Source organism: Setaria viridis, chromosome 2 (assembly GCF_005286985.2).
Source record: "Setaria viridis chromosome 2, Setaria_viridis_v4.0, whole genome shotgun sequence".
Lineage (NCBI taxonomy): Eukaryota > Viridiplantae > Streptophyta > Magnoliopsida > Poales > Poaceae > Setaria > Setaria viridis.
In genome coordinates this window covers 5388362-5450140 of record NC_048264.2, presented here as the reverse complement: position 1 = coordinate 5450140, position 61779 = coordinate 5388362, and the positions used below count along the sequence as shown (strand labels likewise).

The 61779-nt window shown below is 43.2% G+C and overlaps 4 protein-coding genes, 3 long non-coding RNA genes, 1 other non-coding gene and 3 pseudogenes across 8 annotated transcripts in view; 4 read left to right on the top strand and 7 right to left on the bottom strand.

Annotated features, from left to right (window-relative positions):
• Nucleotides 1–4089: 4089 nt before the first annotated feature.
• LOC117844001 (RAP domain-containing protein, chloroplastic-like) lies at nucleotides 4090–6339 on the bottom strand (annotated as a pseudogene).
• A 283-nt stretch (nucleotides 6340–6622) lies between these two features.
• Nucleotides 6623–7301, bottom strand: LOC117843138 (uncharacterized). Its single transcript, XR_004637615.2, has 3 exons — nucleotides 7137–7301; nucleotides 6915–7058; nucleotides 6623–6823 (listed from the first exon to the last, which is right to left on the bottom strand). It is a non-coding gene; the product is annotated as an uncharacterized lncRNA (long non-coding RNA).
• A 154-nt stretch (nucleotides 7302–7455) lies between these two features.
• Nucleotides 7456–8231, bottom strand: LOC117843137 (uncharacterized). Its single transcript, XR_004637613.2, has 3 exons — nucleotides 8114–8231; nucleotides 7752–7850; nucleotides 7456–7503 (listed from the first exon to the last, which is right to left on the bottom strand). It is a non-coding gene; the product is annotated as an uncharacterized lncRNA (long non-coding RNA).
• A 92-nt stretch (nucleotides 8232–8323) lies between these two features.
• LOC117843999 (uncharacterized) lies at nucleotides 8324–9587 on the bottom strand. The gene is made up of 3 exons (XR_011897532.1): nucleotides 9403–9587; nucleotides 8607–8720; nucleotides 8324–8442 (listed from the first exon to the last, which is right to left on the bottom strand). It is a non-coding gene; the product is annotated as an uncharacterized protein (transcript).
• A 1498-nt stretch (nucleotides 9588–11085) lies between these two features.
• LOC117843998 (uncharacterized) lies at nucleotides 11086–12362 on the top strand (annotated as a pseudogene).
• A 5376-nt stretch (nucleotides 12363–17738) lies between these two features.
• On the bottom strand, nucleotides 17739–19180 carry LOC117843139 (uncharacterized). The gene is made up of 5 exons (XR_004637616.2): nucleotides 19129–19180; nucleotides 18739–18828; nucleotides 18456–18660; nucleotides 18281–18365; nucleotides 17739–17920 (listed from the first exon to the last, which is right to left on the bottom strand). It is a non-coding gene; the product is annotated as an uncharacterized lncRNA (long non-coding RNA).
• Nucleotides 19181–22493: 3313 nt separating this feature from the next.
• LOC140221796 (protein FAR1-RELATED SEQUENCE 5-like) lies at nucleotides 22494–24986 on the bottom strand (annotated as a pseudogene).
• Nucleotides 24987–31671: 6685 nt separating this feature from the next.
• LOC117843020 (achilleol B synthase) lies at nucleotides 31672–40039 on the bottom strand. The gene is made up of 17 exons (XM_034723571.2): nucleotides 39337–40039; nucleotides 39118–39207; nucleotides 38366–38560; nucleotides 37918–38002; nucleotides 37674–37840; nucleotides 36828–37016; nucleotides 36250–36363; nucleotides 35678–35800; nucleotides 35470–35592; nucleotides 35172–35270; nucleotides 34098–34154; nucleotides 33643–33689; nucleotides 33405–33548; nucleotides 33139–33316; nucleotides 32737–32817; nucleotides 32567–32650; nucleotides 31672–32076 (listed from the first exon to the last, which is right to left on the bottom strand). The coding sequence occupies exons 1-17, from the start codon at nucleotides 39730–39732 to the stop codon at nucleotides 31954–31956; spliced, it is 2295 nt and encodes a 764-aa protein (XP_034579462.1). The 5' UTR covers nucleotides 39733–40039; the 3' UTR covers nucleotides 31672–31953.
• A 5032-nt stretch (nucleotides 40040–45071) lies between these two features.
• Nucleotides 45072–46719, top strand: LOC117842671 (putative F-box protein At3g10240). The gene is made up of 2 exons (XM_034723171.2): nucleotides 45072–45169; nucleotides 45265–46719. Exon 2 carries the CDS (start codon nucleotides 45280–45282, stop codon nucleotides 46522–46524), a length of 1245 nt encoding a protein of 414 aa, XP_034579062.1. The 5' UTR covers nucleotides 45072–45169; nucleotides 45265–45279; the 3' UTR covers nucleotides 46525–46719.
• A 3345-nt stretch (nucleotides 46720–50064) lies between these two features.
• Nucleotides 50065–52149, top strand: LOC117845219 (putative F-box protein At1g19160). The gene is made up of 2 exons (XM_034726180.1): nucleotides 50065–50223; nucleotides 50314–52149. Exon 2 carries the CDS (start codon nucleotides 50330–50332, stop codon nucleotides 51551–51553), a length of 1224 nt encoding a protein of 407 aa, XP_034582071.1. The 5' UTR covers nucleotides 50065–50223; nucleotides 50314–50329; the 3' UTR covers nucleotides 51554–52149.
• Nucleotides 52150–60318: 8169 nt separating this feature from the next.
• The window catches only part of LOC117842643 (uncharacterized), a 2025-nt gene continuing 564 nt past the window's right edge, over nucleotides 60319–61779 (top strand). The window contains exons 1-2 of the mRNA XM_034723134.2: nucleotides 60319–60601; nucleotides 60705–61779. The exon at nucleotides 60705–61779 is cut by the window's right edge and continues 564 nt beyond it. Of these exons, the coding sequence (XP_034579025.1) occupies nucleotides 60527–60601; nucleotides 60705–61779 (1150 nt within the window). The 5' untranslated portion in view covers nucleotides 60319–60526. The remainder of the gene's footprint in view (nucleotides 60602–60704) is intronic.

Genomic DNA, 61779 nt, shown 5'->3' with positions numbered 1-61779 from the left:
TACTTTTCTTCTTAATAAAAAGATAAAAAGCTCTCGTCCCTATTCTAGAGAAAAGTACTGTTTTTAATAGAATGCAATGGAGAAACAAAATGCTCATGGAATTTAATATTTCCTGCTTCCTGATTTTAGGAGCTGATATATATTGCAAGTAGTTATCATGATGGGGTTTCATGATGAACTAGATGTAACTGATAAGTGATAACATCTGAGCAGCCCATGTGATTGTTCATTCTTGCATCAAGTTCGGGAATGAAGCAGAATCCTTTGGATTCACGACGTTGCCAGATGCCACAGGATTCCCATATTTGTCATTAAGGCCACTGCAGATCCATTCATTGTATGCTGTCTACTGTTGATTGTGCTTGTATTAGGAGACTAATACGATGGCTCAGTTAGTAAAGACTGTCCGAATGGTTGTTGGAAGGGACAATGCACAATCACGTTCATGTTGATCGTCTTTGAAGTAATCTCTGAATATACCTCAAATAATTTCAGGTGTTAAAGTGTAAAAATGATCGTCTTGTGGAAGTACGATGATCTTTCATGCTTCGAGCATTATTTTCTGAATTCATTTTCCCTTCATACACTACAAGAGGTTGTCAGGTTGTCCGCACAGCTAGTGTCATATACTCTGCCTATACTCTTCGTGAAGTGCCATCGTAAAACACCTAGCGTTGTTACCTAAAAATTAAATTTATCTTCTTCTTTACTTAATGAAATAGTACACAATCTTTCGTATAAAAAAAAAGTAAATTTGTACTCTTCACACGTGCAGATTTAATCGTAGGCGAGAACTCATAAAAAAAATCGTTAGTGAGAATGGTGTGGCGGCCCCAGCTTTTCTCGGCTGCCTTTTTAGCCAAATTGACCCCCTCGATTTACTCTGATCACCATCGCCAAAATGTACACCATCCCTCTCCCCTGTTTTTCTTTTCGTACAGCCTTTTCAAATAGATAAGCACTAGTAGAAATACTCGTGCGTTATTACGGGTTCTTACTTGCTCTCACGTTATTATTCGCGGCTTCGCTTCACAATATGTCAGTGCGTTGTCCCTAGTAGTCCTATCTTTACAAGTATAGTAGTAGAAGACATTTGTGGGTGGTTTGATGCCATCTATTTATTACGTAGGACCCACATATGGAACTCGTGCGTTCCGACGGAAGCGGGAGCTGAGTGACGTCCTGTCGTTCGGAGTCCCATTGTCACGGTAGAAGGTGATCTACGATGGGAGCGGCGTCAAGATGTATGACGACGATGACGGCGCAACCATTGTTGGGCTCCGTAAATAGGAACAAAGTTAAGGATGGGAATGATTAAGTTTGAAGGATGTATTTTTTTAATACAAAATTTTGCATACGATCTCGGATGAATACAAACTTTATGTCAAAATTGTAAAGCTCGATGAGATTTTAAACTTTGTAGTTGACAATTTTTTCATTCGAGATCGTTTAGTAGTTCAAAATGTGTTATAAGTTCAGAGAAAAAATATATTTGCCACGTATGAGATGGAATAATGCATGTGTGTTAATATTTCCATAGATCGATTGTTACTTACTTGTTGAGGAAATTCTCCGTCCTCTGATTGCAAGTTGATCAAAACCTTCGCCGCTCTGTGCAGAGGTGTTGGATCTCTCTCAGCCTGTATGGACGAGATTTAAGTACCATTTCTGAATGTGCACATCGTACCAAGTATCAAAAGCCACAAGCTAAATTAAACAAAGCAGACCTGTCCTGCGCCAATCAGTGCCAGCATGGCTCAACCAGTGTTCACTGCATGAGCTCGCTTGCCTTTGAGATTGGTGTAAACCTGAATGAGTGCAAGTTAAATGAGGATTAGTGCAGAGGTCTTTCCAATTCCCAAGAAGGCTACATGGATATAAGAATTATCACCGTGCTACTGTTTTTACTCACTAGCAGGCCAGCATTTCAACTGCTATCTACTTGTGCCAAACTCTTCAGATAAATAGTGTGCTCGAAATATAAACAGGTTTTCTCTGGGATTAGTATCCACTGGTGACTAATTATATTTTCCTACATTAAATCCAAAACCTGGTTGAACAAAAAAATCCTGACTACAGCACACAGATGATGAAAATTGGAATAGATAAACATAGTGCAGCAAGCAGCATTGCAAGTATGTCCCTGGCGCAGTGCATGCCGGACTTGTCCGCCGGCGACTGCCAGGCGTGCCTCCAACGTCTCCTCGGCACGGTCAACTCCACCATGGTCCTGCGGATGGGAGGGTAGGTCCATGTCATACGGTGTTATTTCAGGTATGAGACGTATCTGTTCTACGAGAGCCAACCCACGCTTCGCCTTGGGCCGTCATCGGCGCAGGCACCAGCTCCGACTCCGACTACAGAAGGGAAACACAAGAGTAAGTTCTATGAGCTCAAACATAATAGTACTCCGTATTTACCAATCGAATCTTAATGGGCATGTTGTAATCAGGGCATATGAGCAAGCTGTGGGCAATTCCGATTGTTGTAGTTCCTCTAGCAGTAGCAGCGTTTCTCTGCTTCATCTTCTACTCTCCTTGGTTCAGAAGGTACAGGAAAGGTATGTGAATTAGTTGCTGAGACGGTGTTGACTCGTGTTTAAATAAATTAGTTCCAAACTTCCAATGAATAGTATATGTTCATTTAGAAGATATGACCAAACATTCATAAAACAGTTATTGTCATCTGCATACATTCAGGAAAAGCGTAAGGTTACAAGCAGGATCAAGGCGTACTCAGGACTTGGAAGGAGACGAAGAACTAATTTGGGATGGGAAGAACTCAGAGTTCTTGGTCTTCGACTTTGAGCAGGTGCTGGAGGCAACAAATCATTTTTCAGAAGAAAACAAACTTGGACAAGGTGGCTTTGGCGCTGTCTACAAGGTAAACCAATTGGGAAATATATCAGACTATCAGTATCTTTTATTGGGAATTATTTAGCTGACTAAACGTGATACCACTAACACAAGAAACAGAGCAGAATCACTGTAATTGTGAACATTCTTTTTTTTCTCATTGCTTCAAAAAAACAAACATTCTGTTTTCTCAGGGTCAGTTTGCTGACGGATCGGAGGTAGCAGTCAAGAGACTCGCTTCACATTCAGGGCAAGGTTTCACAGAGTGCAAATGATGGCGAGGCAGATAAAAAATGAGCAAGAGAAGAAAGTAAGTTCCTTTCTTAACTAAAAAACAGTGAAGTTAAAAATGTATTAACCAATACCCTTGTACAAGGAACTTAATAATGCCCCATAATCCGCATTGTCCGCATCATATTTAACTTTATGGCCAACTAAATAGCATATTCTGCTGTTAAGAGTTCAGCTGTGACAGTGCCCTGGTAGCTTTGTACCATTTATTTGATCATAATAAGCTGAATTAAGTATGATCCTTGATATTTAGGAACTAGAACTGTGCCACTGTTTGCTGACTATGGAAATGAAAAGTACGTGATTGGAAAGAAGACCTGAAAAACTTGCTTCGTCAGATGTTTGCCTATGCCAAATCAACCTTATATAGCTGTAATAGGATGCAAGCTGTACCATGTCATGGTTGAGATAAGCTATTGTCCGATATAAACGGAAGTTGCCTTCTGAATGGATTTGCAGGTATTTGGAGATGAATGCGTGGAGTGGCGTGCCTACCGTGAAGGTTGCAGTCACCATCGATGCCCCTACCGTGGTAGAGCTGATGATGCAGTGGCTGATGGCGGATGATTAGTAGCATCAACAGCAAGCCAGGGCCACCGGGGATCATCACCCTATTTGCAATGCAGCACTCAACCACCCAAATGGACTCCTGAATGCAGGTGTGTTGCATTATTATGCAAATTCTGGAAAAGATTACACCTTGTTCTTACTACCTTGGGCGATGAAGCACCTTTTGTTTCGTCAAAAGATTTGCAATGTAAGGAAGTAAAGTTGGAGTTAGTATCTTTGTGGAATTTCTTGGCATAAGATGCATGCCTGAAAACAGTAGACATGAATTGCATATTTACTTTGATATACTGAAAGTCTGAAAGTGTTCGTACCTGGAACCTGCCTGACTCATCATTATGCCACATCGAATCAAACTCGTATTGTATAGCACCAATCAAAAAGTCTGTTGCAATGTGCAGCATAACGGCTCATCTATAGAGACTTCATTGTTCATTGCATTGTTCATAGTACGATATACATATGTTACAATGTTCAAGAATTGACTTTAAGCAATGCTTTCAGTCTTCAGTACAATGTATCTCTCAAAATTAGCATGGTACAGTTTACTTCAAACTGTATTTCTTATCACTAATGCTCAGCTAACTTAAAACTTCCCACAGCTCAGTGGCACACCATAATTTTGTGCTAACTTGAAGTTCCCGAAGCTCACTTACAGGTTCACAAAAACGTGCAGGAAAATGACCTGGACTTCTAGGGAGGTCCGTGTAGTTGTCCTTTCCAGAAGCCTTTTTGCTCAATCTCTGTTGCCCAACTGTGGCATTTATTCAGCCTCTATGTCTAATATCCTCCTCAAATATTCCAATTGCTCAAACTCACCTTGGAGCTCGTCCCACTGTAATTGTCAAGGGAAACAAAACAATAAGTACATATCCTGATAAGCGCCGGAACAGAAAGAAAATCTTTCAGCTATTTGATGGGTTCAAAAATCTACTGCAGAATTCAAGCTAGAGCCTAAAGGGCAGACCCTGATGAAAACATATTAGGTTACTCCTTGCTATCCACTTTTGTTTTAAGAGTTTGTACTTCAATTATAACAGAGTGCAGAACAGGTGCATGGACTTTGAAGTTCAGATGGAAGCATAAAGAGAATAAAAAAATGGAATTAAGCACATATCACATGGTGCTTTCAGCAAATGACTTGCAGTACCTAAGTTTGGAAAACAAAAAATACGGCACAATTTCTAACACTGGAGTATGAAACTCTGGTCTGAAATATCCTAACGCTACAGTAGACTAATCCAAAAATATTTGTGAATCATAAACAGGTGGAAGTGTAAATTTATATAACTGGAATATAAAACTCGGGTCTGAAATATCCCAACACTACAGACTACAGTAGAGTACTCCAAAAATATTTGTGAATCATAAACAGATGAAATGGTAAATTTAGATAACTGCCAGTTAATACCACAAATGGCTATGAACATATAACTAACCTCTTGAAGAGACAAGGAAACTAACTTCCACCCAGAAGGTGTACCTGCAAAATTAGCACACTTCAATTAGTTTATTCTGTGATATTTCAGTAAGATGACAGGAAAAATGTCAGCCTGAAGCTCCATCTGGATGGCACACAAAAGCAACAGAAGCATACCTAAATTCCTGGAGAAGTGTGTTGACCCATCTATCTCAAATGCAAGCTTCTCATCAACGAACACAGCATCAACTGTGTAACCATCAATTGCATATTCCCTAACCCATTCATGCCCTGTACTATATAGAAGACGACCAACCTCCTTTTTGAAATGAAGTTGTCTTCTGATTGAACCTTTTGCTCTTTCCTGCTCTTGTTATTTTCTCCTCAAGATCACTCCTTAAGCACAGTCCAAGATTTGGGTATTCAAGCTTCAAAGACTGGTTTGCAAGATAAACTTGTGAAGCAAACATCATGTCTTATACTGATCGGAGACCCGTTGCTCTTCAAATTGACTCAGAGTTCTCCAGATATGTAAAAAGAATGGACGGTCCATTTTCCCAATTACTGCATAGGACCAAGCAATATTCCCAATCTGATCTCGACTGAAGTTCAGAGGACGGTCCATCTCTTGATGCATGCTTGATGTTACATCAGACACATGGCATTGGAACCTGGCATCATTCTGAAAAGCAGCATCTAGTGCATCAAGCAAAGGATGGGGCACTCATTCAGAGAAGCACATCCCACAAGAACTGAGCAAGCTCTTGCTCCTTGAAGGTTTGCAGTATCTGTGCTGCTCTCTGGGCCAGAGCTGAGAAAAGGCCTGGTGCTGATTGGCGCATGGATGGGAATGCTCCAGCAACATTGGCAACATTCTGTGCATTGAACTCTTGAACCTTGGTTATGGCCACGTCAGCGATCCTATCCATCTCTGATTGGTAGAGCAGGTCGCCACCAATCTTGGACAAGGCCCAGGCTATGTTGGAGATACCCTGTGGCGAGCACTCCGGCAGGGCCACCATGGCCATACCCACGAGCATGGACATGTCCCTCTAACGCGCAAAGGCGAGCCGGTGCGTCTGCATCATGGACACGGGACACCGCTTCCATGTTCTTGGCAATGCGGTGGAGTGCGGTGGCGATGTTGAGCGGCGTGAGTGGCGACGGGCTGAGACCCTTGGCGACATCGGCAATCACGCTGCTTATACGTAGCAGGTTTCACGCGACGGTGGGATCGGGTCCCGGAGCAAGATCAACGCGGCTGCCTGGAAAAGGAGGCGGCGGCGGCGGCGGCCTGGAAAACGAGGAGAAGGCGGCTGCAGACTGGGAAGGTAGTAGTAGGAGGAGGTGACAGCGCCGGCGGCGTCCTGGAGAAGCCGGAGGCAGCGGACTAGAAAGTGAGGAGGAGCTGGCGGCGGCGTGTGGGCGGTGGCGGCAGCCGAGCGCTATGGGCGCAAGGGCGTGCGGGAAAATGAAGTGGAAAAAACCCCGAATAATATATGCTGGGCTAATTACAATTTTACTTGTATAAAAAAATCTATACTCCATACTACCACGTGGTAGTATTGATAACAGAAATTCGCATGCCTTTCTGATTGCAGGACTGCTCTCAAATGTCCTACTAGTAGCAACTAATCCCTTCACACCAAACCAAGTGCCGTTGGTGAAATAAACAGCCCAAGAGCCATACCTGTTCGGAAATATTGAAACAAATAGAGAACAATGTAGAACTATTTGGAAGCACCTTATAAAATAATATACAGTTGCTGATAAATACTGACCATGAGCCGTCGCTTTTCTGAATACTCTCAATGAAACTAGCAGCTTTGCTGATACAGCTGTCTACCTCTTTCCTGCGGTGCCCAGGGTTGAGCTTTCCGAATGATGTCAGGGCCTGAATCGCTGCTGATGTACATTCAACATACCTGCCAGATGAGTATTAATTTGTTTTCAGTTTGTTTTATACATAAAAATCAGCAAAGAGAAAAGTTATCGCTTCTTACGGGTAATCAATCACAATGTCCCCAAAGGTCTCAGCAGGATTAATAAGCTGAGTAATTTAAGAAAGAATGTCAATATAGATGAAACGTGAAAGATTCAAGGAATGATGAATATTTTATTCTTGAAACAGAACATATTATTAACTTGTATTTTTATTCAATGGCAAACAGAAATAACTAAGAAATCTACAGTGTCCTGATTAACTTGGCAATTGGGGTTATATGATTCCAGTTTCTTGAGAGAGTAAATAGGCGTATAACTTCTCAATTCAGAGGAACCACGACAAAAAATATTGCCATGCACAAGCAATAAAAAGGGGGGGGGGTAAGACCTTGTGAGTTCGTATGTTGCAAAACCACCATTATCATTCTGTAAAGTTTAACACAAACTTGTGAGGCATGGTCCATCCAACAGAAGACATGCATGTGATTTATTCAAATCACAGATACATAAAAACAAGGGAATCAAAGAGAAAGTGCAGAAAACAAAAGCTTGATTTCAGTGTTCGATACAATACTTTAATAAGAATGCTTACAATTTAACATTGACCATTTCGTCATAAATTGATTCAACAGCAACAATTGAGAAATGCAGTAAAAACATTCAAATATACTTACCATATAAGACATCAGACAACTGACAACATCATAAAATTGATTAGCTTCCAGCGATTCACCAACAATTTCAGGAGAAATCTTTGATAACAATAATGAGGCCTGGAGTAAAAGAAAACAAAATATTAAATATTTAAAACAAATAATTATAACAATGTCACTATAGTCTCAAGAATATTGGAACATAAATGACAAGGAAAAAAGCCTAAACCTCATGACACATGAGACCTAAATTTTACCCGTATAGTTTGGCAACATAGAAAGAGTTGAGATGCTGAAAGAATAAAGGATCCTAATCTCAAAAGAGAAAATTTTGAATTTCTAAAGTAAATTTCCTCATTGGTATTGCTAATGATCTAACTCACCTTCAGTCCTTCTGCAGTACAATCCGATATAGGCCAACCATGATCGGCAGTGGAGAATGGCTATGCACCTTTAGTTGTGTGGCGGTACCAGTCATCCAGATTTCCAGGGCCGTCATCATGAACCTTTCACAATAAATACCCATTTTTCAGTACTGTAAATGGATCTAATGTTGAACTATGTAGATGAACAAGCATGTACAATGTACCTGTGAATTCTTAAGGTTGTCGTGTGCTAGTTTAAGGGTGGTACCAAACTCTTCAATGAGGTTGGTAGCCACAATGGCTTGAACTGTGAAAGTTGTATCCCAAAGCTGGCTGCCATTATAACCCTATAGTGGAAAGAGTTAGCTGGATTAAAGATGCCAAAACAATTTGCCAATCCCATTAAGAGACAGTGAAGTATTTTATGTTGACAGGTTCGCTGTTGCAGTAGCTGCCTAATGGAAAGTTAATTAAGTAAAAAGAAATGGGGCACAGGACAAGAAATAATCACCTGCATCTTCATGCCATCTTCAGCGATCCACAAGTAATCATAGATTCGTGGAATGTGGAGTTTGAAGGCCTCCGAGTTTGGATCTTCAATCCAGCAAGCAAGCATATTTAATACCTGCATAGAATTTCTTGCAGCGATCAGCTGAACAATGCTTAAAGAAATAATCAAGAAATGTTATACTAATCCAGTAATCAAGGTATACACTTCTGGTCAGCGTTTCATAACCTGAGAGCATGATCCACACATCATCAATTTTGCAGAAGTGGTGTTAAGTTAATAGAAGTGGCAGACAGAATCAGAAATACACTATGCTCATGACTGAGGAATCCAACTTATACATAAATTACAAAAAATGTTGAAGAAAGAATACAAGTTTCACCAATTACATGCTATAGCTCACAAGATGTAATCATAGTGCACATGAAGGTGGCAGAAGTGCCAAATCACAGAACCTGCAGTTACAATTATAATACTTAACAGAAAGCAGTGGTGGGGATATTTTTAGTTCTCATAGACGGTTCAGGAGAAAGTAATGTGGCAAAAAGGGTGAAGATGGTATTGGGGAGGCTTCATCATTGCAATGCAAGTAAAAGCTGCAAGTTAAAGGAAGAACTGAAATCGCAAGTGCCTCAGCTTTCCTTTCTAATTGGAAAGCAATTAAGTCTATATTAAAGTTGACAGCATATGGCCTTGTGACATAGCAAAGTTCTTATGATGCTTGCAGTAAGAACAAGACAAAACAAGACTCCACTTCCTTTTGTAAAGGTTCAACAACCAATTATAGCCCTCAATTTACCTTGTTTACAGGACCAATGCAAATGTATCGAGTGTTCTCATCTTCATAGTGAACATGCTGCATGACAGTTCCCAGAGCTTTCTCCCTCAATTTGCTCCCAGGCCAATGCAACATTACTGGTTCAACAAATTTATGGAGCGTGGCCCATAAGACATCTTGAACGAATGGGTGTGGATAGTACAGATCTTCCTGCAGCACAAGAATATCAAAACTCCTTCAGACAGAACAAACAAGGTCGTACATGGATTTCTGACAGACAAAGGAAGATAAACATGAAAGTCCATATAAGCTTCCGGAACTAAGCAACTTTTCAAATAGCATCACTTGACAATTAATGACTGCTATGAACAAAAGGGATTTCAATACACATTTGCGTGAAACTGTGAAAGATGGATCCTAAACTTCTTACAGATCTAGATCACTGAGCCATCGGTGGTGATAACTGGTATCCCTCCATTTGAAATTATAAGGTTTATTTTGTTTCATTAGGACAATCCCTTGACCAACAATTACTCTATAAATACATAACTTATGTGACACCAAGTTGATGTCACTATATTTGTAGTAAAAATACCTTATTATGATTATACTTACAACTATCACATAAATGAAATAATAATAGAATAATTATTGGTCAAAACCCAAATGAAATGAAATACGCCTTGTAAAAACGGGGGAGGAATTACATGCTCTTGTGAAGTACTATTACAACCATTTTCAAATAACTGTCAAGTTTGACTTTACTATTCAAAGTAAATGGAGGGAGTCTTTCCTCCATCAAGCATTGCAGAAGAGTCTGCTAAGTATGAAAAAGCGTCGAAAAAAAATCTCTAAGCTTCTTGACAGATTATATATTCAAGTAGTGAGTTATGAGTATGAGTCAAAGCCACATTCTGCCACAGAAATTTCTGAAATGTATTATTTAGCGCAAGCATGGTTACCACGAGGTTGAGTTAGCAGCAAAACATACTCTTTTGTCAGTGCGATTTCTGAAAAGGGAGTAAGAGCAACTCCAAGAGATCCCTTAAATTACCCCTAATAGCTTAATTAGGAAGAAAAAGAAGAAAAACCCTCTCCAACAGCTCCCCTAAGAGCAACTCCAAGAGTTCCCAAAAAATTCTCCCCAAAACGAGGTATTGGGAGCTATGCTAAAAAATTTTCCCTCAAAAAATATATCAAACCACAGCAGAATGCTAAAAAGTAGTCCCCCAATATTTCAAATGAGGCCACGTCATCGTAGGCCTATTTTAGAATCTGTTTTTTTTTCAAGCAGTGTCGCTGAGCTTTTTATTTGTCGCTGGTGTGACAGCCGCCAGACCCTTTTTAATTTCTGCCACCAGAACCAGGCCATATCACGATCGTACGCAGCTAGGCCCAGGCCATCATCACGACTCACGTCATACCTCAGGCCATCATCACGACTCAGATCACGCCGTCAGACCCCAGGTGCGCACGGCGTTCTCTAAATGCCAGCAGCCCTGCGCAGGGTCTTTGTCCAGTCCCTGTCACGCTGGTCGGGGAAAGCCCCTATGCACTGCGCCGTGCAACGCTGGCAGTCCTGCATCTGGTGCCGGCCGTACAAGATTCCCTATGAGTCGACGAAGCTTTTCGTTGCATCTGGTGCTGGATTCATCGTCAGACGATGACGATGATAATTTCCTCATCTCTGTTACTCGTGTGGCCATGAATGCGGATCAGTCCGATGATGAAAAAAAACATCGTGGTTCTATCATAAGTCATCGAGTACTTTGGTGAGACTGATAGGCAGGGCATCAAAGGTTTTATCAATATTATTTTTCAGATGACCCTACGTACGGACATAGTTATTTCAGACGACGGTACGTAAACAATAGATTTATTTTGACCATTTTTTTTTCAAAAAATCATATTATACATGTGTCTCGTTACTCTTGACATGCAGGTTTCAAATGAGGCGTACACTTTTTGTACGCATATGGAATGCCGTAGAGCAACACGATGAATATTTTGTGCAGAAAAGAAACGCTGCCGGTGTACTTGGCCTTTCTAGTCTGTAAAAGATTACTGCAGCATTTCGGATGTTAACTTATGGAGTAGCAGCTGATGCTACGGATGATTATATCCGTATTGGTGAGAGTACTGCTATTGAGAGTCTGAGAAGGTTTGTTAATGTTGTTGTTGAGGTTTTTGGAGATGAGTACTTGAGATCACCTAATGAAGATGATATTGCTAGATTACTTGCCATTGGAGGGAGTAGAGGTTTTCCTGATATGTTTGGGTCGATTGATTGTATGCATTGGAGGTGGAAAAATTGTCCTTCGACATGGCAAGGTATGTATACTGGGCATGTGCATGAGCCTACAATTATACTTGAAGTTGTTGCAGATAAAGATCTTTGGATTTGGCATGCTTTTTTTTGGATGCCTGCTTCCCACAACGACATCAACGTTTTACACCGGTCTTCTTTATTTGCACGGGTGGCTGAAGGTCAAGCTCCAAAGGTGAATTATACCATTAATAACAACGAATATCCAATAGGTTATTATCTTGCTGATGGCATATATCCCTCGTGGGCCACAATTGTGAAGAGCATACCTGATCCACAAGGTAACAAGAAGAAATATTTTGCAACTGCCCAAGAAGCTTGTAGGAAGGACGTGGAACGAGCGTTTGGGGTTCTACAGTCTTGTTTCGCTATCGTTAGGGGGCCAGCTCGATTTTGGGATGAAGGCACCCTCGGACAAACCATGAGGGCTTGTGTCATTATGCACAACATGATAGTTGAGGATGAGGGCGATGAGGAAGATGATTTAAATTATGATGGGGTGGGAGAAAAGGTGAAGATTTCTCACGATGAAACACCTGAACTTGAGGAGTTTATTAAAAATTATAAGAATATAAGGGACAAAGATATTCACAATCAGCTTCAAGATGACCTCATCGAGCACCTGTGGCAACATCATCCAGACCTCTACAAATGATTACCTATAGTTTATAGTAATTGTAGTTTTTAATTTTTTTTACTACTTTATAAATTTATTTGTAATTGCCAGCAGTAGTATTCAGCATTTACAAATCATGGCAGACTAAGGTAGATGTTCATCAGCATGGTATATGTGCCGAACTACGTACTGATTATGGTGGCACTCTTGTTAGATGGGGCTTAACACACCACAAAGAAAGTGGTGCAGATTGCTGTCAAGCTTGTATAGATCAGGCTAAGAGGGCCAAGCCAGGAGCTTTGAAGTGCAATATTTGGGTTTACTGTCCATCTGAGTAAGGATGCTACTCGCCAGACAAATATGAATACAAACATCAAGAATGCTGGTTGAAACACGACATTTTTCTACTTTGTGTAACCTGAATAACCAAGTGATAGAGTTTAGTACAAACAATAACTGAGGAATAAAGACAGCTGATTCTTTTGATCATGATAGTCGGCTCATGATCTCAGCCCACAAGGATATGTAGTATTTCTTTTGATCATCTGGCATGGCAGTTAGGTCTATGGTCATAATCCTCTCTTCATCCCTATTTTTCTGCAACTGGACCTCCTGGCTCCTCAACTCAAGAAGTAGTTTTTCATTTGCAACTCGATGCTGTTCAAGAGCAATTTGATCTTGTTCAAGAGCAAAAGCTTTGTTGAATCTCTCCTCTTTTTTTAGCTCTTTCTCCACATCAGCTTCTTTCTTCTGTGCCCACATATTTTCTAAGGTTGCTGTCACACTTTTTTTTTCTCTTGCAGCAGTGCTGCTTTTGCCTTCTTACCAATCATCCTTGTCAATGCATTATCCTCTAGACCTTGAACCTCACCTTGTCCTATTTCACTTGGTGAACTTGCATTCGGGTTAGCAGTTGAGCTTGTCTTTTGTATTTGTACAAAGCACATGCCTCTGCAACCTACATGCACCACCATACAAGGAATATTCATATACGATATATAAAAATAAAATAGTCGAAACAAATTGTGGTATTGCATAGTGAGTAAGTACCTTGTCTTTCATTGTACTACCACTCTGACGCCTTAACTCAATTCGTGCTAGACATCCACAAAACTTGTTCACATATTTTTGTATGGTCTCCCACCGGTGCATGAGAGAATTTATGGTACGCTTTGAGGTGCACGTCTTGTGTTCATGGAAGTAATCACATATACGAGACCAATACTTGCCACCTTTTTGATCTTTGCCGACGACCGGATCCAAGCTTACATTCAACCATGCTGAAACCAAAACTTCATCTTCGTGGTCACTGAAATTCTTTGATCTCTTATGGTTTGGCCTCGTGGAGGGGGCTGCTGGACCAACTTCAATTGCTTGGGATTGTTGGTAAGCACATGTGTTGCTATAATAATGAGAATCCTCTAGATTGGTTTCATCCATCATCATGTTGGAAAAATATCCGTTTCCTGCCCAGTAGGTAGAAAATAAACATCAAGTGGCAAAATCCTTCTATAGGAAAAAAACTATAATTTATTAGGTAAATATGGAGGCTGCACATATGAAAACTTGCTCAAGTGGTATATTTTATCATGCCAATAAGATGGTGACTACATGCTAGGAGCCAACTAGTCAGCTAGCTAAGTCCCTGAAGTGAAGGCAATATGAGCCAACTAGTCAGGATCACAGCTGATTTTAGTATTTATAACTCATCTTATGACAAGCAATGAAACTGTTCCTTATTCCTACTTCCACTTAACCACATACCCTTTAGTTTTGCTTCACAGCATAGAACCAAGTTTCTTTTCAAAGTAATACAGTTTCTTCGACCATATGCATGTGATAGATCTATTCATTCACATGCCTGCAGCTCAATTATGAAGTCGACAATACAAAGCTTGTACAGAACAAAATGGCCTAAGTAATAAATTAAAGTTGCTCTAGTGGCATATTTTAACTAAGATAAATATGGAGGCAGAACAAACATATGTCGTGGGGCAACACTAGTGCAGCCATGCTAATCCTTTCTTTAATATAGATTATATCGTGTGCCAATAAGAACTACAATTTTAAACTAGATAATAGCATAAGCAAATAGTTAAATGTCACTGACCAGATATGAGATTAACACATTGACCAGATATGAGATTAATGCATTGCATAATGCATTACATTGACCAAATAGCATAAGCAAGTAGAATTAATTAAATGTCGAACTATCAACTTGATGCATCTCTATAGTTACTGAATCTTACTGATGCTTTGACTGCTATTGCTAGGTTAGTTGCCACATTATGTTCAATCAATGCAAAATCCTTCTATAGCCAAAACAAAGCCACTTAGAATTGACTACACAGCACAAGAAATCCATCTTATCTCACGGGAAATTGAGTTAAAGAGCTTATGATTCATACCATTCACAAATGGGTTGCCGTTGGCCGCTTGTTCGAAAGCACCAGAGGGGCCGCCGCTGGATGGGTACGGCACTGCCGATAGGGAGTCCAAATCATTACTGGTAAGAGCTGCAATCGGAGGACCTTGCATATCACCACACATGTCACCACTACCAGGCAGGTCGAGATCGTCGCTGCTGGACCTCTCCAAATTTCTGCTGCTGCTGTTCCATTGAGGGATGTGGTCGCCGCCGACGAGCACCACACGCCGTTGAAGCATCCCTCCACCACGCCTTACTTGGCCCTGCCGTGGTGCCTGCATCTACACAGGCAACAAAAGGAATTTAAATCTGCATTGCCATATATTTATTGAGCAGTAATTTGGTGTTTCCCTTCTCCAAAACCATACTGCTAATTTATTGGATGTACGCCATACCTCAGGCCACCGTCACGGCAGTATGCAAACATCCAATAAATTAGCAGTATGCAGATTCAGGTTCAGATTCAGCTCAAACCAAACCGAATGCAGATTCAAGTTCAGCTCAATATTACTAGCCAAAGTAATCCTCAATTGAAGCTGTAAACTATTCCAACTACTCCAGGAGCTGATTACAGAGAACGAGATATTTGCATTTATATACCTAGGCACTTGCTTGATTGCTCCCAAACTGGTGCTGCACTACTACTGTGATATGAACAACTTTAGCTACCAAATCAGGGGAGGAAGCATTTCACAACCACCATTATAATATCAGCTCCGCAAAGAGAGTAGTCAACAAGCTGATTAGTTTCTGAATCACACTGCAAAGACACATAGCAGCACCATATATTTAGCGGTGCCCAGTTATTTTCATTCTGCAGGACTAACATACATGAATAATACAGTGCTGGCCACTTGGTTTTTACTAAAACACACTCCTTGTGTTAGACATCATGCACGCAATAAAAATAAACGAGGAGCAAATAAACAGTGAATGGAATGAATCTCCCTTGCTAATGAAATGTATTTATTCTACAGTAAGCGGGAGATATCGATTTTCAGCCAATAACTGCAAGTGAACAAAAGTCTCAAATTGAAGAAATTCAAGGCAAGCATTTGAGTTACTTTTTTTATCAGCTCATGAATGGGCCATACGATTTTGCAAGATATAAGCAAACAATGGCCAGATTATGTGCAAATGCAGTAACTACAAACGGCGGCCCTTTTCACAATGCTAAGGTAATGCTAAGGTAATGGATACAACCAAGGATTTTAGCAAGAGAGCAAATTAACAATGAGTAGAGCTCATACCAATCCAGTCCTCGGGTTCTTGGCGAGATGTTGAAGATCTTCTGGCCGCCGCGAGCTTCCTGCTCAGCCCGACTCGACAGGGCGCCGCTGCCCCTCACCCCTCGCCGCCGCCGGGAGAGGAGGGCCGCCGCCGGAGTGGGGAGGACCGCCGCCGGGAGAGAGGAGGGGTGCGCCGGAGTGGGGAGGGCCGCCGCCGCCGCCTGCTCAGCCGGCCCGACAGGGCACCACCACCGAGAGAGGAGGGCCACCGCCGGAGTGGGGATGGCCGCCGCCGGGAAAGGACGGACGCGCCGCCAGGAGAGGAGGGGTGCGCCGGAGTGGGGAGGGCCGCGGCCGCCGCCTCCTCAGCCGGCTCGACAGGGCGCCGCCACCCCTCGCCCTTCGCCGCCGCCGGGAGTGGAGGGGCGCGCCGCCGGGAGAGGAGGGGCGCGCCGGGAGAGGAGCCTGGCTGCCACCGCCTGGAAGGCTCGAACAGATGCCGGGAGAGGAGCGCGGCAAAAAAAGAAAAAAGCGCGACAAGGGGGCGCAGGAACGGATTGGGGGAAGATCTCAGGTCGCGAAAATATGCAGGTGGAGGGCATGTTTTTTGGCGTCGCTAATTTTTTGGGGAAGTTTTGGGTGGACTGTTGGAGTTCATTTTTTCTCTTTTTTTCCCTAAAAAAAGTTTTGGGGGTAAGATTAGCAGCCTCTTGAAGTTGCTGTAAGCTGCCATAAATTTTCGCGGACCCGAATTGGGACCCCCACGCCCTGCATATTTTCGCGAGTTCCTCACTCCCCCAATCGGCCCTGCGCTTCCTTTCGCGCGTGTTTTTTGTGCCTGCCGCCAAAGAAGCGCATGAAGATGATGGCGACACGCGAACGGGCTAGGAGGACGCGCAGTGTGACCTTGGAGGTGCCGGAGCCGGCAGTGGCGTTGACGCCATTGGCCCAGAGCGCGTTGCTATGCACGCATAGCGCTGAGGCCTCGACACCCGCGTCGGAGAGGCTCGCCAAGGAGCACTCGCGCACGGACCAGCGGACGCGCAGATGCGTTGTCCCGTGCCACGCCGCACGGCCCTACGAAGGAGAGGGAGGAGACAGACGTTCGCGTCAGGCCGCCATGGAGGAGCTCTCCCGCGAAACGGAAGACCGAGGGACAGGAAGATTGAGAGAGGCGGAGGAAAAGTTACAAGCATATCGAACCAATTTCTAGAAATCAAACCTGTGCTGTTGTCCTGCTGCGCAGCGCGTGTGACATCAAGCGCTCAGCAGTCACCACCTACAGCCGCTACCTCTTCTTGTTTTCATCAATAAGGATCAGGCCACGGTGGCTCTTGTTTGTGGAGAACGATGAACCAAGCAACAGATAAGAATGAAGCTTTGTACTGCGTAGGTAGATGTTCATGGACCAAGGAACCCCCAACTCATGGTGCACGTCGGCGTGCTGTGCTGTCGAAGGAGCGATGGAGCTCCGTTCCAGAGGTAGGGGGCTCTGTTCTGAAGGTAGGTCCAATTATGATGACGTGGTAAATATTAGGGAGTAGTTTTTAGCGTTCTGTTGTGGCCTCATATATTTTTTGGGGAATTTTTTTTTAGCATAGCCTCCAATACCTTGTTTTAGGAAAGAATATTTTGAGAATTGGCCTCACAAGATCAGCTTGGGGACTAATAGATAACTTCATGGCACCTCATGCAATGAACTCGCGCCATGATTTGGCCCATATGTATCAATGCCTATAAGAAAGGATAAGCATAAAGTTAACAAACCTTAACACACTGATTGCGGGCCATGTCCCAGTTAATCTTGCTGTAAGGGTCTTTGAAAAGTTCCTTTCTTAATTCCAACACAAGTGGCGTGATTCGGCCGACAAACCTCTTCCCATAAATGTAACACATCGGCAAATACACCATCCGACAATAATGACACCACATCCTCCCTGTAAGAAAATGTAAACCAAAATAGAGTATCAGCACGGAACAACATAGCAACCAAAAATAGACTGCTGTTAAGAATACTGTACTGCAAAGCAGTTTGATTGTTGGCCTATTAAAAATGAAAAAAGGTTGATATACAAATGAAAAATCTTATAATGCAAGATCAGTGGCGATTGTAATATTCAATTTGGGTCAAAAAACTGTTGTGAAATCTTCAATGCATACTGTGTAGCGTATACAGCCTTCAGGATTGAAATACCCCTGACTACAGTAGTAGTATCAACTTAGCAATCTTTACCACTATGTGATAGAATTTATACGTGTATAAACACTGGAAGTGCATGGAGAAAAGAAAGTAGAACCTGGATGAAATGGCAGGAGATATGGTAGCAGCCATACTTCTGGTGGCACCGGCTTGTTACCAGACCATTCAAACACACCAAGTACCTTAAATAAGCCAGGGAATTAGAAGGAATTAGACAGATCCAAGAAGGTGGAAGCAGCTCATAAATAAATGAATAAATAAGAGTACCCTACCGAGAGCCAAAACTTTCCCCATGATGTCATATATGTTGCTCCACCATGGTCTAAAATCCAGTTTCGACCTTTCTCCATGGCTCCATCTCCACTATCTGGTTTCTGGTCCCTCCTCTCCAAGCAACCTCAAACTAACATAGGTCAGTGCTGAGCCAAACATAGTACTTGGGCCCTCTATGTGCAAGCCCCAACCGCCATCTTCATTCTACACTAGCATGCAGTAACTAAAATGAGATTACATTTAGCCACTGTAGGGTTGATAGATCTAGAACTGAATCCTTGCCTGATGATTATAAAGATATCGGCGGATCTCCTTCTGGTGTTCTGATGATAAGACAGTGTTTAGTGCTCCACTCACATACAATGTTATGATCTGGGTGAAGGTAAAACACAATTAGTAGCTTTCATGTAGACCAAGAGACATGAAACATACTTTCCTTATGATCTAAAATGAGACATTGCACGTTCCTATTTCAGGAGTTAACTAAACTGGTACTCACATTCAATCCGAAAAGAAATTGGATCTCATACAACAAGAGATATAGCAAGTGAGAAAGAATAATATATCAATTTCTTCTTAGCCATATAGCTAGATTAAACACATACTCGCAGAAATGCATATCCAAGTGAAGTAAGAAAGTTCAACATATCACTACAGAGTTCAAGTTAGTACCAAGCCTGGCATAAGGAACATAGGACCACCATAATCCCCAGGCCAGTGTCCAATGCTCCTTGAAGCATCCATCGTCCGGCTCACCGGTCAGTCCACGAATGCAACTTCGTTTCCAAGCGCCGGCACTGTACCGTCCCGCCACACGCCACCGTCCCCGGCCATCCGCACGTACTCGCGCCGTCCGCGCCGCGAGGAACGCGAGCCGGCTGGCGCTGAAGAACGGACCGCATCTGCCACGGCCCAGGAAGATGCTCACACCTCCTGGACACCAGTTCCCAGGAGGAGTTTAGCGGCAGCGTTGGAGTGCAGTGCTCCCAGGCACACCAGACAGCGCTCGGCGAGCGGCACATCACCGGCACCTGCCACAACGCCCCAGCCTGAGCCAGGGGCAACAGAATCGGCGACGGCGAGGGATAAGACGGCCGCATTTCTGAACAGTGTTCAACTCGCCGTGCAAGCACCTCTCGCCAGGCGGCCGCCTTTGAGGCAAGCCGCGGCCTTAGCGACGCCGGCGCCCAGACGCAGCGGGCGGCTCGCCGCCCAGACGCTCAACACGACGGTCCGGCCATCCAAAAAAGGAGAGGTGCTTGCAATGAGGAAACTGGGGATAATTGCGCAAGATGAGGATGCCAATCACGCTTCTGCAAAAGCCTTTGACAAATTGTTGGCAACAACCATGCAGCCTCGTCACTTTGCTGCCATTAGGGACATATTTCCAGCGCCTAACGCCCTGTCTGACGCCGATCTCATGCAGATTGCCAGCCAGGCGGGTGCAGGCAGCGTCTGATCGCTGACTGCGTCCCTACCTCGTCGTCGCACACCGCATGAACCGCTGCTTTTTCATGTGGCTAGCAATCAGGGATAGGCTTTGGGCGGCAACAAGAAGGCAACGCCGAGGACTTCAGGACCAAGCCACCTGCTTTCTCTGAGATCAAGAGGTAGAAACCTCTGACCATCTGTTTGCCAGGTGCTCCTACACGGTCCAGATTTGGCACATCGTCAGTTTAGTGCTGTGTATTCAGAATGTCTTCCCGGGGCATCAGATGATGCTGGAGGATTGGTGGTTACAAAAAAGACAAGGACTGAACCGCCTGAAGAGAAAGGGGCTCGACTCCGCTTTCATGCTGATTTCTTGGTGCATTTGGAAGGAGCGTAATAACGGAGTTTTCAGCAGATCGTCGCCAAGACAGCCATACCAGCGGGCTCAACAGATTTCAGAAGAAGCGCTCCTGTGGTGTGTTAAGGCCCTGTCAGCATTTGCCTGGCCACATGCAGCTGGCTCAGTTCTGCTCTAGATCTTCCTTGCTTTGTTTTCTTTCTCTGGTTGTGTTGAGTCTCCACCTAGGTATCTAAGAAGTGAAATCTTGTACCGTGTGCGAGAGTCCGGTTGGCCCGCGTTGTAATCTAACGTTCTATTTCTTCTTAATACAAAGATACACAGCTCTCCTGTGTATTCTAGAAAAAGAAAAAGAAAAACGGCTGATTGCTCTTTTCAATGTAGTCGATACGGCTTCCTCCGTAACATCTTCATTCTCATCCAGCTTGATTGCTGGAAGGTCCAGCTTAAGAGGATTTTCTTTAGCAAACTGCAGTACGTAAAAGAGAAGATATGCTTCAAATTTACAGGGAAGTGGAGCACTGAAACAGGGACTGCAGAAGAGAATAAATTTTTTAAAAGTTTACAGAAATCACTGAGCGCAAACTGAATTATATAATTGATAAAACAATACTCCAAGTTAACCCTTTTGCGTGGTACTAATACAGTAATATCTCCATGGACAGTGAAAAAGGTCACTGTAGTCTGTAGTAAAGAGACCAAGCATAGCTGATACTGAAGTAACCAATATTACCATGGGCAGTAATATTCAAAACCCCTAGAGCTCCATTTTTAGGCATTTTGCACAGTACATGAATGTTACCATGGGCAGTGAAAGGTCACTGTGGTAAATGAAACAGTCCAGAGCAAAGGCGTGGCTGATAGAAAGCGCCCATAACAGCCGTATGATGTGTGATGGTACATAGGACGGTTGCAAATTGCAAACTGAACCAAACAGTAAAGTAAGCTAAAAGGAGCACATCGCCGGATAACACAAGTTCAGTTCACCCGCTCCGCATTGAAAGCCGGTGGTGGAGGTTAAGGGGCATGTTCCCGTAGGCCCCACGAGAATCCGCGAAGCAACACCCTCTCCGCCGCTTGTTGCAGTCAAACGCACGGCACGGCGGAGCACGACCGCACCACGCCACCGATCGGCCGAGACGGCGACATGCACGCGGCCGCGGAAGCCGCAGCCGGGGCGAGCGGCAGCGGGGGACCATGCGCGTACCGTACCAAGGCATTACCTGGATGCGCATGGGGAGATCGGCGCTGTGCTTGAGGTCGTGCCTGCGCATGGGGGATACAGGCTGGCCGGGAATCAGATCGTCTGCAGTCACCCACAGTGACTGTACTCGGCAGTCGACTCATCGACGCCGTCCGAAATCGATCCAACAGCGACCCAGACGAACCTCTCTCCAAGGCCACACAGCAGCAGGCCGAGTGGCCCATCTCGGCCCATAGCACCGAGCGGTCGAGGCGTCGAGCCTCTCTGACGCCGTCGTCGCCGTCTTCCTCGCTTGATGCAGGCCCTCATCACCACGGCACCTGAACGTCGACCTCCAGGAGGACGCGGCTGCCCTGTGGCTGAGCGCCTAGTGAGCGTTCCCATCTTGCCTGCGCGACTGCCGCCCATTCCATTGCCGTCGAGCCTTGGTCTCGTGCCGCTCGGTGGTGAGACGAGGTGGAGCCTCCCAACGCATCGAGCTGCAGCTGCAGGGCACGGCTGCAGAGCCACCAGACCACCCTGACGCAGCCAGGAAGCTCAAGCTGGAAGAAGCATATGTTCTGTAGCGCAGCCAGGAAGCTCAAGCTGGAATGCTTTGCCTGGTATTCTGTAAACTGTGCAGGTGCTAGCAAGTTGGGCAAATTGTGCAGGTGGTAGCAAGTTGGGCAAATTGTGATTGTATAGGACACATCAAAGACTATAGAAATTGTATAGATGGCAAATTATTTTCTAAATTGTGCTATCACTGGAATGAACAGAAATTGGCAATTTTCTATTGTTCTGTCATACTGAAACTCAAAATGTTGCAGAGCTCAAATGCTCAAGTGCATTGATTTCTAGTACTAGTACAACAATGCCCTGAACTTTATACTTGAACCACAGATGCAAAAGCTATTCTCCAAAACAATCTATGTTTCAGGAGGCAAAAGGCATTCTTCCTACTGCAAATATCCATACTACTAGAATTCAGCAATAACATTGTGTTGTAAATTGATTTGGAATGCTATTGTGAATGCAATGCACAAAAGATGTCACTCTGTATTACTAGAATTCACCAATAACACCATCTGTCATTGCTCCCTGAAAAATAGAAAAAAATAATTCAACATAATGACCATGTATGATTCAGAGGAAAAATGTATTACTTTGTAATATTACCGTCAATAGTTGAGAGAAACTATTGATGACTGTGTATGATTCAGAGATCTCTTCCTGAGATAAAGATGGATGGTTCGGGCATGTATTTTGTAGTGTTGCGCCATCATCGACTGACACTTTTGTAGTCTGTTGCTCCTGATCAAATAGAAGAGAATCAAATAGTTAAATACAATTGAAATTTTTTGTAGTGAATACAGTTAGAGAGAATCTGATATATTTTGTGTTGTTAAATACCTTTGAACATTTTTCTTTTTTCTTGTCACAAACCTTCAAACTTTTTTTTTCTTGTCACACACCTTTGTACTGTTTTGTTTTTTGTTACCTTCCTTTTTTATACACTTGCGCTTCTTGTCAAGCCAAGTTCTTTTGCTCTTCGAGGTTTTTGTTTCCACCTCCTTTTTCTTTAGGCTTGCTGTACTCAACAATTCATTAGGCAGAGTAACATTGGTGGGAGCGATGATGGGATCCATAGGGCTTGTAACACCATTCATTTCTTCTTCAACTTGCTTGCTGAGCATATCCAGTGTGTTGTTTACTAATAAGGTGCATTTTGGATGGCTAGCAGCTCGATAAGCCAAATTGAGAAATTTGCGAGCCATATCTTTGTAGCGAAGCATAACATCTAATTTTGGATTCTCTATTATGTCTCGACCTTTGTTGTCCTGTACTGCTCCACTGTGTGCTTCCCGTGTCCATCTCTTCAGTACATATTGTGTGGGAAGTGATTTGATATTCATCAAATCAAGGACTTTTAAAGCATGGCCACATAGTATTCCGATTCTATTGAATTGCCCACAACTGCATGTACTGATCTGTTCTAATGGATCACCAATAACTTTGTACTCCTTCTCAAAGGTAAAATTTTCATCTAGACTCCCAATTGCTACAAGATATTCATTTGTGCCTTCCAATGTTGTGGTGCATGCTACCATTGATCTCTCATATTCACCTTGAAAAGCTTCAAAAATAGTTGGTGTGTACAGCTTGCTAGCTTGGATTAACATAGGTGCCCTCATTTTGATTCTAGGAAATTTTTTCCTTGATTCAAATTCAGATTGCAACTCCTTCTTTCTTTTATATTCCACAACCCTTTCAAAATGCTTAAGAAATCTGATTATGTCAAAATCAGATTTGAAATGTCGCTTCAGATCTCTATTCAAACTCTCACTGAGTTGTGTACTTCTCATCCCTAATGTGAACACATCCTTCATATAACATTCGGCCCATTTTTCCCTTACCTTGTATATACTATCCAACCAAGTTTGCTTGCTTACCTTTGACCTCATGATGTTAAATGTTTCTTCAAATGTTGCTTCATCTTCATACTCATACATACACGCACTAAAATCTGAGAGAATACTCGGTTCTTTATTGTTGTCTTCTACTTCTTGTTTAGGAGAAGCACCTGATTCTTCATCATCCAGTTCAGCTAGATGCTTGACAGCATTCTGCATAATGTGAAAAGTGCACAGACCATGCCATGCTTCTAAAAAAACTTCCTTAACTGCTTTTCCCATTGCATAATCTTGATCGGTATATATTGTTTTAGGTTGCTTGCCATTATGGGCTCTCAGGAAGGTCTCAAATAGCCACTTGAAGGATTCAAATGTCTCGTCATACATGAGAACAACACCAAAAACCACTGTTTCTCTAAAATGATTGAACCCAACAAATACGCCAAAAGGTCTACTCTCCTTGTTTGTACCAAAGGTAGTATCAAAACTGACAACATCACCAAAATATGCATAGTCAGTGAGCATTTTAGCATCAACCCAGAATATGTTTGCAATCTGTTCTTCCCGATCCATCTGCAGTGCATATTGAAATGATGTGAAAATACATAAGCATGCTTCCTGCTTGACCATATGCCATCTCCCGCTGTCGCTTGCCCCGTAAATAGTTCTTGTGGTCTTGAAGAGTGTAACTGAGATTAGCTGAGCCACCAACTTGGATGCAAGCCAACTCATGTGCAGCTTTGGGCCCAATTCCTGCATCGTCAGCCGTCTCAATTTCAAAACCTTGTAACTCTGAAATGTTTCTTTGGGACGCCATCAAGTGTGAGGTTTGTGGCAGGTGAAGGGTATGATTGTGTTCCAAAATCAGATCATTCACTTTATAATTTCCCTTCTCCCTGTCCAGTATAAGACCTATGCGGACTTGACAATCAGTTCTAGTTTCAGCTCTTGGACACTTTGTGAGATGATCTCTTTTATCTTGCACTCTATGACCTTCATTTGCACAAACATATCTGCAAGATCTAACCTTTCCATCACATTTTCTTTTGTTTGCGTACTTTTTTCTAACCTCAAAGCCTTTTTGACCTCCAAAGGTAACCCAAAACATCCAGGCCTCTTCTATGGTACTGAACTCCATGCCAACTTGAGGGAACAAGCCTGGAATCAAACTCTCCCTACAAGAAATAATTGATTTGGTGCTAAACTGAGCAACTAAAAGGAGACTCTGTACTTGTGCGAACAATTAGTCTAATCTGACGATGCAAATAAACAATCATGATATTACACACCTGTTTTCCGCCATCTGAAACATGCGGGTTTCGTTTCAACACATCTAGGGATGCCAGCGATGACTAGATTAGAACACCGAAAAAATTTAGTAGAGAGGAAGATCTAGGAGTGCAGAATACTCCACCAAGTTATTGTATCAAACGGCAGCATAGCACGAGCAATCGACGATCGCCGCCTCGGTCCTCCCGGCTCCAGCCCCGGAACCGCGCCAAAACAAGCTGTGTCCGCGCCAAAACAGCGAGGTGTCGCGCCAAAAGGAGGAACACCGGCCGCTGCTTTTTACACTTAACAGGCCGTGTTGTTGGGCCACAATACGTGCAAACCAGCTAGAGTGCCTGGGCTCAGCTGCTCCGTTGGATGGCAGTGAACGACAGCGATGGAGTGACTGCCGGGAGCAGTCGTCGAGACCGACTTCAGAGGATCTCGTTCCGCTGGCCGGAGCAGAGAGAGAGCCTGGGGGGGTGTTGTTCTGATTTGGAATTTGGGTGCGGGGTTTGGCTGCCGTTTTGTTGTTTCGCGTCGTCGTGGGCTCATGGCGGATCGTGGTGGGTGGGCCTGCCGGCGGCCTGGGTGCCCACGGACACAAGTCCCGTCCCGGGGGCTGCTGCCCCACGTCGCCCGTCCGCTCCCCGCCGCGTGCTGCCGCGCATCTGGCGGATCCACTGGAAATGTCCTCGATCCACTCGAGGGAGCGGGGAGGGTGATGCCGCCACGCTCGTAATAGTGCCGTGATGCCAAATGGCCGCGGTTGTCCCTATCACACCATGTTCAGATACATTAGAAGTATTAAATATAGTTAATTACAAAACTAATTAAATTACATAATTAAAGGTTAATTCACAAGACGAATCTATTGAGCTTAATTAGTTCATGATTTTACCATATGATGCTACAGTAATTATTTGATAATCATAGATTAATTAGACTTAATAGATTCATCTCGCGAATTAGTCACGTCTTATGCAAATAGTTTTATAATTAGTCCTTCTAATTGGTATCCAAACATCCAATGTGATCCGAACTAAAAATTAGTCCATGGATACAAACATCTCAAAAAAGATGTCAAGCAGTAGTAGCCTAGTAGGTGGGGATAGAGCACCCTTTATTTTTTTTAATTTTTTTGCTGAACAGGGTACCCGCTATTTAATACTCTCTATGTCCCAAATTACTGTTCATTTGGTTTTTCTAAGTACTGCCTCCTATTCTTTTTATTTGACGTTTCCAACAAGTAAAAAGAACTAGTCGCAGGCCAAAGGAGGTGTCTGAAACGTCAAATATAACCAACTGGAGGTAATACATAACTTTTGCTATATCTATGTACCTAGAAAAGTCAAAATGAGTAGTAATTTAGGATGGGGAGTAACTCGATCAGTTTATTGTTCATAATAGTAATACTTAGGACAATACTTCGTTTCAAAAAACAATAGTTAGGACAATACCTTCATAATTATACCACTAATACATCATTTAAATGCGTGATGGGAATGCAGCTAGGATTTTTTTTTCCAGTACGAAGCTAAATTTCAATTTTTGTCACAAAAGTCATATGTTAACGGAGTTATTGATTAAAGACTTGTCGCACATCACATCATTCTCATAAGTGTATATCATATATTAACGGAGTTATTGATTAACTTGCGCTTACTATATCCTTGGAGGAGATAGAGATTGGTAGGTACAGCAAACTAGTAACCTATATTGCAAGGGTACACACATATATATACACATAATGCAATATAGGTTACATATATAACAAACTACAACAAAAAGATCTCGCATCATTCATACATGTAACCTATATTGCATTATGTGTATATGAGATATACACGAAAGCGAATCCCACTATACATGTGTATCTTTTGGAGATACTACATACGACTGCGTAGATTTATTTTAATTATAGGGCGATGTCGTCGTCTATAGTGTGGTTTGATGTTTATACCATAACACAATCAAGGATCCATGGGACATTGTTGGGAAAAAAGGTAGATTGAGCAATGTCTAATTTCAAATTGAAGACCCTTTTAGACCTAGTGCAACCCCTCCGCATGAACCAAGCCATGAGTGATGTAAGTGCGTGTGGTCTTTTGCTACAAAATACATAAGTAAGCCATCAAACAATCTAGTTTTTCTTTACTTAACTAATGGTATGGTGGCATCGCTCCATTATTATAACTAATTAAGTAACGGAGTAGTGACATTATTTGATTGCGAGATGGCACCTTCACATTCATTATTAGGTCAATCTCAATGGAAGTTTCATGGAGAGTTTCATAAGCATTAATTTTCATACTACATCACCAATTTTACTGACTTGGCAAGGTATTTATGAGAAGAGAGAAGGAGTTTCATCATATGTGAGTGGAGTTTCATCACAATTACCTAGTTCCCAATCTTGGTAACTATGTAATGAAACTATACACTGGGACTGGCCTTATTGACACTACCTCTGGTTCAAGATGCATCTCTTTTTAGGATTATTCCTACTGGTCAAACTTTCCTTTAACTTTCACCATTAATTTCTAAAAAATATATGAATTGGCAATATAATATTAATACTCCTAGGTGCTCCGTGTTTCCTTTTCTTCACATGAAAAAAGTAGTTTCAAAATATTTATCTACCTTCCTTTGAAATACCATAATTGCATAAAAATTATTGGTTGAAGTTTCACCTTGTACAGTGAGACTGACTATGTACGCTGTCATGAACGATGTGTTTTGAATCTGAGGGAGTAACTAGCATATGATTTATGGTTTTTTAATGTGGCATCCACTTGGTACTAAAGATGATTATTGTAGCTAGGTCAATTATGCTTAAAACCTTAACGGTGGCTATACTCAGACTAGTGTATATATATATGGGTGCCACAAAGATTACTCGGAATATGTTTGACTAAAATTCATGACCCGCAATTTGGATTTGGATTGAATACAATACAGCTGCACAGATGCTGATAATGTGGTGGTGCATATGTTGCGATTAGCTAGATATCAACATCATATCATTATAGGGCCTACACACATCTTCAACTACTGAGTTGTCCGCTGTATGTTCATCTTTATGAGATTAGACCCCGCAAGAGCTGAGCTTGTCAAAGTAACATAGGTTTAGTTGTCATTGTTATGCTTAAATTATATATAAACTGATGTAGAAAAAGCAAATGTGAAAAAAGGATTCATAGTTTTGGTCAAAAGACTTCATACTTAACTAGTATTTGAGAAACCAATTGTGAACCGAGAGTGCCATAGTTGGTGAGGTTACTCGTGATGAAACTTGCCTACCTAATTCAAGTTCTCAACTTAGTATGTATGCTCGTATTTTCTTATATCTATTTTATGAATTAATGATGATATTCTTCCACTTCAGTGAGGCGCTTGTGGTGACCTCTTTAATCTTTAGATCTACCGGTCGAGTCCTTTAGAGTTGCTTATAGCTTATAGGGGTAGGAGTGTGCATATATTCATAGGGTGAGTACGTATGCATGCAGAGTTTAGATAAATTCATTTAGAGTCATGGTTCAGCACATGCTTCTTGTGTTGATTGAAAAATTACATGGCTTATTTTGTTTTGTTAGGACACACAATTGATGTTATTAGACTCATATTAAAAAATAGTTACAATTTAAATTTTGTATCATATAAATAAAATATTAATGGACTAATGGTGAGTCCTCTGTTAGAGAACTGACCTTACGTCCAACTCCTTTTATCCCGGTTAACATTGAGCCTGTGACTAAAAGGGTTTTAGTCCCGAGTCAAAAATGAGGTACCGAAAAGATACCGATGGAAGGAGCTTTAGTCTCAGTTGAAAAGAGATGGCACGGACGTAATCCCTTTGTCCCGGTTGAAAATTCCAACCGGGATAAAAGGTGATTTTTTTTTCTGGTCGGAATTTTCAACCGGGATAAAAAGTCCTTCCCATACGCGACGCCCCCCCCCCCCCCCCCCCGCTATATCCTGCTCCTCTCCCGTGCCATCTACCTCTTTCTCTCCTCCTCTCCTTATCCTCTTCTCTTTCTCTCCTCCAGGCGCTTCCCCAGGAGAGCTGGCGAGGGGCCTCCGGCGCGGGGCACTAGCGAGCCGCGGGCGAGCGGGCCGGCTCCGGCATGGGCGCTGCCGCCCCTCCCCTCCCTCCTGCTGCCCCTCCCCTTCTCCCTCTGCTCGCCCCTCACTGGCAGTGAGGAGCGGCAATAGGACAAGGGCGGGCGGCGGCGCACGGACGAGCAGTGGCCGACGGAGGAGGCCGGAGGCGGAGGCGGAGCACGCGGCAGGCGGGCGCGGGCTAGCGGCGGCCTCCAGCGGAGGCGAAGCGCGGAGGCCGGAGGTAGAGGCGGAGCGCGGCCGGCGGCGGAGGCGCGGCGGCGTGCGCGGGCGAGCGTGGGCCGGCAGCGGAGGCGGAGGCCGGCGGCACACGCGGGAGGCGGGCGCGGGCTAGCGGCGGCCACCGGCGGAGGCGAAGCGTGGAGGTCGGAGGTGGAGGCCGGCGGTGCGTGCGGGAGGTGGGCGCAGGCTAGCGGCGGCTGCCTGCGGAGGCCAGCGGCGCACGCGGGAGGCGGGTTGGGGCGAGCGTTGGCTGGCGGCGGAGGCGGAGCGCGGAGGCCGGAGGCGGAGACGGAGCGTGGCCGGCGGCGAAGGCCGGCTGGCGACGTGGGGCTTTTTTAATTTTTTTCGAATTTTTTTAGTCTCGGTTGGGATCACCGGGACTAAAGACTTCCCTTTCGTCTCGATTGCTTTATCCCGGATGGATTTTTGGGAGATTTGACCTCTACCAACCGAAACTAAATGCGAGTTTTCTACCGGTGGTCCGTTCCTAAACATGCTTCGTATAAAAACAAAGGAAGTATCGATTTCTCTATTTTGCAAACACACTGAATATGAGAGAACCCATCAATTACTTAAACACCACAAATAATCCATAGAACCGTATATTTGGCCCATAATGTCACTGGTAAGGCAAACAGTGGGGCAAATGTGCAACACGTGGGATGTCTAGATTTGTGCTGATCTATTCGTGTCCACGGATGTACTTACATAGTTACATGCATAAAACCCTGCAAGTCCGGATGCTGGCCGTGGCCACTTGAGCGCTCCCATCCCCATCACCGTGCCCCTCAATTTGGATCGAAATGCTGTGGAGAAACATGGCCATCAGCAACAGCAAATGCTGTGGATCGAAGAGCTTGTGGAAAATGCTACGTACGGATCGGAGAGCTGGCTGAAAGGCATAGCCATTAACGGACGAAAAACCTCCAACCGTTAATGGCCTGTTCTTCTGTCGAGCCCATGTTCGCAAAAGAGAACTTGTTCGGTGAAAATGTCTAGAAATTCTAAGCTCTAAGTGAATCAAACCATTTTTTCGAAAACAAGCCGTGGAAAGAGTGTAACTGGCGAATTTTTGAAAACAAGCTCCTAGCAGCCCCTCAGGTGGCAGAGCGAACGAAGGAACGCATAGAGCAATATAGACGGGCGCTTCGGTCCCTAAATTAGATCACATAGTTTTTTTTATAACGCTCTAGGCATGTGTTGGGGCACTCTTACGCGGCTGCAGCGGCATGAGTGTCGTTTGCTTCTATTTTTTAAACTCTTTCCTTATTAATTGAAAGGTGGAGCTCCGGCCATTTAAGTTAAAAAGAATCAAACCATTATATTGCTTTTACACTTATTGTCTGAGTTGTGAGAAAAGTTGGCTTGGTATTGGCAGCAACTGTGTAAGGGTCAGACCTTTGCTGACCTTAACGTTCAGATAGGCATAGAGCTTGTGTAGAGGACTATACGTCATGCACGTTTGGCCCATCCTCTTGGAATTGGACTTGGACAGGATTTGGGCCGAAATCTGAAAAAAAAACATTGAAGAGATAAAAGCCTGGACACTTCCACGTTCACACAAACACTCAAGATGAAGCAAATGGTAGCAGATCAAATGCTTAGGATTACTGAAGTAGAAATGGATCAACGCGATGAACGGCGACTCGTCAAATATTCAGGTGTAGTAGTGCTGGCAGCACACAGGTACAGCATGGGCACTGTATAGTTCTTGCATGCTGCAAGAGTACATACACATAGTATAGTACAAAATGATAACTGGGCCTCTTTTCTACCTTTGCTTCATCTGAGCCCATACACACATATATATAGTACAGAATGATATCTCCTCCAAGGAACACTTGCTTCGATTTGTAGCTTGAACCATACTAATTTATCTATAATTTACATGCACTATTTCTTGGGACATCTTGATGCAGAGAAACGTAATTGGTCACTAGCTTCCTGGAAATTCTTTCCTTGCTTATACACTTGGCACTTAAGATCACACCATAACCTGCACCGATGTTACTAAAGATCTGTATACAAAAGGACCGACTTAGAATGAGGACGATTGCAACATTCAGATTAAGTAATGTAGAACAACAGCACCAGGAGTGGAGACACATGCAAACTCTTCACCGCACGTTTGCAGCAAAGGCACAAGCATGGATGGTCTCAGCTGATAGCTCAACATCCTTTAACATAAGCATCCACATCATATCACCAATGAGAGCTTTACAAGGATAATATTTTTTTACTATTATTATTTTCTGTCACAGCATTGTTTATGAAATTCAACTTGTGCTACTGCTTAATGTACCCCAGAAGGAGATTGATACGTATGCCAATACACAAACATCAAGATAACTTTGAATTTCCAATTTATTGGAGATATAATGATTTAAATTTATTTAGTCCTATATTATTTTGTAGTGTGGTTTGATGCTGTGATACAATCATAATCATTCTGCCATCCACTTGTTTGCTTGTCACCATGCTATGCTCCTTGCATATAGTTACATGGACTTATCTCTCTTCGCAATACATCGGCGATACTCGCCAAGGGCCCAAATGGGGAATACGTTGCGGTAGTTGGGATAGTTGAAGATACAAGCGCAATTGAAGCATCCAACATGTTCCTACCATTGAAACACAAGCAAAGTCAGAAAATATCAGATGGACCCCGAATCATCAAAGAACGATGCTAGATGGCTACGATGCTATGCAACTTCCTAATTTCAAAGGACTCCAGCAATTCAAAATAAGGATTCTTATTTCAAAAACATAAGTTGAGTGAAGTTTGTTCCATGAGCTACCTGACTCACAGGCCAAAAGGCAGCCAGAATATACTACTTTAATTACAATCACGTGATTAATGTTAGATGTATAAATGTGTTTCCTTTATAGCAACTAAATTATCAAGTCGTTACATATATAATATATTGTGGCCACCCTTTATGTCATTTGATCACATATTAAAATGTGAGCAAATGGCAATGTTAAGTCTCAATAAATAAATGGCTAATATGCCATCGGTTCAAAACTTCTGCTCAAACAAAAAATCAACATAAAAAGTTCACTCGTAGAAATAAAAGTGCTAATACCAATACAAATAAAATGAGAACATACTTGTTGGGGAAACTCTCCAGTTTCCAACTGCATATTAATCAATTCTTTTGCAGCACGATGCAGTGGAGTAGGATCTCTCTCAAACTGGTACTCAAACAAAGATAACAATTAATAGTCTAATAAACCGCATATTTTGATCATAACTTATACCAAGAGCAAACAAATCATACCTGTCCAGCATAAATTAAAGCCAACATTGCCCAAGCAGTATTCACTGCATTAGCACAATCACCTTGAATATTTTGGTAAACCTGTTTTGTGTTACAAGCAAGAAAACTTAAGAGATGATACATGCAAAATCACTTTATATTCCTAAAAAATCATTGCAAAAAAAAGATATGTAAATGGAGAAGCACTTGCTACACTTGAAACTGAGTTAGAGCATGATTAGAAAAGAAAGGTCCATATATATACACAACAAACCCATGACGTAATTTTGATTAAAATTTGTGCTAATAACATCATTACAAAGTAACTTATGTGTCGATTTCTTATTAGTATCCTTTATAGTTATCACCAACCAGGCAACCAAAAACAGAAGGATCTATAGCATTAGAGGGTAATACGATTACCTGAGTTATCATAGAGACATGGCTTTCTCCCCATCCACCGGTACTGAGCTGCTTTGACAATAGGAACTGGCATGCATTTCTGATGGAAGGGTTATTCTCATACGTTCTTCCAGCAGCAATTAATCCTTTAATTGAAAAGTAGATCCCATAGGTGAAACATACACCCCAAGTTCCCAACCTGCCATGCCAAAGAACTAATTGTGTAATTAATTATTGAAGTGGAAAGAAATTAATTCTAAGTGAAGTAAAATGCTACATTGACAAACCATGAACCATCTTCATTTTGTCTGTTCTCAATAAATCTTGCTGCATTTCCGATACAATTTTCTATCTCTTTTGTTCGGTAATCAGGATGTAGTTTTTTGAACAATACCAAAGCTTGAAGAACTGATCCAGTGCATTCTGGGTATCTATAAAATTATGGTACACCGTGAATAATTTCAACTGAGTGAAAACTGTGTTAGCAATATTTTTTCTTAATAATATACCATTTTCATCACTTACGGATAATCGACGACACTATTTGGAAAATTCTCACAAGGACCGAGAATCTAGTCATTAATAAAAAGTATATGTCAATCAATCAATGCAGTAAAACTTGAAGGTGTACTAAAAATAAACAATAAAGTCACACAATACAAAGCTCAAGGCACAGCTAAAGAATTTATAATATTGAACTGCACATTACTACCAAATTGGAAAACCGCAAACTTCAGTAAAGGTGACAAGGAGATGAGTTGAAATACCATATAAATCAGAATGAATATAACCTAATACTACCTCCATTTTTTATTTGTTGTCCTACCTTGCCATCAAAATCTTTAAAATTATCAAAATTGGTTATAGGAATAATTACATTACTATAATCATCTTTAGAAATGCTATCATAATATGCGGGACGTTTGCTACACATACTAGTTTACAAATGCTTTCACAAAGAAATGCATGCAGAAACTTACCTCTACCCAAGAAGAAGTTCTTTGGGGTTCATATGTAGAAAAACTACCATCTTTGTTCTACAGTGTAAAGAAATTACTCATCAGTAGATGACCTTTGCGGTTAGAACCATAGCAAGAGAAAGATACTTATTTCAAGGGTCAAGAATTTCATATTACTCTACTGTTGGTCAAAGGCTTAACCTAACGAATGTAAAAATACCAATTTTATTTCCAAAAGTTACATACCCATAAAGTATCTGTTGGTCAAAGGCTTGACCTAATGAATGTAAAAATGCCAATTTATTTTGTATTTAGAAGTTATATACCATAGAGTATCGTTGGTCAAAGGCTTGTCCTAACGAAATAAAATATGCTTTACACCTCCAGATGGAGAGAGTACTTTCTAAAATTTATTACTATCCAAAGTCTGTATAGATCCAAATTAATAGCCATAATGCCGTAAGTTTTGATTCCCTCACTAGAACTAGTCCCATTATCCCCAAGCCCCATAAGTTTGGCTGGACATATTCATTTTGTATTAGCATGATGAATTTCATGCCAATTGTGTTCTCTCCTACTGTATTTCCCTAAAAAGGATGAATTTCATGCTATAGACAAAAATACCCCGTTTATACCATTTCTTCCATCAACTGTCCCAAACATTCTTGTATGAACTGTCCCAAACATTATTATATTATATCTCACATGTCAGTTTAAATTATTTATTTTATTAGTATTACTAATACATGATTATTTCTTTTATTAGTATTACTAATACATGATTAACTTTTGTGTAGTTTTCATCTCTTTCCTAACCAACTAAACTTGCCACGGCTAAAAGGATTTTTTTAAGGTGCTCCCTGCGCGGTCTTCATTGGAGACTGGGGTACCGGACAGGGGGCTCGAACCTCTACTGGCTCAGCTCCTCCCTTAGTGCTTTGCCAAGGGCTACAAGCCCATTCACAAAAAAGGCTTTGCTGTGTTGTTAAAAGAAAACCATAGACGTTTAGCAATTGGCACTATTTTAGGGTTGTGAGTTGAATACTAAGAAAATGTAAATCATGTCAGTATGGCTTAATTTCTAAGAATCATTACAATGAGGGAAAGAAGGAAATCAACAGCATCATGCAACTTTTCACTTTGTATTGGTTCCCCAGCAATGTCACTTGAGATCTTTGACAACAAAAGGACAGCCTGGAAATAGAATTATGTATGTAAGATTTCTAGAATAAAAAAAATAAGACTATAGGGTCAAAGAGCATATAAAACCGAGGTTTTTGTTGAGGTTAACTTCCATATAGTAATTAAGATTAGATTATGTGAAACTTATGTGATAGGCAATGTTACTTGTCTAAATCAAGATAACAAAAATAGAAACGTGAATATAACTTACCTCAAGTGCTTCCGCTGTCGTGTCAGATACAGCCCATCCGTTGTCTGCAGATGAAAAAGTCCAAGAACCCTTCGATCTATGGCGATGCCAATAAGTTTGGTCACCCGGATGATTCCTTGTAACCTTTCAAGTAAGGACATGCATGCCATGTCAGATTATTTCAGTGATGGTTAATTATATAATTATATGCTTTGAGGATTAAAAAAACCTGTGAATGTTTCATGAACTCATAGGCCCTCTTAATGGTTGGACTATACTCGTTTACAAGATCTGTAGCGCAAATTGCTTGAATAGCGAATGCTGTCTCCCAGCTCTGGCAGCCATCAACTCCCTATGATGATAAAGTAATAGAGTTGCTGCTCGTAATGAGAAAGCCATCTTGGTGCATATGAACTTACAGTTTAATGGTGCAAGTACAGAAATCATACAAAGACATACTACAACAACAATTTTAAATGATGTCGATATCACTTGTTTTAATAAATAATAAACTCATAGTTTAACAACGCACATACATAACATCTTTCTTAACTGGCTTTATGTATTAAATAATTCCTTTATAATCTGCAATGATAATGGCATTAAATGGCAAAAGGAAAATATTCTTTGTTGAAGTATGATCATCATAACTCAATGTATTAGCAATAGTACACTATGCATGCCAGCACAACCTAAAATCCATAAACGAAGGAACAACAAATAAAGAAAAGTTAATTGCATATGTTTAGCAGATAGCACATAAAATGAGTATAACTGTGCAGGAGAAGGGAAAATTTATACCAGTCCTTTCATGCCATCTTCTGAAAGCCACAATAGATCAGGTATCCTTGCAAGGTGACGCTTGAATGCATCTGAGTTTGGATCTTCTACCCAGCAGCAGATCATGTTTAGAGGCTAAACAGCAAAGTTAACTAATATTAGCAAACACCAAAAGCACCAGGCCATGCACACGCATGTTTGATTAGTGAGAACCATATAGATCACAAAGCCACAAAGTTATTGTCTCATCTCAGTTGCCTCTTTGCCTACTTGCAACCTTGGAGATAGACAATCGATATGCACAATGTGTTTACTGTTAATTCATCTTTTATGACCTTAAATCCCTTAGTTTTTCATGGACTAACAAAAATATTTACCATCCAACAATGATAACACCTACAACAGTGCACGTGTTCTCAACTAGTACCAAAATATTAGATAATAAAGAGAGATGGCATAATTGGAGAACGGTATTATTCTCACCCCCCTCCCTCTCCCCCTTATCATAAAAAAATCCAACATGGAAAAACTATGGGAGGGCTGAAGTGGACTATTGTACATGTCGTTTAGTGACGAGTTCTTAACTCCACGGACATTACCTTGCTTCCAGTGGTTAAGCAGATGTATTGTGAGCTCTCATCTTCATAATGGATATGCTCCATGAGGTATTTCAGAGCTTTCTCCCTCAGCTTATTGACAGGCCAACTGCTCATCACTGGTTCCACAAACTTGTAGAGTGAAGCCCAAATAACATTTTGCAAACGTGTGCGTGGTGTGAGGAGGTCCTCCTGAGATGACCAAAAAGCAAAAAATAGAACAGAGGAACAAACACATCAACAAGTAAATTTCCCTCTTAGTTTAATAATGATTTTTTTTGTCACACATTTTTTATTCTTTTACGGTTGTCTAAGAGGCACTGGAAGAAGCGGGGCATCGTTATATTCAGCGATCTAGCGTCTTCTCAGTCTTTGATGGTTTGCATGATAAATTATCAAAGAACTAAAACCTTAGACAAAAAAAGAAAAGAAATAAAAATCACCCCAAATAAAATGACCAATTATTTAGCAATATCATCTTCTAGAACGAGCCCACATCTTCTTCACGTGGGAAACTAGTCATGTTTTTCTGAGGAAAAGAATGGAGCGAGCTAACTCTAACCCATTGAAATGAAATGCCCATTCTTTGGCTGAATGGAACAAAAACTTACATGACAAGCAAAAAAAAAGAGAGAAATAGTCAAATGGTTTGTAGATAATGATCAAGTGGCTGATAATTTTTCCTTTTTTATGATCTATTAATTTATTTAATGAGGTTTTCTATGCATTTTTAGAGGTGCTATTGTCATACCTAAACCCGAGGTAGCATTCAGTGAGGTCAAAATGTCCCGATCGTTTGTTTTATTGCCTTGTTGGAACTATATATAGAGTGAAAGGAATCTAATAAACCTTTGCACATGCACAACGGGCCTCGGTCCAATCAATCTTGTCATACGGTGTGTTATAGATCTCCTCTCTTAATGCCAGTATAGTTGGTGTAATTGGTCCAACAAATCTCTTGCCATAGATATAAGCTACCGACAGAAAAAACATACGGCATAAGCACCAAAGCTTCCCTGCAAATAAAGGAATATAACTTGAAGTTCAATAACAGTCAATCTTAATATTGGAAAGGAGAAAGAAATATATGTACCTGGATAAAATGGAAGAAACCGGGGCATCAACCATAGTTCAGGAAAAAATGGATTACATCCGGACCAATCATACACTCCAAGTATCTTTCATTGATTAAAAGAAGCTTATATCAATATACTCATCATATCAATTACATATCTGGTGTTACCGATTGGGATGTTACCGTGCATAAAATATTCTACAGTTACACAGGTAAAATTCTACATGTGAGAATCTTGATCTCTAGCTAAATATTGGTACTTCCAAAACTTCTACAGTTATTGTTACCTTTCAAATTCATCTGTAGAAGTACTTACACATTATTTGAAGTTTATTTGGTTTTATAAACATATTGTGCCATGATTAATTAGTAGCCAAGGTTTCAGACCATCATTCATTAAAATGTAACGTACTTGTGATCAGAGACTGTACAAGATTATTAATTACGTATATTCTTCGAAGCATACCGAGCACCATATCTTTCCCCATTGGGGCAGTGAAGCTGCACCACCATGGGATAGAATCCAAGCACGCCCTTTCGCCAATGCATTGTTCTTGTCATTCGGCTCCTCACCGAGAAGTCTTAGAGTGATGTAGTTTATGCATGTACCAAACATGTTGCTTGAGCCCCGGATATCCGTGCCCCATCCACTGTCTTCGTTCTGCATTTTTTAAATTCAAAACATGAATACTTAACGTATTTAAGTTTTTTTATGCACATGGCTCGAATTTTTAAAATCAAAATTGTGCGAAGCATTGCAAAATTAATGCCTACATATATTTGTCAAATATATAAATTTAAGTGGCTTGAAGTATTTGCACGAATCAAATTAATGTATATGCAAAGTGCCATTAGGAAACAGAGTTTGAAAAATTTTACAACATGATATAGCCTGTCTCAACGCAAGGTACATTAGCATGAATGATTCCGTCTTCTTAGTAAATTAAAGTGTCTCATTGGGCGCCAAATGGAGGTCTTGATTTCCAAGCCGATTAGTGCTAATAAACAAATTTGGCATTGAGTGCTATAGAAGTTTCTTTTACATCATCGTTTAGAATAATCAAATTAGTTAAAAATGAACTTTCAGAATAAGCAAATCAGTTAAAAATGAACTTTCTAGTTTGTTCTAAATGTCATATATTTGGGAACGGAGGAACTTTCTAGTTTGTTCTAAATGTCATATATTTGAGAACGGAGGTAGCACTGCGTATGATATGCCTGATGGTTATAGATGTAGCGGCACATCTCCCGACGATGTTCCGTTGATATCACAGCATTGAGTGATCGAGTGACGTACAAAGCAATTATCTGCAAATTTAAAAAAACAAAATTTAGTCAGACACATACTTTTTAAGGAAAAAAGACGAGGAACACATGCATTAAATGCAATGTGTGCAAAACTAAAGCAGCTGGGAATTAATTAAAAGGTGCGTTCACCATGGTAGGGACGACTATGGAGATCCCTGCGAAATCACCCGGCCAGTGCCCATCACTCGACTGCAGCGAGGAGAACTGGTCCAGCGCTCGCCTCAGCGAGTTCGCCGCGACCTCTTCGGTGACCTGCTCGTCCTCTCCGAGCTTGATGTGTGGCAGTGGAAGGCTACGTCGAGGGGGTCGATGTGCAGCACGTGCGGCCTGCATGCGCATGAGGAGGTCGGCAGAGTACCTCCGCTGGAAGCGGTGTTCGGTGAACTCCCGGCGGAGCCTCTCCACCTCGGCGCGCTCTTCCGGCGTGCCGCCGTCGGGGTCGAACTCCCACACCGCCCGGCCCAGGAAGTTGTTCGTTGACCGCAGCCATGGCCCGCCGCCCTCCGCCACCTTCAGCCTCCACATGTCTCTTCTTCCAATGTAGAGCCTCTTCTTCCAATGCAAGTGCCTGATGATGCAATGGCGATGCAACGCCGGAACGAACAACGACGGCAAGAAGACGAAGCTTGGATAGAACCAACTTGGAAACTTTAGAAGGATGATGAGGAGCTGTTGAGGTTTACATACTGCTCTTACGGGAGTGAAGCATTAATGCACTGCCGGCCTGATCAGCTCATGTAGTTTTTCCTCCTTTTTTGAGTCAGGGACGAGAAACGGACACGCAACGCACTCAGGCATGCCCATGCACCACGTGGTGCACGCACTCATGCCCATGCACCACGTGATCCTATCCTACTGATACGGACGTTGGCGAGCGGCGAGATTATATTACAAACTGAAGAGTGAAGCCATGATGATCTTTAATATGGACGTTGGCGAGTCGCGAGCGGCGAGATTAACTAATAATAATTAATGTGCCGGATCATGGACACCCGATTCAGGCTAGCCAGTAACTAATAATATTTTTCTCAGTCGCTGCCCATACTTGCATTTTTCTAAGATTAACTAACCTGCAGGTTTGGCTACTGGCCACATGGGCGGTCTCCTCAACTTGTGGAAAATTGTTGTGGAGAATGAAAGGCACAGCAGTTAACTCTCTCTGTATATGAAAAGATATAAATCTGGTGATCTTGTTATGCCTATGTTTAAAAAATTTGGTGCACCACAACTTCACAATTTTAGGCCAAACCAGCAATTAAGCGTTTGTTTAGTAGAGCTCTATCTGATTCTGATTCTCTATGGGAGCTAATTCCCTGAGATAAGTGAGGGTCTGTTTGGTAGAGTTCCATATGGGAGCTGATTCTCTGATAGAAGTGATTCTGTAGCTGAAAGTGATTCTCTTTGATTCTTTAGATAAATTCTTAAAATCAGAATGCAGAATCACTTCACAGAATCAGGAGAAAAATCAGGAGAAACTATTTTTTTCAGCTCCCAGCCTCTTAGTTCATATCAGAGAATCACTTCACAGAATCAGCAGAGAATTACTTCTCTGAAAAAAATGTTTGGCAGAGCTCTTGCTAGATTCAACAGAGAATCAGTTTTGGGAGCTCTGCCAAACACACCCTAAAGTGAATTTTATCCTTTTCTTTTTGCAGCGAGTCTTGCATTGTGAGAATTACGAGGAGACATTAGAAAGAGTCTCTAATTAGTAATACTAGCAATTTTGCCCGTCCATTGCAACGGGATTCATTACACACCCTAACCCAATAAATATGTACCAAACTCGCATTATATCTTGATTTATGTCCATGTCACTTATTTCAAAAAACGGCACTAAATTATACGTAGAAAATTTTAAGAAATAATAATAATCAAAATAGTAGTGCAAATCATTCATTTGCTCTTAACCTATAAAATCCTAAAATCAGCAAATACATGGACTTTAGCCCTATTATTCATATACAATTTGGATTTCAAATACCCAATTATTATTTTATCCTCCGTATGTTTGTCTACATATCAAAATTCCAAATCTGAGCTCTTGCTCAAATTCTCAAACCCTAAATCAATTTCAAGCGGTATTTAGAAAAACACTAATTCATATCTTTTTATTGTATGGAAAAATTCTTAAAATGGTTTACGATATTATTTTTCTGACTCCATGAATTAATTATATTATTTTCTAATTTTTTTCCTAAAATGAATAGATACCAACTTTATTTTGCATGTTATATTTGTTTGGCTTCTAACTAGCCCATCTAAATACATAACCGCCTAGACAAGTATATAGATTACTAACCTACAGGAAGATACGTATCAACATATGGATGATGTCATATACGGATATAAAGACACAAATTATGCGACTGGTTTTTTATTCTTGATTGATAAGCATGTGAGTTCATTTGGATTTGATGGAGCCCACGAGTTGCTTAACCAATGCATCAAATTAGTCTGGCTTGCTAATTTTGCTGGTGGACAGCTTTCCTTAGAGCCGCGTGCGTGTGCCGCTGCTACGGAACCAGCAGCCTGTGACTTGTGTTGTGACTTGTGAGCCACCCGCATGGGCCTAGCCCAACTGAATGCCACAACATTATTGCATGGGACTCGGACGCGGGAGCCGGCTCAGTATTAACGACCGTGGGAGTTTGTGCTGAGCACTTCCGTTTTTCTTTGGGATTCTTCGGTTTTTCACGCGATTCTACACGGTTTATATTACGGAATTCCTAACCAACACTCGAGTAATTTTCGTTTCGCTTTGTCAATCGATTTTTTGTGCATGTTGCATGTGTGCACGTCAGCCGCTTGCCTCATTGGCCCAACACGATAGCTGGCCCGCTAGTCCTGCTGCCTCAGAATCTTCCGCTCATGGGCTCTCTACCTGACCGAGAACAAGCCGTCCATGCCTTTAGGCGGGACAAAAGAAAAGGCTTGACCTCGAGTCAATTGCAGTAAAATTTAGGAACCTTTTTTCAAAATTGTCAAGAACTATTCTAGGAACTTTTATTCAAGGACTGCGGGTTGATTACGAAAAAGTTGAGATTTTTTTTTAAAACAACCACGACGATAGGATTATACTAGCAAATATGCCCGTACATTGCAACGGGAAACAAACACCAAGTCCAATAGATATAGCTTGAAATCCAAACGATCACATCAATTTTTCATAAACTGCATATTAGCCTAAAACACTACTACAGATTGAGCTATCACTGCCGGCCTGCAACCGTCATCACCGTCGAAGGTCGGCAGTGATGACTTTGGTATAAGCATCTCAAAAAACAAAAAGAAAAAAGAAAAAAAATCCCATCCGCCGACGTCGTCACCGCGGCCACTGACGCAGCTTGCATCCCGCGACCCATCTGCCACAGCCTGCAGCCCACGCACGCCGTCACCGTCGCGGCCTGCTGCTCGTGCCTGCCGTTGCCGCCACCGCATCCTGCACTGACATGCCGGGGAGCTCTGGCCAAGCTCCCGCTGCTGGAGGCCCACCACACCCGGCATCGCGCCCCCTAGAGCTCCCACCGCCAAGTCCCTGGATCTCCAACCGCCATGCCCCCCGAGCTCCCGCCGCCAAAATCTGCAAGCACTACAACGTAATAGCCATTAGAGTTCAGAATAGACCGATCATGAAATGCGGATGAAACCGCACAATGGACGTAATAGACATGATTAGAGGTACGAAAATGCGAGAAAGACTTGAGCATTGATATCCCTCGAACTATCATGGTCATGCCATTCAACACAAATGCAATCTATTTTGCAGAGAAACAGATAGCTGCCAAAAGACTTGTGTAGTGAAAATCAAGCTGGCTACTCATGGCATGGCTGTAATGGATACCAAGCATATGTTCACTCAGGCACTGAGAAGAAAATGTTCAGAGCCAGGGTCTAAAACTGGCAAAGTAATCAATTACAGGGTTTTTGTCTACACAATATCAACATAGCAATGACATATTTAGTTGTGTTTGAGTACTAATGTAAGACTTGGAATTTAATAACCTCCACTTATTTGATCGCAACATCTCATAATCATAGTGGGAGAATCGAAATCAAGAATGGAGAATTCCCAAACTAAAATTAAACTTTTTTCAAGGAACAGAGGTATGTGTCCAGCGAGCTGAAGGAACAGAGGCATGTAGCTTCTTCATGAGGTGGATCAGATTGCTGTAACACCTAAAGAACACATGCGTGCCCATCTCAACATGGTCTCCTTGCCTATCAACATTTAAATGAGCCAACCTTGACGCCAATAAATGGCCAGCAACCTTCAGGAGATTTCATCCAAGCATCTGAACCCTCGAGTATGGTATAGTACTACTTGACAAACCTCCCAAAACTCACCCCCTAATCACCAGCATCCCAAATAATGTACATTAACTAGGAAAATAATTTTTAAATATACATGCTTATAGTAAACCAAACCTGGCAGAGGACCCAGACGATAAAGATTCTACATTTTTTTCTTCCATCCAACCTCTCTAGAACCTAGATAGACAAAGAAAATAAAAGGATTGGCCAAGTGAGTTCAACGTAGCCTTGCTTGAATGAAATTGTTTTTTATAATAAAGTTGAATACCCACACTGGTGCCAAATCAGTTTAGCTAGCAGGCAAATTCTAGCGGTGCCCTCTATGTGGATAAATCAAAAGAACAGCTAGTAAAATGTTGGGGGCTCTAGAAGCACCAGCATGAAGTGGTGTTCTGGAATTTACTCCGCTCCCATCAACACTTGAGGTGACCTCCAGAAAATAAGCAACGCTTTGGTTCTCCCACATGAAGCATGTCTGGGCAAGTTGTTGCTGAGAATGGTGCCAAATATTAGGTGTGCGGCACATAAGAATCATATTAAAAAATAATCAAACTCCAATGTGGGTAATGATGCTTGATGTGCGACCCCAATGACATACCTGCACATGTTGCGCCGCCACAGTAGGTTGTTGATCCATCTCCATCCTCTTAATCGGCAAGACGTAATCTCTGAAGGCTGAATCATTCTAGCATTTTAACGAACACTTTGTTGGCATGTTGCTGGCTGCAAGGAGGAACACAGACAAACAAACCTGCTAGGGGGGAGGAGGCTTATCGCCCCCACACCCTTGTCACGTCCCACCGCAGCAAGCCTCCTCCCCGTGTCGCCACTCGCACGCCCGGCCCCGTCGTCACTACAGCCGTACTCTAGCAGCCTCGCCACGCACCACCGGTTCGGCAACAACCCCGCACTAGTAGCCTCGTCTCCGCCACCACCTACTGCCGAGCAGCCGAGGCCATGCTATGTCAGGCGCCGGAGCTGGAGACCGCAGTCCCGCATCACATCGACCGCCAGCGGCCCACGCTATGCGCCCATGCACCGGTGCGCCTCCCCACTTGGATGGCCGCCGCCGTGACCCACGCTCGCCGCTGCCACACCCCTTGGACGGGTGCCGTCGCCGTACACCGCACCAGCGCTGTGCGGGGCCCTGAGACATGGAGCGCCGCCACCGCGGGCCAGGCCTCCGGCCGCCACCGCGTGAGATCCGGCGGCCGACGGCCAATGCGCGTGCCGCCTGCGGCCCGTGCCGCACCTCGTCGGTGGCCGGCGCTGCACCGGATCCAGCCGCCGTGGACCTTTCCTACGCTCGTCCCTCGCGGCCGAGGAAGACGCGGTCGACAATCAGCGCTAGCCAAGTCGAGTCCACCCCCACGCCCTTACTCGGTCCCGCGCTGCACCGATTTTCAATGACTGCTGCTGGTTCCGGCCCCCTCGTCGACCGGGCCGCGCCACTATAGCCGGGCCGATACAGGCCGGGCCAGGATGGGCCCGTGCCAGGCCGGGCTGGGCCGCCCGTTTGGCCATGTATAGCACTAGTGCAGGTGCTAGGGTTTAGGTTAGGAAAAATCCCCCAAATTCCTAACTCGATTTCGCTTCCTCGTCTTTCTTCCTGGGCACCTGTCACCGTCGGCGTCGTCGATCCCGGCGGCTGGTAAGCTCCCTCCCGCCTCCCCCTTTCCGTACGTTCCTACCTAGCGCTGCACACGCATCTCACTCGCATCTTTGGCTCGGTCCCCTGCTTCGCAGATCGCCCTCGGTGCCATGGCCTGCTCCAAGAGGTCCAGCACGGCGGTGACGGCCGGGCTCCCCGACGACCCGCTCGTGGAGATCCTCTCCCGCGTCCCCGCCAAATCCCTCTGCCGGTTCAAGTGCGTGTCCAAAGCCTGGCGCGACCTCATCACCGACCCCATCCACCGTAAGAAGCTCCCGCAAGCCATGGAAGGGCTCTTCTTCATGGAGAGCTGGATCTGGTGCGCCGGCGCCGGCTGCGAGGAGGAGCAATTCAGTTTCGTGGACCTGACGGCGAGATCAGTGCCTCTGGAGATCGACCCCTACTTCTCCTTCCTGACAGAAATGCCCGGGCTTCGGGTGCTCGCCCTCCACGATTCCTGCAACGGGCTCCTTCTTTTCGAGCACCGCTCGGATTTGGACTCAAATGACGTGTTGGGCTTTATCGTGTGCAACCCGACCACAAAGCAATGGGTGGCTGTGCCCACTTGTGGCTGTCCTCCACCGTCTTCTTATGACAGGCACATCTACTTGGCTTTTGACCCGGCCATATCTTCTCACTTCCACTTGGTCCAGTTCCATAGGGAGGATGATGAGGATGAAGAGGAGTGGGAGAGTCATGAGCCTGTGATGTCAGTGCACGCCTACTCATCTGAATCTGGGATTTGGAGTCACAGCCAAACTGACTGGGACGAACATGACAGGCAAGGGTTGAAAGGTTGGCACCAGCCTTGTTTTGAAACTTATGAGGGTCCTCGCCATGCCTTTGTTAATGGCATGCTGCATTTGATGATTTGGGACGAGGATTTGGATCAAGATCAGGTACTTGTTGTAGATGTAAAAGGAAAGACACAAAGGGTGATTCCAGTGCCAACGGTGGGAGTGGTGGGTGAAGGGGTCTGGCGTCTTCAACATAGCGATTATATTGCTCAATCCCAAGGGCGCCTGCATTACTTCAGTGAAGTGTCGGATCTTTACTCTGAACAGGGGTATCAAATGTGGGTTCTTCAGGATTATGATTTGCAAGAATGGGTGTTCAAGCACCATGTTAGCTGTTTGAAGCTTGGAGAAACAAGATGCATAGAGCGCGTGGTTGCGATTCACCAAAATTGCAATGTGGTTTTCTTTCTTCAGAACCGTAAACTGATAGCATATGACATGGAAAGTAAGGAAGTGAGTGTTTTTGCCACTTCTGATAACCAAATTTTGCATCGGTCTATCGCTGCACCTTATGTTCCCTGTTTCTCAGAGTCACCAGTGCTCACAAATAAGCACTGAAAGTAAGAGCAGCTAGCAAATTGGTTAATAGATCTAGTAGATGTAGGTGATATGTTCTGTCTGTGCTTGGATGTATTCCTTATCATGCTGCTGGTCTAATATAACTGCAAGCCAGTTGAGATGTTTGTTATGTACCTGTATGTATGATAGTTATGTTAATATAATAAATGATAGATGCCCTAGTTGCACAGTTTATGATTTGTGGTCCAGCTGGTTTTGCAATTTTGCATGAAAGAACTGTTCCAGCTTCCGATGAAAAGGGTAATTCTCCCGGAGTAGCATGATGTTGGAGCAGCCTGGAGGGTCCGCAGTTTTTCGGTACAGATACCAGGTAAGCGTGCAGATAGAAAATAAGTGTTAGTTTAACTTTTGCCATATCTCGCTATTCTGTAATGTAACTTCACACCTGTACCTGTGTGACTATGATACTGGTGACATTTATGAATCTTATAATTTTCTTTCTGCTTCTACAATCATGTTACGATATACTCCTCATAGTAGAGAAAGCTGACTTTTTGAATGACCAATACTGATTATTTAGTAGAAATGTATTGGAGAAACAAAAGGCTGATGGTATATATATTTCCTGCTTCCAGATTTCGGAAGCTGATATGTTGCAAATTTGAAGTGGCGACAGTGATGGGATTTGATGATGAACTCGATGTAACAGATGGGGGCAGCTGATGCGATTCTTGTATCTAGTTCTGCAATGAAGCAGAATCTGTGGATTACAGTGTCGGCAAATAGGATTGCTCAAATAGTAGTAATGGCTGTTAGAGTGATTGTTGGAAGGGACAATGGACCATCAGGTAAGCAACCTAATGTTATGGAGGGAGAGATAGAGATTCAAGATGATGGAAGCTTCAAAACGAAGACGTCATTGGAGGAAATCTATGTGCTGGAGGTAATATCTTTACCTTACCTTTGGAGAAAAAGTAAACACTTTCAGGTGTTATGTGTGGTGCTATAACTTACCTCTCTAATAGGCAGTTGTTTTTCTAGTTTCACTTTCCTTCAATCCACTATAAGATGTTGAAGCAATAACCATGTGGCAAATTTTATTATTCGAACTATCAGACTCTATATCTGGAATGGCTTTACATGCTGTCATCATACTTTTAATTCCGGGACACATTATTTCTCACAATGTTCGAGAAATCGTTTTTAAACGTACGTTTAATCGCGCTTAGGCGCTAGACGGACCCCCAGCGCGTCGATTAGGGGGCCTATGCGCCAATAAAAACGCTGGGCGCGCGGTAGATAAGGGGCTGGCGGCTTGCTTCTCGCGCCGCCGCCGCTTAGATTCCTCGGGCCGGCGCCGGCTACGAGGGGCGCGAGTAGAAGCCGACGCGGCACCCTCCCGGTGAAATAGAGGAAACTGGAGTGAAGAGGAGGTCGCTGGCTGTCGATTTTGCTAATCTCTGATGTGGGATGGTGGTCGGCGGCGAGCAATCGGCAGCGACGGCGGCGCCGTCCTGCGCGGAGTAGAGCGGCGAGGAGGAGGAGTTGCGGCGGCGGCGGCCACGGCGTGGAATCGAAGGGGCATGTACGCCAGCAGTTGGATTGAAGGGGTCAGGAGAGCTTAGGGCAAGTGCTGGGCTAGCTGGGCCGGAAAACAGCAGGCCTACGGCCCATCTCTTCCTAATTTGCTTCCTCTTTTTCTTTTATCTTCTCTATTAAACCAGTGAATTTCTATTTTTGCCACTTGTAAATCCAAAAATTAGTATATATTATGGAAAAATAATAAATTCACAAACGCTTAATCGCGTTTAATCTACCTTTACTCAGTCTAGGCGCTTAATCGCGTTTACAGGTGGGGAGCTGGTTGAGCTCCTCCCTAGATGTTCAGAAATACTTGATCTGCAGCTGGAGCTTGTTGAGAGCTGTCAGATGCTTGCTGAATCCTTCGAAACTGACTCCAATTTGGGGCTACATATTCTTACGGTGAAAATAACCAACAGGATTTGAGTAAAGGCAATCAAGGATCGAAGCCCACCAACCAAACCAGATTAGATTTCATCATCAGTGAGAACAGCAGCGGCTCCAGCTTCTCTCCCTTGTTCTTGCTTTGTACCGTGCTGTAAATAGTGTTGGATGTTGAATCAAAAGAGCAAAGCTAACTACAATTGCCGCCCATTTATTCTGGAATAGAGTCCATTCAGTTTCAATGTCCAGCGTTAGGTTTCATTTCTGTTTGGATGCAATATTGTTGTGTTAGAAAACAATATCTACTAGCTTTCATCTCTGTTTGGATACCGTATTGTTGTGTCAGGAGACAATGCCTACAGCGGTCAGAGTATTATACAAGTTGCATATTGGTTTCTTCATGCAAAATAGTACGTGTTTATATAACTAAAATATGTCCTAAGAGCATATAAAAATGTATCTCGCAAAAGAATAGGCAACAGCTTCTCCAATTCATGACTCGTTTTTAAATACAATTGTCAGGCCAGCCACATTTTAAGGTAACAAGTGTGAAAATTAGGACCTCCCAGTGATCTTAATTGACACGATATTCTTTCAAATAACCTAAATTTTATATTGTTTCTTTTCTGATTATTAATCTATAAGGGTGGGACTATTTGCCTTTTTTTTTTTTAACGAAAATACACTTATTACAGTGTTTTGGGGCAAATGTATGGTAGTAATACACTTGCAGCTTTTCATTTTGCCCAAGAGGTTGGTTGATCAATTGGGAGCAACAATACAATCAAGCTCGACTAACCGTGCAATATGAGTGGGAGCAAGAGGCCGATAGCTCTATGTACAGTTCTTCAGCTTGACGTTGAGTTGTTTGCTAATTCTGAAACAACGTGCATAAATTCTTTTTTTCATTTGATCCGTGAAGCTAGTATCCGCATGCACAAATGGAAAAGAAACACATTTTTCAAATCTTTCGAAATTCTCACAAGGTAGTCTCGACTCTCGAGATTCTGGCCTCTTGGGGGGCTGAGAAGGCCAAATTCGTCCTAAATTTGATCGATAGAAATAATTGGGCCCGATTCGCTCAAAGAAAAAAGATGGGCCTAATTAGCAGCTGAGCCACACACAAGAAGCCCATGATGACGACAGGATTTCTTTTCGGCCCATTCCTTCCTGTGCCAGGCCTAGCCCAAATTTCAGGCCCAGCACAAAATTAAATTCTACTGGACACACGAAGCACACCAATCATCTGTAGTGTATAGCCCCATCTCTCTGTTTTTTTTTTATCACTGACTTTTCAATACTGATACTCCTAAGTTATGCAGTGTTTTAGTATTGTCTTCAATAGTAGAATGCAACGAGAGTACGAGACACAAAATGCTCGTTGCGACGTTGCATTTGTATTCCCTGTCTCCAGAGTCCAGATTTCATAAGCTGCAGAAGTAGCTAAGGTGACAGGAGCCGAAGAAACCGGATGCAGAAGCCGGTGATGCCTAAACAATAAAGCAGAGGCGACGACAGGAAGTGGAAAGCAATGCGGCCCAGCCGGCAGGCGCCAGGCCCGGCCCAGACATACGGCCCAGCAGCCAGCCTCCTATTGCCCCTCACGTGGCCACCATATCCCTATCAGAGTCCCACTTGCTCGCTCCACCGTCCACAAAAATCTCGCGCAGAAAGATTCCCCGATCCCTCACTCGATTTGGCTTCCTCTGTTCTTCCTCGGCGCCGCCTGACGCCGACGCTGCCGCCGTCGATCCCGGCCATCTCCGGCGGCTGGTAAGCCCCCTTCGCCTCCCCGTAACCGTGGTTTTCTCTGTATCGCGCGCGCACTCCCTCAGATCTCCATCTCGACCCCCCACTTCGCAGATCGACTTCGATTGCTATGGACCGCCCCGAGGGGAGCGCGAGCGCGGTGGGCGACATCCCCGAAGGGCCCCTGGTGGAGATCCTCTCCCGCGTCCCTGGCAAGTCCGTCTGCCGGTTCGAGTGCGTGTCCAAGGCCTGGCTCGGCCTCATTGCGGACAACCGGAAGAAGCTCCGGCAAGCCATGCAAGGACTCTTCTACAGGACGCTCGAGTACCCGGAGGGCTACGACATTACCGCTTTTGAGCTGTACGATTTGGAGTATATTTACAGTTTCATCGACCTGACAACGAGATCCGTGCCTCTGGACATCGACCCTGGCTTCTCCTTCCTGACGGAACTGCCTGAGATCCAGTGCCTCGTCTCCCGGAATTCCTGCAACGGGCTTATCCTCTTCGAGAACCGCCACAAGATATACTCCTTACCTCAAAGCACATTGGGCTATATTGTGTGCAACCCAACCACAAAGCAATGGGTAGCTGTGCCCACTTGCGGCTCTACTGCATCGTTTACCTACACCTATTTGGCCTTCGATCCGGCCGTATCATCTCACTTCCACTTGGTCCACTTCAAGGTGGGCTCCAACGACCGGTTGGTTTCAGTGAACATTTACTCCTCAGAAACCGGGACCTGGAGTCGCAACCAAATTGACGAACAAGAAGAGCTAGGACAATCGGAAGGATGGCGTGATTATCAGGTCAGACTATGTATGAGTGGGGGTGTTGGCACTGAGGGTTCTCGGTGCGCCTTTGTTAATGGCTTCCTGCATTTGGTGGTTTGGGACTCTGGTCAACCTAAGGTACTTGCTGTAGATTTACAAGGCAAGGCACGGAGGATGATCACACTGCCACAGGTGGCTTATTCACCTGGGTGTTATCTTGGTCAATCCCAAGGGCTCCTGCATTACACGACTCAAGGATTTTCAGATGCTCATCAGGAGAGGTACCAACTGCGTATCTGGGTTCTTCAGGATTATGATACACAAGAATGGGTGTTGAAGGACACTCTCGAGCTCTCTGGAGAAAATTGCATAGGCAACATGTGGGGCTTTTTTGTATTTAACATTCATCAAGATTGCAATGTGGTTTTCTTTACAAAGTCGGGGCGTGAATTAATGTCCTACGACATGGGCCGTAAGGAAGTGAGTGTTATTGCCACTTTTGAAGGTCGAAATCATCTGACTGATGCTTTTCAGTATGTTCCCTATTTCTCAAAATTGCCAGCCCTCACAAATAACCACTGAAAGTGCAAGCAAAGTATGGAGCAGCTAGCAGTTAAACCTTGTAGGCTTAGGAAATATGTGACCTCTTCACTCTTGGACATGGCTATGGGTGTATGACTCCATATGTACCCCAATTCTCAGAGTTGTCTGCTCTTGAAAAATAAGACTCTTGTGGGCTATTTATCTGGACATTCAGCAGAAATCAGATCTTCGATGTGGTTGCTGTTCATCAAGATTGCAATGAGGTTTTCTTTGTTCAGATCTCAAACAGTAAACTGATAAGTGATAACATATGACATGGACCGTAAGGATGGTGTTTTTGCCACTTATGAAGATCAAGATTTGTATCATTTTGTTGCTCTTGCATTCCCTATGTCTCAGTCACCGGCGCTCACAAATCATTACTGAAAGTGTGTGCTCCAAGTATGGAACAACTAGCAACTAGGTTAAGCCTAGTAAATTTAGGTGATATGCTGTCTGTGCTTGGATTTATTTTGTTTCATGCTTTTGTATAATTACTACTGCATGACTGCATCCCATTTGAGATGTTCCTGTTATGTATCGTTACCGATGCGTTGTATTAATGAATGAAGTTGCCCAAGCTGCACAATTTTTTATTTTGTTGTTTAAATTATATCCTTCAAATCTTCCAGTTGTTTCTCCAGACTGCCTACCTATTCCGTGGCTTTAGTGTTGTGCAATTATGAACTGTGAATTTATTTCTTTGATCTTGTGTATTTATTTATGCTGAGTGAAAAAAATTATCTTCTGTCTGATGCAACTGGTGTTATTATGGAAAAGGTCTAAATTGAAGGCTTACGGTAACAATAGAAGCTGCCTAATTTTTTTAGTAAAATTAAAGGTACATAGTTGATGATTCTTCATGATATAGCTAGTTCCATTTTGAAATGAGATTTATTTACATTGCTCAAGCATACCACTCCAAGCATCTGACACAAAACTTTGTCAAATACCTTGACAGCATCTGTCTTGAAGCAACAATCCATCTCTATTTTTGTTTAGTTTCAGTCGTAGTGCTCTAGGTCGTCAACCTTTAGAGCCTGCCCATAAATCACCAGTCTCTCATCTATGTGACTATGTCTCAGTTAATCTTCAGTAAAGAGAAGCTTCCGCCTAGTCCTCCAGTTGTCAAGCTTGTACAGTTCTGTCCACAGTGGTGTGTAAACTGTAAATAGTTTGAATGTTAAAGAATGAAAATAACAATTTTTTTGCAAATGCTTCTCATTCCTTCACTAAAATAAAATCTGATCACAATTCTAGTATAAGGCACTCCCTAAACTCCAATGTATCAGTTAGACGGTTTTGTAGTTGGGGTTGAATTTTAGACCACGGGAAGAGATGGGGGTATAATTAGTCGGTTTTGTAGTTGGGGGGGTTGAATTTTAGACCACGGGAAGAGATGGGTAAGATATATCGCGTGCAACCCGGCCACGAAGCAGTGGGAGACCGTGCCCACCTGCAGCTGTTGTCTGCCAATAGAAGATTGTTCACAATGGTATACCTTTTTGGCTTTCGATCCGGCTGTTTCTTCTCATTTTCACTTGATCCACTTCTGGAAAGAGGGCTTGGATGTGGACACGGGGCCTTTGGAGGATCAGGTATTTGTGCTTCCGGTGTGCGCCTACTCGTCTGAGACTAGGACATGGAGTCAAAGCCAAACTGACTCGAATGAACAAGGACAATTGGAAGGATGGCGTCAGGGCAGTCTACATTATATGCGCCCTCAGCATGCCTATGTTAATGGCACCCTGCATTTGATTGTTATAGATCAAGATCGAGGTGAAATAGTTACTTTTGATGTACAAGACACAAAGGATAATCACAGTGCCAGCTGTGGCAGAGGGGAGGCGCTGGGAATTTACTGGTTATGTTGGTCAATCCCAAGGGCGCCTGCATTACATCAATCAAGATTGTGATGCTCATGACCCTGAACAGAGCTATGAATTGTCCATCTGGATCCTTCAGGATTATGAATGGCTGTTGAAGGACACTGTGAGCTTTCTGAAGCTCTTTGAAAAAAAGAGTTGCACAGGTGATAGATCGTACTCCGTGGTTGCCATTCATCCAGATTGCAATGTGGTTTTCTTTCTTCTTAAGCCCTTCAACCAACTAATAGCGTATGACATGGACCCTAAGGAAGTGAGTATAAGCCCTTCAACCAACTAATAGCGTATGACATGGACCCTAAGGAAGTGAGTATTGTTGCCACTTTTGAAAATCAAATGCGGAAGGAGAGAATTGCTCCTTATGTCCCCTATTTTGCAGAGTCACCGATGCTCACAAATAAGCACTGAAAGTGTATGCTCTAACCATGGAGCAGCTAGCAACTTGGTCAGATTGTAGTGAACTTAGGTGAAACGTTCTGTCTCTGCTTAGATGTATTCCTTATGCTTTTGGTGAACTGAAACCATGCTGAGACATTCATGTAATGGAATGTATCACATATGGTTCTTGGATGTATTCCATCTATTTGGTCTAATTAATACTGCATGTGTGCTGAGACGTTCATGTAAATATGCAATTCATCTTTTCGTATTCTAGTTGCATCAATGACTGCAGTTGCCCTGTTGAACAGTAGAGATTTCAGGCGTTGATGTTATATGCTTCAATGCTGCCTTTTTGTGTTTCCAGAATGATAATTATCTTACATAAGCCTTCTTTTTTTGTGGCCGCTCTAACGAGCACTTATATACTGTGACATCTGTTTCTTTGGTCCTGTGTAATTAGTTATGCGGAGCGAATGAATTACCTTCCGTACGTTGCAAACGGTGCATATTATGGAACGGTTCCAAATTGAAGGCTCACAGTAACATCAAAAGCTAGAGCCAAATTTTTGTATGTGTGCTGCTGAACAATTACTTGAACCTTGTTACTGGAGATTTAGTCTAGAGCTTAGCTTGCTTGTAGATATTGATTGCTTGGGTCTATTTTAGCACTTGCAAGTGCTGTTGAGACTACTGTATATTTGTTTTCACTAATAGGACATGAAAAAGATGCCTTTGTTCCATTTTAAATGATACTCTGTTACCACTTAACAGTCTGAAGCTCTGGTACAGTACAGACAGTAGCAGTGCTCAACTATACTGCTCCAAACCTCTGCCATAAAAACTTAAACAAAATTCAGCAGATACCATCTTAGTGCTCCAGATCTTCAAGCCTGCAACTTGGTTGCAAGTGACGGTGACCCAACTGGATTTGCATGAAAGAATGTATACTGATGTTGGACCAGCCTGATGTTGAAAGACATCTGTTTCTACATTCCCATGTAACTTGAAGAACAAATGTATTATATTTAGCTATAGCCAATAGTCTTTTACATCAATAGATCGTTGAGCTTGTGTTTTCACCTTAACTTATGGCCTGTCTGAATAAGTGGGTCTCGGATTCAAATCTCTATTGAAGTAATTCAAGAAAAACTCCTGGAACTTGTCAAGAGCTACGAGCCAGTGCTTGAATTGACTCCAATTTGCGGTTGCAGGTTCTTCCTGTGAAAAAAAAGACTTAGCACATTCATCCAGTTCGGCAGGTCGGGACAAGTATAATGATGGTTCTGTGGTGACTGGTGATGTGTTTTCGTGGGGAACTGGGGATTCAAAAGTGTTTAGTTGGGATGCCCCTGTCTATTATCTTTTGACATGAAGATGGATGCGATATGTAATTTATCAGCAGAAAACTGAATGTTGTAATCTAGTTTGTTCTCCCTGACTGCATAATTGTGAAACTGCTCGTCTATTTTTATAATTTGGGATAAGACTGCTCAATGATAATTTCGACTGTGATTTTGGTTAAGCATGAAATCCATGCCTGGAATATCTCTAGTCCGTGTGTACGCATAACCAGGTAAGTGCTCAGATAGAAAACGTTAGTGTTAGTTTTACTTTTGTTGTAGCCGGCAATTATGTAACATTGTAACTTGACAGTTGAGCTGATCTTTCCTGCACAGCTGTGATACTGGTTACATTTATGAATCGTATGATTTTATTTCTGCTTCTTCGATCATGCTTATGAATTATGCTATACCTCAATGAAGAGAAAAGTGCCTTTTCAGTGCTGATTAATTTGTTGAAATAAAAAATCTGATGCATATCTATTTCCCATTTCCAGATTTCAAAAGCAGATATATTGAAAGTTTGCAGGTAGCTTGGACGATAGGATTTGATGACGAACAAGATGTAATAATATGACATTGGAGCAGCCGTTGTGATCCATTCGTCAGGTTCTGAAGTGAAGCAGAATTTTCGTATTCATGAAGCCAAATACCATAAGCTTCCATTTTTGTTAATATCATTGCATGCATTCATTTGTGCTGTCTACTGCATACTTCTGTTTTATATCGTAAATAGGAGGCAAATACGCTGCCTCAAACACCATGACGTAAGCAACTAAGGTATTGGAGGGAGAGATGAGAGATTGAAGATGACGCTTCAGTCGTAGCTGAGGAGATGTTAAATAAGGATAATTCTTTTCCTGGCATTGCTATTTTGCACAATCTCTTATATTTGCCACGGTCAATGACGTAGCTCTTGTTTTAGGCTCTACAGCCAAAGCTTTTGAAGAAGTTTTCTTTTGAAGTTTTTTCACGAGTCCCAAAGTAGATGTTCTTCTCCTGGTCATTCTGTGTTTGTTCAAGGGGAGCTGGATTTCTTTTCTTATTAGCCAGAGCTTTGGAGCCGGCAAAAAGGGGTCCACATAACTCATGCGCCTGGTTTTTTAAAATATGAAACATGGTCAGATGATTTTAAATATAAAACGTGTTTTCAGAATTGCACATTATCTAAGTAATAGAGCATAGTGTCTATAGAATTAAAATGACGATCACTTAAGAAAGATAACAAATTATACAAAGTTGAAAAAATAAGGGCAAAATCATAATTACACTTCAAAGCAGGGGTAAAAACATAGATGCCCCATGTTGTTTATACAAGGAAGAAAAATCTATAGTCGTTGTTTATACAAGGAAGAAAAATCTATAGTCGCTGTGTACACAACGTGATGAGATGGGAACATGGGATGTTGGCTTTACTCTTGTTGTAGCCCTCAGTTTAGTAATCTAACACATAAGCTGATGTTACGTACGTGTGCTTGAGGTAAATTTTCTCTGAAGAAAACTTAAAACACTTTCAGTTGTCATGTGTACTGTGTACTACAACTTAATTAACTTCCTAATAGAAATATTTTTTCTCGTTTTATTTTCTTTTTACTCGCTACTAGATGTCAAAGCACTGTCTAAACATCAAATCATATTCTTCTGATGTCGTATTTTTTATCCAAATGAGATTGGTTTTTTACTTGCAAAACCATATTATAATCATACTTTCAATTCCGAAACCCTCCTAATACATCGATTGTGCTATCTGTCAATCTCTTCTTGCTAAACTTCATGGGAGATTTAGCTTCTAAATTTTCCTAACAATCAGAAATACCCTGCTGTCAATCCAGATAGTGTTTGGTTCGTGCTAAGGTAATGTAATCGCAAAGGGAATCAGATTACAGTGTATTTAGAGGTGGAATAGGTGATTGCCCTCTTTGTTTGGTTGCACTCTGGTAACGTAATCAGATTACTGTGTGGGTGATATATCTGATTACGGTGGGGGAGGAGGGGTAACAAGCTTGTATAGATATTATTTAGGTAAGAGATTCGATTACAGTAAACCACCGCAACCAAACATATGTAATGGGATTCGTTACCTTCAGTAATCAGATTACATTACATTTGAGCCAACCAAACACTACCCAGTACATTGTAATTCCAGGTCAGTTGATCTCCTCCCAGGATGTTCAGAAATAGTTTCCGGGAACTGACTCAATTCGAGGTTACATGTTGAAAATAGCAAAAAAGACAGCTCAGAAACACAGAAGAAATAGTTGCACCGAACTGACTCCAATTTGATGTAACGTTACATGGCACTTTTTTTTTTCTGTAAGTTGCGAATGTCGCTTGTCGCCGTGAGCGACACACAGAAGAAGGCTAGCTGCCTGTTTGGCTTCATTTGTGTTTGAAGAAGAGTAGACAGCAATTTCTTTTTTGAGAAAGAAAAGATAACAATTGGTCCATCATGTCGAGAAAATTTTAGCTCATAGAGGCTGTTTGGTTTTAGCCCCCGCCTGCCCTGCCAAACTTTGGCTCGCCAAATATTTGGCGGAGGATTTTATTTATGAACACTTCAATGCCGTCGTTGTCCACCTAGCACAATGCACATATTAGCAATGTACTTATTTGATTTCTTTGGAAGAAAATTAGGGGGGAAAATAAAATCTAGGATGTCATCTGAAGAAAAAAAATCTGTTAGTCTGATCTAGATAGTTGTTTTTTAAAGATGATTTGGCCTGGGAACCATTTTTTGTTTTTGGAGAGAGAAGGCTAGGAGGAACCTTTTTTTTTTTCTTGAGAGAGAACCACTAGGAATTGTTGAGAACGTTGGAGTCAGTTTCGAGCCCCAATTCAGCCCAGAACAAGCCCAAGCCCAGCACGGTCAGCCACTCTACTCAGTCCGCGACAGTCCCACTCCCACCCAAATCTGAGCAGTATCCGCCGCCGCTCCTCGCCGGCGAGAGCCAACCACCCTCCGGCGCCGCCGCAATCCCGTCAATCCCCACCCTCCCCGGCGGTGGGTCTCGAGATCCCTCCCTCCAGGCGCGAAGATGGATTGCCCCAAGAGGCGCTGCGCGGTGACCGGGCTCCCCGACGACCCGGAGTCCGTACATTGATACGCTGGGCTATGTTGTGTGCAATCCGGCCACGGAGGAATGGGTGGCCGTGCCCAGCTCCGGCTGGTTTTACTCGGATCCATCGCTTGAAGTTGAGGAGGACAATGATAGGTACATATGTGCGCACACCTCTCTGATCTTCGACCCAGCGGTCTCCTCGCACTTCAGATTGCTCCAGTTCTTGCAGAAAGCTAGTATTCTGAACGAGGTAGGTTTGCGAAGACACGCAGGGTCATGAGCTGGCCATGGAGTCATGGTAGTAGTTGGTCCGAACCTGCATTTGTCGGTCAATCCCAAGGGTGTCTCTATTGCATCAGTGAACACATAAAAGGCAACTCTGCACAGATCACCATCTGGGTTCTTGAGGGCTACGATAAAGAAAAATGGGTCATGAAGCACCATGTGAGCTCTTTGCAGCTCTTTGGAAGTGTCAAATGGCTTGTCCACTTTGACTACATTGTGGTCGCCATTCATCCAGATCGTGATTTAATTTTCATTTCTCACCGGGGCCAAAAGCTGATATCTTATAACGTGGATAGCAAGGAAGTAAATGCTCTCAGCACACTCAGAGACGGCTACGAGTGGATTATTCCGTATGTCCCTTATTTTTCAGAATCATCAGTGCTTTCAAATAAACTCTGAAAGTGTTGCTTGTGGGGATGTAGTGATGTACTGGATGTTCAACAGGAATTTCATGTCCAGGTATAGAGAAAGTATCAATTTTGGAAAATCTTCTAGAGTTATGACATGCATATGCTGCTGCCTGAATGTATTCCTTCATGCTTTTTGCCTGAATGTTTTACATTACACATGGAAGCTTCCCAGTTATTGTTTTTTTTTTTACTTATTACACTTGAATTGATGTTACCTGCATAGCATTCACAGTACAGGTTAATTAATTTTCTGCTTTCTTCAATCTTTAATATGAAGTGCAGTCATTATCTGGCTTGATTTTACATGATTGTTGAATGTTGATCCGTTTTACTGTGTAAATATATTCCTGTTGCTCGAATATTTTGAAGTGTGAACCAAATTTTGCCTCATCACATAAATGGGCTGCGTGGGTGGGCTGTTATACACATCGAGCCCATTTTTATTCGCTTCATGGATCCAATGGTGAGTGGGCCCGATAGACCTTACTCAGTCCACCCACGACCGCGTCTCGTTTCTTTCTTGTGCGCGGTGACATGGCAGCCGAAAAGGTAGTCTCAGATTTGGAAATGTTCAATGTTTATACAACAATTGGAGAAATTTGGTGGTCATAACTACGAGTCTCTTGGATTTCAATCATGTGCCGTCATATACAAAATCAAGTTAAAGCCAACTAGCTAGCCTTTCCTTGATGCCAATTCGCCTCCAATGATTCCATCACAGCATCACTTCGTGATGTTCTTTCCCTCAATGAAGGAAGTGTATTGGATAAGGTCTTTGGAGGCTAGCAGTTGTTTCTTTAGGTTACTTCAGGTAAACGCTTCCTGTTCTTGCGATTGCCTTGCAAGATGCACAGAAATAGAGCGCGAATGGAAGCGATTGCCTTGCAAGATGCACAGAAATAGAGCGCGAATGGAAATCGCCTGGTAAGAGCAACTCCAACTGGCTATTTATCTCTAACAGACTATCCATTTCCCACTCTTCAAATTCTAATAACTAGTTTTCTCTCTAAAAATCTATACTCTCCATCCACTCTAACAGCCTCTCCATTTCGTACTACAACAAACTCTTCATTTCACACTTTTCATTTTGCACATTTGGCAAGCCAAACCCGCTTGCTAAGTTTGGAGAGTGTGGGAGAGTATTTAGCAAGCCGGATGGGATGGCCATCCGGATAGCAACTCTGTTAGATCGTGATTTTTTAACAGATTTGCTAAATTTTAGCATGGAGAGGGAGGCAAGGCTGTTCGAGTTGCTCTAAAATAGAAGCTGGGCTCAGTGACTAGTTTGGGGCCACGAGGCTATTCCATTTCCAGGCCCAGGCCCAGGCCCAGCAGCATATTTTGCAAAACGCACCCCCAAAAAGCCCAGGTTCTTCCAAACGTACCCATCCGTCCCCATTCCCCTGCCCAGTCTCCAGTGCCGCTCACTTCCCCCAATCTCTGTCTCGGAGAGCAGAGTAGAAAGCACGAGAGGTGCGTGGCTAGGGTTTAGAAATCTCCCTAATTCCGGAGGCGATCTCGCCATTCCTCTCCTTCCTCGGGGGCGCGGCCACCACCCGCCGTCCAGGTTGGTCTCGTCCTGCGGCGGCGCTGGCCATCCGGCGCCGGCCGGATGGCTCTACAGGCGACGGAGCAAGGGAGCCGCCCACCTGCCAGCGACGCCGACACCGACCCTGCGCGGCGGCCGGTACGCTCCTCCCGCCTCTCCCCACTCGCTGCGTTTTCCCCTTCTCTCGCTCCCTCAATCTCGTGTCGCGTGCGCATCAGCTCACGTATCCTCCCCTCTGCAGCTTGGTCCCGGTGGCATGGGCGGCTCCAAGAGGGCCGCGGTGGCCGGCCTCCCCGACGACGCCCTGGTGGAGATCCTCTCGCGCCTCCCCGCCAAGTTCCTCTGCCGATCCAAGTGCGTCTCCAAGGCCTGGTGCGACCTCATCGCCGACCGCCTCCGCTGCAGGAAGCTCCCCCTCACGCTAGAAGGCTTCTTCTATGGCTGCGTATACGAATCCCGCAATGAGGACCGCGACGATCTGTCCAGTGATAGTTGGGACGAAAGCGGCAGTGAGGGCAACGATGATGATGGCAGTGAGGATGACAAGGAAGGTGGCAGTGCGAACAACGGCAAAGGTGGCAATGAGGACGGCGATGAAGGTGGCGAATGCAAGGGTGAGAAGTCGTCCTGCCACGCCTATGGGCATTTCATAAACCTGTTGGGGAGATCTGTGCCTCTCGTCGACCCTTCATTCTCTGTCCTGGGGAAGCAACCTGGGATTAAGAATTTCACCCTCTTAGATTCCTGCAATGGGCTTCTCCTCTTTGGGCAGGCATGGTGTTCCAGATTCAGTGCTACAACAAGCTATATTGTGTATAACCCTGCCACTGAACATTGGGTGCCCGTGCCAAGCTCCAGCTTCTCATCGAATCCACTGGAATACGGTGAAGACTGTGAGGATGATGTTGAGGAATCATGTGTATTGACTTGTTTGGTTTTTGACCCAGCCATCTCCTCACACTTCCAGTTGATTGAGTTCTGCCATAATCCGGGAGTTGCTTTGGTGCTAGCCTACTCGTCTGAAACTGAGAGATGGGGTGACAGGCCAAGGGAATGGCAGCGATGGAAAAAGGGAGGTAAATGGGATTTGCATAAAACCATGTCATCCATGAGAGGTAGCACATTTTTCAACAAAATGCTGCATTTGATCGTCAGCCCCTCTTCTATTGGCCCTGAGCTGATAGCTGCTATTGATGGGAAAGGGAAGACACGGAAGGTCATCCAATGGGTAGAGAATCGTGGTTTTCCTGTCTTTGTGGGTCAATCCAAAGGGCTCTTGCATTGCTTGAGTGTGAGCGGGCATCCAGATGGTGATT

Coding starts and splice junctions, on each gene's coding strand:
- LOC117843020 (XM_034723571.2), bottom strand. CDS start 39,732: ATGTGGAGGCTGAAGGTGGCGGAGGGCGGCGGGCCATGGCTGCGGTCA. Junction 38,003..38,365: donor GGGGAAAGATATGGTGCTCG/GTATGCTTCGAA, acceptor AATCAATGAAAG/ATACTTGGAGTGTATGATTG. Junction 37,017..37,673: donor CCCGTTGTGCATGTGCAAAG/GTTTATTAGATT, acceptor TGGTCATCTCAG/GAGGACCTCCTCACACCACG.
- LOC117842671 (XM_034723171.2), top strand. CDS start 45,280: ATGGCCTGCTCCAAGAGGTCCAGCACGGCGGTGACGGCCGGGCTCCCC.
- LOC117845219 (XM_034726180.1), top strand. CDS start 50,330: ATGGACCGCCCCGAGGGGAGCGCGAGCGCGGTGGGCGACATCCCCGAA.